Here is a 72089-nt window from a genome sequence, read left to right on the forward strand (position 1 = left end):
TCCTGGATGCTGTCACAAACTGGAGAACCAGAAGATGGTTGGTGTGGATCTCGTGTCAGTGCCTTTATTATTTTCCGGTTCCAGGACGTTTTCTTCTATATTTCCCCCTTTAAGATGCTGTAAACTAACCAAATTGCTAAGAATACAATTAGTAAGATTATCACACTTTCAGTGATAGATTTAATCCATGAACTCACATTCCACCCTAACCCTTTGAAGATTTTGTCTAACCAACTTGTTGTCAAATCCTTTTGTTCTTCCTGTGCTTCATGCTCTATTTGTTGCAACTGATTGATGTCATATTCTACATCTGCAGTTACATTTGGGATGTGGATGCAACAATGATCAATCTGTCCCTTTAAAAACCCATACACACCATGCTCTTTCAGGAGTAACAAATCTAAGGCAAATCGATTTTGTAAAGTCATTTTTGTGGTGGCTTGTAATTGTATGTTTAGTTCTTTAAATCCTTCCCACGTGACTCTTGTCAGTCTATCTACCTGACCTGTAAGTTTGTACATTTCTCTATTCTGATAGTTTCCTATAGGACCGAGCAAAGACTCTAGGGCCTACCCAAATTTCAATCTACTAGAGGGTTCTTGCCAAGTGTCATCCTGATTCTATTCCTATCCTAATCTTTCCTAGCTGTGCCTGTGTTTAGCCACTGGGTTGTGTTTCAAGCAGATCTCACATTTTGACATTACTGATTTTGCCATTGTTAGCATCTGTACCAAGATTAATTTTTGCTTTAGCAATTTTACCAGTGCCTCTCCACCCCAATGACATTTGTTATGTTTAATTTGTAGAACTTCTCTCATTATCAAGGGGGGTACCACTATTTGTCCTTGTGCAGTTACATACTACCCTTTTGAATTCTTTTGTGCATTTAGCAAACCCCCCAATTTCTTGTCTTCTACTGAGTATGTCAGTTTTGGAGACAAATTAAATTGAGATACATTAACTTTTAAAGGTATCAATGCCATTGTTCTTTGCACTTCTCGAGCAACCTGTCGAGCTGTCCAGTCTGTCTTTCCATTCCCTTCACAAGTTTTGGAGTTTCCTGATTGGTGTGCTTTACAGTGTATAATTGCCACTTGTTCAGGTTTTTGTACTGCTTTTATCAATTGCAGGACTGAATCTTGATGTTTAATGTGCGTGCCTTGAGAAGACAGCAGTCCTCTTTCTTTCCACAATGCCACATGTACATGTACCACTCCAAAAGCATATTTTGAATCAGTCCATATATTTATTTTCTTCCCTTCACTCAACTCTAACTCCCTGGTTAAGGCAACCAGTTCTGCTTGTTGGGCAGATGTGTTTGCTGGCAAGGCCTTTGTCTCTACCACTGCACTTATTGTTGTTACTGCATAGCCAGCGTATCTGGTCCCGTTCTCCACAAAACTGCTTCCATCTGTAAACAGCTCCCAGTCTGGCTGTTCTAGTGGGATGTCTTTCAGATCTGCTCTAGCTGAACAGGTGTGTTCTATCACTTCCACACAATCATGCTCCAATAGGCCTTCTTCAACTGTTGTACCTAAAAACAAGACTGGATTCAAAAGGTTAGTTGTTTTCAATGTTACATCATCTTGCTCCATTAGAACTACCTGGATTTTCATCATTCGACTTGGGGATAGCCAATGGCCTCCCTTTTGTTCTAAAACAGAGGTTACCGTATGTGGCACATAGACATTTATGTGTCTACTCAGAGTGAGTTTTCTGGCTTCTTGTATCAGTATCACAGTGGCTGCAAGTGCCCACAGGCATGAAGGCCATCCAGCCATCACATTGTCAAGTTGTTTGGAAAAGTAGCCTACTGGCCTTTTCCAGCTTCCCAAACATTGGGCCAGCACTCCCAGTGCTAGGCGTAGTCTTTCATGCACAAACAGCTGAAAATCTTCAGACAAATCAGGTAATCCTAGTGCCGGAGCAGTTGTCAATGTCTCCTTCAGTTTGAGGAAGGCCTCCTTCTGTGGTTTGTCCCAGGTAAACGGCTGCATCTTCTGGGCTTCATACAGGGGTTTTGCAATTAGTCCATAGTCCATGATCCACAGGCGACACCACCCTGTCATCCCAAGGAAAACTCACAGATCATCTAAGTTCTGAGGTTCTGGAATAGCACAAATAGCTTGAATATGATTAGTACCCAGCTTACGTTGTCCTTGTGTGATTTCATATCCCAGGTAAATCACAGTTTGCCGGGCAATTTGTGCCTTTTCTTTAAACACCTTATATCCTCCCATTCCCAGTTGATTTAAAATTTCAATTGTTACTTTTATACAGGTTGTTTTCTCCTCTGTAGCTATCAGAATATCATCAACATACTGTAACAACAGGTATTGTTCTCTCGGTACTTGCCCATTCTCAGTCCAAATCTCCAGCTCCTTCGCCAGCTGGCTTCCAAATAGGGTTGGACTGTTCTTGTATCTTTGTGGGAGTCGTGTCCAGGTGAGCTGAGTTTTCCTTCCATTTTCTGGATTTTTCCACTCAAAGGCAAACAGTTTCCTACTTTCTTTGTCAAGGGGTATGCAGAAAAAGGCATCTTTTAAATCAATTACAGTAAACCATTTATATTTCTCTTTTACGGATGTCAACAACATATAAGGATTTGCAACCACTGGATAAATATCTTTAGTTATTTCATTTATTGCTCTTAAATCCTGTACTAGTCTGTACTCACCATTTGGTTTCTTCACTGGGAATATTGATGTATTAAATTCTGATTCACAGTCTTCTAAAATTTGGTATTTCAAAAATTTATCAATAATCTTTATTATTCCTTGCCATGCTTCTGGTTTTATGGGATACTGTTTGACCTTTACAGCCTTTGCCCCTTCTTTTAATTCCACATGTACCACTTGTGCGAGTTTAGATATTCCCGATATATCTATTTCCCATACAAAGGGAATTACTGCGTCCCCTACTTCCCTAGGGATAGTAGGGACAGGTTTTTCTTTTCTCATTAGAATTTGTCCTGTCTTTGATTCAGGTATTTTCATTAAAAGTTCGCTGTTCTCAAAGGTTATTACTGCATCAAGTTTTGCCAATAAATCTCGTCCTAAAAGCGGAATTGGACACTCAGGCACATATAAGAATTCATGTGTTAAAACTTTGTTCCCAAAACACAAATCCAGGGGTAGCAAGAATGGCCGGTTTTTGTCTTTCCCTGTGGCCCCAACTATTGTTGTTGTTTTGTCCCCAATTTGCCCTTTCAAATAATTTAATACAGAATATGTAGCCCCCATATCCACCAAGAATTTTACTTCTTTATCTCCTGATTTTATGGTTACTAAAGGTTCCTGTACTGACTTCTGTTCCGATTCTAGTCAGCTGCTGTACTGTCCCAGTACCATAGCCTTGGCAACGTCTTCCTGCTGGAACTGATTGCCCTGGTTAACCTGGTTATGCAGGTTGTTTGGGCATTCATTTTTCCAATGCCCTTCCCGTTTACAATAAGCACAGTTGTTTAACCCTAATCTTGTCAAAACCGATCCCCCTCGTGCTCTGCCAAATCTGCCCCTCCCCAGTCCACGACCACTCCTTCCACGTCTTGGTTTCTCTCTTCCTTGTATTACTGCCAAAAGATTTTGCTGCTGCTTCTTACTAGCTTCCTTTTCCCTGTTATTGTATACCTTCCAAGCCACCTCAAGTAATTTATTCAAATTCCTTAATTCCTCTCCTTCTAACTTCTGCAATTTTCTCCTGATATCATCTTGCAACTGCCCAAGGAAAATAAAAGCAAGCTGAACTTTTGCTTGTTCTGTTTCTATTTGGAGATCTGTATATTTTCTCGCTGCTTCTTTGAGCCTTTCCAAAAACGCAGTGGGAGATTCTTTCTTTTCCTGTCTTATCTCATACAGTTTAGACCAATTCATAGTTTTAGGCACAGCGTTCTGAACCCCTATCTGGACCCACTCTTGATATCTCTTCAGCCTCCGCTTATCCCCAAATACATTAAGATCCTGCCCTGGATCCTCGGTCGGAAAGTTCTCATCTAAAGTCCCCATCACCAGCCCAGTTCTGAGATCTTCTCTAGCTCTCTCCTTGGCTGCTCTTAGCACAATCTCTTTCTCAGTAGAATCCATTAAGGCATCTAATATTACTTGTATATCATCCCAATCTGGATTCTGAGTTTTCATAGTCATTTTTACCACCCTGGCCACTTTATCAGGATTCTCTCTATAAGCTCCAGCTGATTGTTTCCAAATTACCAAATCTGCAGGGGAGAAAGGCACTTTTATAAACAGCGGCCCTTCTACTCCTTGTCTCAGGGGGGCAATCACAGTCTGCTTTTGTCTGCCCAAGTCTTTTTCTGTTTTACACAGGACCAGGGTGAGCTTGGACCATGTCCGATCAGATACTGGTACTGCTGATTTATTATCAATACCCCCGCTACTGCTATCTTCCTCCCCAGCGTTTTTCACATTTCCTTGTATCACGGTTAAATTTTGATCATCTCCCAGAGAAAGATCTGGTGTAGGCAGGAGAGGAGGGTAAAGTGGGAAGTGTGAAGTAGGATTAGGCAGAATATCATTAGGTGTAATAGGGTTAGGTGAAATAAGATTGGGTGATGTAGGGGAAGATGAAACAGAGTCAGGTTCTTTTGGTTCTGTTAGCGCCGCCTGTAAATCAACATCCATATCATTCCCCTGACACAAACTTTCTTTCAGCCCCAGGTGTTTTAAACACTTCCCTTTTACACAAACCTCACATTTATCACTCACACATGCCTTAACCACCATCCATCCACACTCAGTCTGCCATCCTGGCTTATCTCGCAGATGGAAAAACAAGTCAACACACGGAACTTCATCCCACTTTCTCTCTAGCTTACAGAACAACATCAACTGTAAAATGGTGTTATATTGCAAAGATCCATTCCTCGGCCACTTTCCCCCACTATCCAGGACATATCCTGGCCACTATATATTACAATAATCAATCAACTTAGCCTTATGTAACTGTTCCCCAAAGTTACTCTGTTTCCAACGTGCTAATAAGCACCCCAAAGGAGAAGTACCCTGTATGGGAGTATTGCTGCCCAAAATCCCTTTAAGCTTCTCCATATTACAACTACAATACACCACAAATGCCGAACCTGCGACACTCTCGCAGTCGTCTGACGGACGGCATCTAGGCAATACCAACAGGAATTCCTTTAGCCCAACCAAGCGTAGCTTTTGCTGCATCTTATTGGCAGGCAACCAAAGCAAAGTAAAAGCACCTTACCACTTCCCCCGGGGACGGTGTGAGAAGTGGAGACAGTTGCAGCCAATGGGCTCCCCGAGAATCCCTCGGTGCCGGCTGGAGCGTGATCAGGTGGCAAACTCGCTCAGCAGCACTCACAGGGTCCCATCTAGGGTCGCCAAAAATGTTAGCGTTCAGGAACACATAATCACAGAATGATTATATGAAGGTGCTTTATTAAAGAGCTCTGGACGTCAGGGGTTCGCATACCCAAATCTGACCCAACTTGGCTTTGAGCTGAACATGTTTTTATACTCTATCGTTATATAACTTACATATTAATTATTAAACTTACATTGTTCTATTGTATGCATTGATTTTACCCAAGCATGGATTTCTTGTGATCCCCCCTCAACCTCCTAACACCCCCTAACATAGTTTCTCATGATTCTTTAAACAATAATTATATCTAATCACATCTAGCAATTATATCATTTATCATATACTGACTACACAGGTGCAGTTTCTCATGATCTTAGCAAGTACAAGGCCTAACATTTCCCAGGGCCTACCTTTAACATTTTTCCCAGGGCTTGCGAAGCCTAACTTTCTTTCTAACTCTCTGAATTTTCTATGATTTTAAAATCTTTTACTATCAATTCCAGGTTGTTAAAATATGAAGCAATTTTGATAAACAGTGATGACTTGACCCTGGAGGTGGACAGAAGTCTGAACCCAGTACAATTTTTATATGGAGAATCAAAAAGTGATTTAACACATAATTGTTTAGAAGTTATACAATACCAAACTAAAGTTCAGGAAGATCTATCAGAACAGGCCCTCCAGTGTTACGTATAGGTAAAACCTTATAAAAGAAAGGCCTTGTAAAATCAGGCCTTGTTTCTTTGGCTAAGCTAACAGCTAGCCTGATAAGTTCCCGTGAAAAAAGAATTGCAATAGTGTATGACGGCATACAGCTGGACTGCATGTTTCATAAGAGGAGGAGGGATTTGGCTACAGAGAGTTGACGCCAGCCAAACTCTGACAATGTAAGCAGGTAGCTATTGGCCAGTGATCTGGGTGGTAACCAAATCATAACCAATCAGGTGTGACTGTGGATTCTTTTGAAAAATCTATATAAGAACTGTGCAAGATACAGTTAAAGGTCTCTGTCGCACAAACTCCAGTGTTGGGATCATCTCTCCATCTCCCTCGAACGTGACATACAGTTGACCCTGACGTGATGACAATACTTAAGCCATGAGAAAACAAAGGAGACCGAGTACCAGAGAGGAACAGCTGAGAGCTGTGAGGGAAAATACAGCCAGAGCTGCAAAAGAATAGCAGCCAGAGCTGTGAGAGAAAAACAGCTTGAGAGCTGTTGAGGAACACAGCCAGAGAGCTGCTGACAGCCGAGGAGCTGTGATCATTCAGACGAGGACATAAAAAGGGTGAGTCACTGCTGGGAACAATGGGTGGTTCAATTTCTGCAGAGGACAAAGGTATAGTGAATATTTGGACTCTGATCTTAAGTAAAAGAGGGGTTGAGTATGATGAAGAGGCTCTAGACACTTAAATGCTGTTTTCCAGGAGCCAAGGTGTAGAAATCACTACAGATGCCACCTTTAATGTTAAAATCTGGGAACAACTTGGCCAACTGATTTTTGACTCTGCCTCTAGAGGCAACGGAATTGCTATAAGTGTTTTAATTAGTTGGAGGATATTGGTGGACAAGTTAAAATTAATAAAAGCTGAGAGAAACACAAAAGCAGCTGCTAAGACACCAGAGTCGATTACTCAAGATGGCGGAGAGCACATGGTACGAGCCTGTGAAAAACCCCAAGATGGTGGATGCCAGGTGGCATGGGAGCTGTCTGCTCAAGATGGCGGAGCCTGCTTGCCATGGGTACAGCCTGCTGAAACATCCTGAGATGGTGGAGTGCAGGGGGCAGCCCATGGGAGAGGGGATGCTGCACTGAGCACGTGAGAGTGAGTGGCTGAAGGGGGAGCGGCCATTTCTTGGGCTCCCCAGCCCCGCAGTGCCAGGGTGCCATTCTATCAGGACTGGAGGTCCTGCCACTGAGTGCCAGTAGCTCCTGCAGTGCCGATGCAGCAGCCAGGGTTGCCCCCACTGTGCCTGCAGGACCCATTCACCATTTCTCCCACATCCCGCCTCCAGCCTCCAGCTGATTGGTGCAGTCCTGGAGCCCTGCCAATAGCCCTACCTTTGCTTGACACACCCACTTGCAGTGGCACCACGCCCCCCAGAGAACCTGGAAGCATCACAGCTCCAGAAGATGGAAGTGAAGCCAGCAGTCCCAGAGCCAAAGTCCCCCCCCACCACTGGCCCCAGGTGCATCTGTGCAGCCTGAGCAGCAACTGCTGAGCCACCAGCATTAGAAGAGCCTGCACAGTGGCCAGGGTTGCCCTCACTTCAGCGCCCGGTACTCTCCCTGCTGCATATGCCGGAACCCAGAAGTGCGCTAGAACCTGGAAGTCAAGTCGCTCCTAATCCCGGAATTGCTGGCAGCATGCTAGCAAAGCCTGCTGCCGCCATGCACTGCGCCCCACTGCACCTTATAGATTCATTAAAGGTGCATAAAGTCCCCCTCGAGGCTCATGGGCCTATAGGGAAAGGACTGAGTGCACTATTGTTAGGAAGATCAAGTACAATGTTACAATGCATTCTTGTTCATCCAGGTGTTAAAAGTGCTGACTACATGGGACAGATTTGTGCCATGGTGTCAACTTCTACCCCTCCTGTGACTCCTGTCCCAGCTACAACTTGCAGTGCCCAACTCATTCCTTTTAAGTCTTGTGTTCCTAAAAGAGATTCGGAGCTGTGGGGAGATGGAGGCTTCAGATTTATGAGAGAGCCTCAAGTGTACTGGACTCAGGTTGTTTCTGATTGGAGACCAAACATGGTTTGTACACGTACAATGCCTCAGGCAACTTTGTTTCACATTAAGGTTAGTGGGATGATTGACACTGGAGCAGATGTCACAATCATATCTGCTAACACATGGCCCCAATCCTGGCCTACCACAGCTGTTGGATCGGCTGCTGCTGGCCTTGGGGACACCACACTGTTACTTAAGCAGTAAACTAGTGTTAGTCAAGAATCCAGAGGGACCAGACAGCTACAATCCATCCCTATGTCACTGCTGTGCCACTCAACTTGTGGAGAAAGGGATGTTTTGTCAGTGTGGGGAGTTCAGGTAGGAACAGATTTTTAAAGGGGGCTATTCTGCTGAAGGGTGTAATGCACCCTACATTAGCTTTGATGGAAAGTATGGGTGCTTTACAGCCTGGGATGCCATCCCCTACAATGATACCTGCTAACTGAGATATTTTGATTTCTGATTTAAAATACTTTTTTTTACTATTCCTTTGCACTCTGATGATATCCCTGTTGTAGTGCATTTAAAAAATTATGGTATGTCCCAGGGGAAGAACTCACCCTTAGTTTTGTATAATGTTAGTCCCTACCTAACCTCCCTTTCTTTTTCCCTATCCCATTGGCTGTAATCCCTCTGTATCCCCTGACCATCCCCTCCCCCTAGTTTAAGAGATAGCACCCGAGGCACCTCGCTCTCTTTATTGCCCCGGGCGATTCAAATACAATAAACCCGGGACCACGTCTGGCAAGTTTGAGCCTCCTTTGTCTAAAATACCTAAGTCCATGTTGTATATATTATGAGACCCCCCCCCCGCCCGTGTTCTGTGAAGGGCTGGCACATCCCCATGGGGGACAAGAATGAAGGGGTTCTCGAAATATTTACAGCAATCCCAAAGTTTGCATTCACAGTGCCTTCCATCAATAATGCAGAGCCAACACCCTTCTGAGCTTAATAGGTTAAATTATGTTGATGTTGTAGTTGTCAAGGCTGAGAACAGAAGTGGGTACTGATGAAGTGAACACATCTAAATGGTACTATACTGTGAAATGACAAATATGCACTATGATTGACTGGTGCTCACAAGGTCAAGGCCTGCACCAGCATTGAAATCTTTTAATTGATCTTGTTTTAAAAACTATTGTACTCCAGCCTGACAGCCAGCATTCGTAAGCTTAAGGCTTCTTGAAGGATTGTCCAAGATACCATAATCCACTGAATTTTTATTAGTGAGGGTGACTAGCAAAATTTTACTCTGAAGTCACATGTATCGATCCCAGCAGCCCAAACTATTTACAAAGTTGTAGGCTGCTATCACCAGCTCACCACAACCAGACATAATGACACAGGCAAGAGCATCACATGCCTTTTTTCATCAAGGAGTTTAAGCCTTACAATGGCAATTCCTGCTGGCAAACACAAAGGCCCTCAATATTGTCAACTCTAGTGCTGACTGTCAAGGCCACACTACACCGTTGCATGGGGGTTAATGCCTGTGGTCTGCAAGCCTTACAAGTTTGGCAAACAGATGCCATACACATTTTGGAATTTGGTAGCTTAAAATATGTTCACGTTTCAATAGACACTTTTTCATCTGCCATATGGGCCTCAGTTCACACTGGAGAGAGAAGTCATGATGCACACATTGGTGACTAGCCTTTGCTGTCCTAGGCATCACTCACACTACAAAAATTGATAATGGTCCTGCATACATATCACAGAACACTCGAAAATTTTTACAGCTCTGGGGTGTGTCATACCACACTGGTATTCCACATTCCCCTACAGGACAAGCAATTGTTGAATGTGAACATGGCACTTTAAAGCGTGTCCTTGAAAAACAGAAAAGGGGGATGTGTGGTGAGACCCCACAGAGTAGGGTGGCCAAAGCCCTGTACACTTTAAACTATCTAACAATACTTCAAAACTCCCCAAACCCTGTCATCTTAAATAATTTCTTGTCATTACAGTCCTCTAGTGATGTCCAGTTACCTAAACCTAAGGTATTGGTACAAGACCTCATTACTAACAAATGGAAAGGCCCTTGGGACCTTGTCACTTGGGGGCGTGGGTTTGCATGTATTTCCACAAATGCCAGTATTTGATGGGTACCTGCTTGCTGTGTGCAACCTGCTCTATGCTCTGCTCTGGAGTGTAACCAACAACGCCTCCCTGACGGCCCCACAGCAGACGCCATAGAACTGTGACCAGAACAACCTTCTGAACAAGCTGGATGAAAATATGAGACCTTTGGAATGACAATTCTCCTGTGACCTCACCTGGACCTCAAGAGTTGGACACTTTGAGGACATTACTGGCAAAACGAAATGCTGCCTCTGATAGTTTTAAATGTTACCTCTGATAGTTTTAAAGTTGGTTTGTTTGTAACGTTCAAGTTGTAAGTTGTAAGTAATTAGCCTGCGGCATGCCACACAGTAACATTGTGCTTTTGATAACTCCTGGACATAATCGTAAAAATTTTGATGGGAAACACCAATAGCTAGAAAGATTAGGCTTGTTGAGTTTAGTGAAGAATTTCATTCTCCTTGTAACATGTTTGTTGTCCTTTCTGCAAGGGGCTTCGCAGAGGGATGATAAACACGGCTTTTATATTTTGAAAACAGAAAGGGGGAGCTATGATGGCATACATCTGGACTGTATGCCTCATAAGAGGAGAAGGGATTTGGCTACAGAGAACAGATGTCAGGCAATCTCTGACAATAACGTAAGCAGGCCTTGGACAGTGAGCTGGGTGGTAACAAAATCATAGACAATCAGGTTCAACCACGGATTCTTTTGAATAGCCTTTATAAGAGCTGTGCAGATGCCATTAAAGGTCTCCCTGCCACACAAACTCCATGTTGGATCTTCTCTCCATCTCCTCCAACCGCAACAATAGTGGGAATCAGTTTACATAGCAACCTATTCTTGTGAGAAGACAGTTTGTACCTGTGGGGAGTAAAATTATACCAGTGTGAAACATTCACTTGCCAGGAGACAAGAATGTAAACATATCTGAAAAGAAAAAAGTTTTATAGACATGTACACTAGCCATTCCAACCAATGAACTGAGTTTCAATGAATTGCTAACCAATTAGATTTAAACACAATGCCTTCTGACAATCATATAAATATGAGCTATGTGAATAAAGATTTAGCTATTCTGCATGAAGAAACAGGTGTCTTGTCTGTCTCTATTGTGACACTTCTGGAAGGGGAAAGGATATATGTTGATGGTTCATCTAGATGCTTACAAGGAAACAGGATGTGCATATGCTTTAGTTGATGGGAAAAATATGCAGACCATTGAAAAAGGGAAATTACCTTCAAATTGGTCTTCTCAATCTTGTGAATTATATGCTTGATAAAGAGCACTGGAATATTTAGCACATAAGAAAGGAACCATATGTACTGATTCGAAATATGCCTTTGCGGTAGTACACACTTTTGGAAAAAATTGGGAAGAAAGGGGGTTACTAAATTCAAAAGGAAGAGGGCTGATTCATGAGGGACTCATTCTAGAGGTTTTAGAAGCATTAAAATTGCCTGAAGAAATAGCTGTAGTAATGTTAAAGGACACCAAAAAGGAATGACTCCAGAAATAAGAGGGAATAATCTGGCAAACCAAAAGGCTAGAGATGCAGCTGAAAAGGGGAGGGAGAAGTTTATGCTAATTTTGACTCCAAGCAAGGAAGAACTGGAAATTCCAAAATTTAGTGAAGTAGAAGAGAAGGAACTAAGTAAGATAGGGGGAGAGCAAGATCAATCTGGAAAACAGAAACTCCCTGATGGAAGGCAGTTACTTATTAAACCACTCACCAGGAAAATATTAAAAGACATAGATAAAAAGACTCATTGAAGCATTCAGGCTTTGTGTGATCAATTTTAAGGAATTATGGGTGCATTGGGATCTTTGGATTAGCAAAGCAAGTAACTGAGAGATGTATAACTTAACAAAGAGTAAATAAAAAGGTGTAATGGTTCAGATTTGCCAATTTGAGTTTCACGGACAATGCATCAAATATGGTGGTGGGTTTTAGCACTACCTAAAATCACCAGATTATTTACTCATTTCTTGCTGTGAAATATAGATTAGGACAAGGGCAAAACAGGCTTGAAACTTAAAAGGAATAAAGAAACTTTATTAACAGGACTACAAGAGAAACCAGAATAAAACCTCCAGAAACCTTTCCTCCCCCTACCCAACCTTTTTTCCTTTCCCTACTGACACCGTAGAGGCAAAACCTATGATGTTAAAGCAGTACCAACTATACAATAGTATTTTCATCAGTTTTATAGGGAGAGGAGTTTTCTTTTGTCATGCCATGGAGACTTCTCCACAAGAAACAGTTTTCACGTGGCTTTTAATTTCTATGAATAGCAGCTGCCCAGGTACAAATTCTGACATTGTGCCCTCCTCCTATTTTCACAGGCCTCCTAGAGGTGTGTCCATGGGCCATGAACTCATGGGGTATTAAGGATGAGTTGTTCAAAGGCAAAGGTTCTCTTCATCTGTCTTTGTGATCACCTCTGGGAATAGAGGTTTTCTTCTCTCCCTGGGGCAAAAGGTTTTCATCAGCTCTCATTTCTCTCTCTCTGTTCAAGCATCTTATGGGATCAGAGCTACTCCACCATCTGCTTTAGCTTCATCAATGGATACCTTTGCTCAGATCTACAGCTTGAATACTTCATTCCCCCAATACTCTTTCATGAATTAAAGGAGTTTTTCAGAACATTATTGTCCATCTCCATAGCCCTACCAAAATAATATTTCAGTCTATTAGAGCATCTCCTCATTCTCCTTCCATCTGAAGCTTGACTCTTACTGACCTTGATGTTTCATGTTGTCTTTCTACGTGTTGATCACTCTTTTCTCTCCCTGGGGAAAAAAAACAGGTCTGCAGGTCTCATCTGCGTAGTGAAAGAGTTAAATCTCTTGCCCAGGCCACGGCAGATAGTTATGGTGTCGGATTTCCGGCCTGGCCGAGCTGGTGCTTGTCTCAGCCCGGCAGCCGCTGGGAGAAAGGGGATGGTCCTCGGCCCAGAGCCATCTGTGTGGGCCTTGGGGGGAAGGTGTCTGAAAGTGTCAGCAGCTGTGGCCTGTCCCAGCCTGGGGCTGGGGGCTCCCCCAGGAGCTGATGGGGTTTGGCCCAGCCCCCCCCAGGCTGCACAGACTGCAGGGGAGAGGGGACAGCCACACCATAGTTCTGCTACCTTTCAAGGCTGGAAAGAAAGAGAAAGAAGTTCTCGGGCTTGGGTTTCTAAAAGGTGGTATTCACAGAGGTGGACCTACTTTTCAGTGGTGCAAAGTGCTGTCAGTTCTCAGAACTGGTCAGCTATTGGCCTGTCTCAAGGCACAGAGGAAGCTCCCAGCAGCTTCTCCCAGAGAAATCACTTCTGTGGGTGGTTCTTATTGCTTTCCCTAAATGTCAAACTGACACAAAAGGTTATGGGAAAAACAACACTAGGAGGTCATGAGTTAGCTCTGTGACCATTCCAAAGCATCCAAGTAGACTTTACTGAACTTTCCCAAGTGCAGAGATATGGATGCTAAATCTGAACCAGAGTGCCTGTAGCTATTACAGGCTACATAGCTCAGTCCTGCCTGAGAGCTAGCCTGAGAAATTCATGGGAGGATTTAAAAACAATCCTCAAAGACAGAAAACAACTGCCAGGTGCTGTTTTCCTGTCTCTTGTTTTCTCTGCAAGAGAAAGTCAGAGGGTGTTGTTCACCACTGACCAATGATGGTGATGTAGCAGTTTACTAACCAATAAGAGTTTCCTTTCTGTACTTTCCACGAACTAGTCTATAAAACAAGGCTAAAGCAATAAACTAAGGAATTCTCCTGTTCTGACTCCCTTGAGAGTCTGTGTCATTCTTTTCGCCGTTCCTAATAGAACGACACAGAGATGGAAGTTTTTATTAGTAATAGTAGAGCATTTAACTCATTGGGTAGAAGCTGTCACAACTGTTAGAGCTACAGCTAATGTGGTATGTAAAACCCATTTGGAACAAATTATTCCCGGGTACGGAATGGTTAACAAGATAGACTCAGATAGAGGAACACATTTTACATCAAGAGTCTTACAGCAAATAACTCAAGCCCTGGGAATAGAATGGGAATTACATACTCTGTGGCACCCACAGAGTTCAAGCTGTGTAGAGAGGATGAACCAGACTTTAAATAGGACATTAACTAAACTGATGATTGAAATCCAGATGTCATGGCTAAGGTGTTTTACCTTTGGCCCTACTGAGGATCTGGATACAACCCAGATCAAACCTGGGAGTATCACCCTATGAAATGTTTGGGTTTCTCTTTTCGATCACCCAACATGAAACCGCTACTTATGAAGAATGGGAAGCGAGTGTTAGAAAATATGTCACCACATTTGCAAGAACTCTTGAAAATTTGTGGTTGAAAGGGATAATCCCTCAAACCACACTCTTAGAATCGAAGATTCATAGTGTCCACCTGGGAGAATGGGTATTGGTTAAAACATGGAAAGAACAATCTTTAACTCCACAATGGGAATGTATTTTTCAGGTACTACTGATGACTGAAGCAGCAATCTGGACCAAGGAAAGAGGGTGGATCCATGCCAGCAGAATCAAAGGACCTGTGGAAGAACTTAAGGAGTGGACTACAACATTGGTGTTGGGTGATACAAAACTGACTCTTAATAATCTCTTGTATTAATATTCTAGTTACCTCCCGAGATTTGGCTGTTCTGGTAGGGAATGCTTCTGGACAACCTGAAAAGGTATAAGTTAGTACCAGCAAATATCTGTACCCCCCTTTACTTGGGAGTTCAGTAATATCATACTGCCACTGGTCCCCAGGCCCATTGCCTATTGGAGTCTGAGATAGAGTGTGTGCCCTTGTTTCTAATACTTAGTTATAGGATCCAAAGAAACACTGAATTTCATATAGCATTAAATTCATGAGCATGTTTTCATGGTGATACATGAGAACAAATGTTAAAGTTAGAAAAAGTGTGTGTAGATTAGAAAGTTTTTTAAATCACTGGGTGAAAAAGTAGTTTAGAGAGCAGAGGACAAGATGGAGGATTTAGGGTGTTGTCTCTTGTCTTTCTTCTTCTTCATGTTCTTCTCCTAGGGGTTTTTGGGTAGTAGTAAGTGATTGGATAAAAGATGTCGCAGTGCAGCACACAGGTGTTGGGTCATTGGGTCACTAAGAAAAATAATTTAGTTGGCATCTGTTAATTGGGTAAATGGACATATAAAAGACCTTGTAGAGGATCTTTTAAAGCCATTTTACCCCCTTTCTATCATAGTGCACATAGCTCCTTGTACCCTGTAATGTTGATAAGAAAAGACTAAACAACTGAGACCGAACAAGAGAAAACTGCCTCCCTTTCATCAATCTTCAGTTCAAAGGGAAAAAAAACCTAACCCAAAAGTTCATAACCAGACAATTGCCTTTCCCAATTTGGCCCATTTTTGGTTTGGGGGTATTTTTGGGATTAGTCTGGAGGCAAAGATCACACTGCCGAGTCGCCTGGTTTACAGTGGCATGTCGCCCTGAAAACTAAGCCTTCTGATCTTCTTTTCATAGTTTTAGTTACTTTCCCAGGAAAGTAACTATAAACATAAGTTGTTTACACATTCCTTCTAAGAAACGTCTTTTGATGGATGTTTTGCATGACCAGTGTGATTGGGAAGGTGGTAACTTAGTTATCCAATCCCTGGTCATAGTCGAGAATCTATAAATACTAGAGTCAGAAAATAAAGTTTCTTCTTTTCCTGTCATGCCACTGAGACATGTTCATGTGAGTCATTCCGTATCCTTTAGTGACAGTGGCATATAAATTTCTAGCTACAATTCTTCCAAGTAGGTGATTGTATAGGGCTTCTGCCCCTCAGTGCCTTTTCTTATATTCTTCCCTAACTAAGGACTATATTAAATTGGAGGGAATGAGAAGTTCCCCTTGTGGGGTGAGAGCCCACCCTTTTTCATTATATGACCCATTTAGGTCTTCAATGAGTCTTTGATCCTCTTTGGTATAGTTTGGCTCACCTTCTAGGGAGATTTTCCCATCAGGGATCAAAGCTCCTTCTGTTTTTACCTTTCCTTTGGCTGCCTGTTTTGCGTCTCTGTCTGACAGCTTGTTTCCTTTTTCCAATTCTGAGCTTAATTTTGGTGTGCCTTGATGTGCATGACTGCCACTTTCTCAGGGAGTTGGACTGCCTCTAACAGTTTCAGGATCTCTTCTGCATGTTTGATGTTCTTGCCCTGTGAACTGAATTCCCTCTTTCCTTCCAGATTGCTCCATGCACATGTACGACTCCAAAGGCATCTTTTGAGTCTGTATAGATATTCACAGCTTTGCCTTTGGCCAGTTCCAAAGCACGGGTTAGAGCAATTATCTCTGCCTTTTGTGCAGAGGTGTTGATGGGCAAATGTCCTGACTCTATTATTTCTTGACTGGTAGTGACGGCATATCCAGCATGTCTTTTAGTGCTTAGGACATAACTGCTTCCATCCGTGAACCAGTTTTCCGTGTTCTCCACTGGACTATCTTTCAAGTCCGGACAGCTCGAATATGTTGCTTCAATGGTTTCCAGAGTGTCATGAGGTACTGGTTCCCCTGTATTTCTGCTGAGGAAAGAGGCTGGATTGACAATGTTAGTTAATACAATTTCCACATCGTCTTGCTCTACCATTGTAGCCTGATATTTCAAAAATCTTTGTGAGGAAAGCCAATGCCCACGTTTCATCTCTAATACTGCATATATTGTATGGGATGCTAACACAGTAATTTTCTGGCCCAGGGTAAATTTTCAGGCCTCCTGGATGTTTAACACCATGGCTGAAACCACTCGCAAATATCTGGGCCAACCTTTTGCAGTTGCATCCAGTTGTTTGGAAAAGCAAGCCACTGTCTGGTGATACGGGTCCAGATCCTGTACTAAAATTCCTAGGGCAATTCCCTGTTTCTTGTGGGAAAAGAGAAAAAATGGTTTGCACACATCTGTAAGTCCCAAGGCTGGAGCTGACATCAGAGCCCTTTTCTGTGACTCAAAGGCTTCAATAGCTCCTTTATTCCATTGAAGGTGTTTTTGCTCAGTGGTTGTCAGTGCATACAGCGCTTTGACCAGCAGTCCATAGTTGTAGATCCATAGCTGACACCACCCAGTCATTGTCAAAAAGGTTTGTATATCTTTCACTGTTTGTGGCTTTCAGGTTTGGCATATTGCCTCTTTTGGGCTTGTCCCAAAGTTCTTTGACCAACACTGTAGCAATGCATCTGAACAGCTTGGACCATAGTGTGCACCAGCCAAACTGTCTGTAGAGTTTCTTATCAGACCCTCTGAAATTTCACAAAGTTGCTGAGACATAAGCTGTTCTAAAAATAAGAAAGAATAGGCTGAAAACAAGAAAACAAGACCACAAGAGCCAGAAAACAGAGGGTGGTTGAACACCTGGACTGTAACAAATCCTGCACCTTGAGGGGTGCGTGCAGAGCGTGGACAGGATAGAGGCACCAATGAAAAGATGCGTATTCATGTGAACAATAGTGTTAGAATGTATAAATAAGTGTGTAATGTAAACAATAAACAGCTTCTGATAAATCATATTGGTTCGTTGATCAGAGGTCCTGAGAACTCCCACACAGCACTGATATCATATCCCAGATAAACTACCTCCCACTGCATTACTTTGGCTTTCTTCTTAGATACCCAGTATCCCTGTGTCCTGGTTCATGGCAAATTTGGGAGAAAAACTCCAATGGGGCCCCCTCCAGGAAGCAAACCCACGTGGCCCCATCCCCCCACCCCCCAACCAGCTCGGGAAGAGATTTCTACAAGAGAAGTGGAAAAAACCTGTTTATTTAACAGGCAAAGCACTACCCAGCACAAAAATGAACAATACCAAATTATGAAACCTCTCGCCACTCTGAAGAGATGACAAATTCAGAGGGTCTCCCTCCTGTGGGTGTTCGCTCTGTTGTCAATCCCTCTGGCACTGGAAAATGCCGCAGCCCAGGCTAGGCTCCTGGTAGTCCACAGATGCAAGCTCCCAGTGCTCCCCTGAGTCCCCAGTCCAAAGCAGATTTGAACCGTTCCAAGAAAAGGGAAAGAAAACAGTCCAGGAAAACCTCTCTGCTTCAGCTAGCTGGAAAGCCAAGGCGATCTCTCGTTGTCTGTCTGTGCTGTAGTTAAAACCCCGTCCCGGAATGTGGGGGGAGCAAGTACAGTCTCTGATAACATACTCGGTGCTTCTTCTCCACTCACTTCTACTCTCAGATGAAGTTTTAAGGATACAAAAGCTATTTCTGGACTAGGCGGATGAATGGGGATACAATTTAACATCACAGTCACCCCAGGACATTACACCCCTTATCCCTATATCATCAGCTTACATCCAAAACTAATGTATTCTAACTCTGCACACACATACATATTCACGTAAAATTTTCCCCCCAGTTCCAACCAAAAAAATACAAGCAATACCCATCATGCCCCTGAATCCAGGCCCCAGGCTGCAGAGCTGCAGGATTCTCTACTCTCTCATTTTACACACTCAAAACTCCACCTTTCACTTGTTCATACCTTCAACACTTACTCGTTTCTTTCTATTTCATGTTTGTGTGGTTTAATGTACAGTCAATGGCAGTAACATTTCACCCAGTGATCAGATCTCCTTGAGGTACACATCGTGTTGTTCCATCTCTCTGCATTATCCACCATGTGCAACCTGGTCCTTGAGCAAAGACAACCCCACTAATGTGTTTGTACTCGAGGTAGTATTGATCCATACTCTCCTCCCGAACAGACCTCTGACATGTACCACCAGGACTTTGTCTCCATCTACCACATGCAAAGGCTCAGATTGGGCAGGACCTGCTCGGTTGGTGTAACCTCTGGTGTTAACTAACCAGGCGGCCTTTGTTGCATGTTGCTCCCAGTTTTAAAAGATCCCCCACCCAGTGCCTTTAAGGTGGTTTTTAACAGTCTATTGTACCTCTCTACTTTCCCAGCAGCGGGTGCATGGTAGGGGATAAGGTACACCCACTCAATGCCATGTTCCCTAGCCCAGATGTTTATAAGGCTGTTCTTGAAATGAGTCCCATTGTCAGATTCAATCCTCTCAGGGGTGCCATGCCTCCAAAAGACCTGCTTTTCAAGTCCCAGGATGGTGTTCCAGGCAGTGGCGTGAGGCACAGGATAGGTTTCCAACCATCCAGTGGTGTCTTCTACCATCATGAGCACATAGCGCCTGCCTTGGCAGGTTTGGGGCAGTGTGATGTAGTCAATCTGCCACGCCTCCCCATATTTGTATCTGGACCTCTGCCCACCGTACCAGAGTGGCTTCATCCTCTTGGCCTGCTTAATTGCAGCACACGTCTCACAGTCATGGATAACCTGAGAAATACTGTCCATGGTTAAATCCACCCCTCAGTCCCATGCCCACTTATAGGTGGCATCTCTACCCTGACGGCCTGAGGCGTCATGGGCCCATCGAGCTAGGAACAACTCTCTCTTGTGTTGCCAATCTAAGTCTATCCTTGGCACCTCTATCTCTATCTTTGTAGCCTGATCTACCTGCTTATTATTTTGGTGTTCCTCATTAGTTCTATTCTTGGAGACATGGGCATCTACGTGGTGGACTTTCACTGGTAGTCTCCCTACCCTGGAAGCAATGTCTTTCCACTCTTTAGCAGCCCAAATTGGTTTTCCTCTATGTTGCCAATTAGCTTTTTTCCACCTCTCCAGCCATCCCCACAGAGCATTGGCCACCATCCATGAATCCGTGTAGAGGTAGAGCTTTGGCCACTTCTCACTTTCAGCAATATCCAAAGCCAGTTGAACAGCTTTGAGTTCAGCAAGCTGGCTTGATCCGCCTCCTCCTTCAGTGGCCTCTGCGACCTGTTGTGTGGGGCTCCATATGGCTGCTTTCCACTTCCGGTTCCTCCCTACAATGCAGAGAATATTTTAACAGAAGATGGGCATGATATATTAGTAAAGGCCTGTCTGCACAAACCAGCCTTTGGTATAAGTGGCGATATTAAAAGCCAAAGTCCTTGAAACTTTCCTGCAGAAGAGAGAATGAAGCAAAACAATATCCTTGTGTACAGGAAAAAAAATGTAAACCTATGTGCATTAGCCAATAGTAACTTGCTTAGCCCGCGGACCCTGTAGAACCCTATAAAAGGTGTGCTAAAGACAGAAATAAACGGTGTTCACTATACTTCTGTGAAGACTCGTGAATAGCCTGAGTGGTTTCTCAATACTACAATGCGACAGGAACCGTCAGTAAAAAGAGCATATTTTATTAACTCTGCTGGCAGTTGTTTATATGGTGGAGCTTCTTCAGCCTGTGTCACTTGCTCTTGTTTTTCACCTGTGAGACCAAAATTTTCACCTTTAGGCCAATTTGTAATTATTTCCAAAATCCCAGGGCGATTCAGTTTTCCAATACAGGCACTCTGTGTGATAAGTGCAATCTACTTTCTCCATGTGGCACTGGTGGCATGGTGGGTGGAGGGAACATTTCCTTTGAACATCCACCCTAGCACCAGTAGTCAGTGTGCCAGGAGGAGTTGTGTTTCTATACCAATCACCTCCAAGGCAGCTTGGACTCCATAGGCTGCTAAAATTTCTTTTTCTGTTGGGGTGTAGTTGGCTTCAGACCCTCTGTAGTTTTGACTCCAAAATCCTAATGGTCAGCCTTGAGTCCCACCAGTCACTTTCTGCCAAGGGCTCCAGGACAGACCGTGGCTCCCAGCTGCAGAGTAGAGCACATTCTTCACATCTGGTCCCGTCCTGACTGGGCCAAGGGCTACCGCATGAGTGATCTCTTGCTTGATCTAGGCAAAAGCTTGTTGCTGCTCAGGGCCCCAGTGGAAATCATTCTTCTTCTGGGTGACCAGGTAAAAAGGGCTCACAATCTGACTGTATTCATGAATATGCATTCTCCAAAAGCCTATGGCACCTAAGAAAGCTTTTGTTTCTTTCTTATTGGTTGGTGGAGACATTGCTGTGATCTTGTTGATGACATCAGCAGGAATCTGACGCCGTCCATCTTGCCACTTTACTCCCAGGAACTGGATCTCACGAGCTGCTCCCTTAACTTTGCTCTTCTTTGTAATAAATAGAGACCCTTTTGTTCGCCTAAACATGTAAGATACGATGCTTTGCAAAACTATGCTTTGTGTAATAGGGATGAGGTTGAAGGCTGCTGCTGACGTCTGTATAATTATGAGAACAGCCTTGCAAGCTCTCTTGAATTCCAGAAAGTTAAGCCACTCAGATAAGCCTTAAAAGGAGAACAGTGAGGAAAGGTCAAAAGAGGAAGACTCCTGATCTTCATCCTACGACCACCAGAAGGCAAAAAGCGACCACCAGTGACCGGAGGCACATGCGCAGAGACACCCGAGAAAGGACACGTAACCCGGAAGCCGGACCACTTAAAAGGGAGAACACGGAAATCGGACGTGCGGCAGCCGAAGGAGTAGAGACTCCCCTGCCGCCCAGCGCTGATTTTTTGCTTATTGCTTGCTTGCTGTAATTAATAAACTTTTTACCATATCACTCTCTTGAGTGCGTTTATAACAATTTGGTGCCGTGACTCGGATGCAATCTGTAGGACAGATTCTCGGCACTACCGGGGGGGCGCCCCGCTATTATTTAGCGGCCCGGGGGGGGGCCGGTTTCTGCCTCGGTTGCACCGACGAACCTAAAATTAAAGCAATAAGCAAAAGGGAGACCGGTCGACCCCTTAAAATCTGTGCACAGAGTCCGGACGAAGACGCGGGACGTGGGACGCGTGAGTATAACGGGGAACCGTTCGGTCGGGGTCGGGATCCCGGAGTGCGGCGACGTGGTGTGTGTGTGAGAGGGGAACTGGCAGCCAGACTCCCCAAGCGAGAGCGGACCCTTAATTAGTGCGTCTCCCATTAGCCCGCGAGGGCGTGGGCCACGAACAAGGGGAAGCGAAAGAGACTGTGTGATTTGGAAGGCACTCCGGAAGAATGGGGCAGGGGAAAAGCAAGCCCCCTGTATCTATTAAACTCCCACCGGTACCTAGAGATAGTCCGTTAGGTTATATGTTAGAAAATTGGCAGTATTTCCCGGGAACCGAAAATAAAGATAAGGTGAAAATGATTCATTATTGTGTAGAAGTATGGGGAGGAAAGGAAATTTCAAAGAAGGTATTTTGGCCTATATTTGGATCAACCGAAGATTGGGTTAGACAAAAGTTAAATTCCTGGGTGAACACAAAGATCCCCTTTAGTTCAGAGGAAAGTGCTTATGCAGAGATCTGGGTAGTAAATCCCGAGGTTTTTATATTTAAGCTGACAGAGAATTCGGAGGAGGGGAAGGGAAAGAAAAAGAAACCTCGGAAAGAAAATACTTTGATAATTCCCCCTCCATTTGTACCACCACCTCCTCCACGGGCCCCTCCCCCTCCGAACCCCGAGGAGGAGGATTTAAACATGCCAGATGTGGGACCTGTTACCAGGAGTAGATCTAAAAGGAAACAGGAGAATCTATTCCCATTAAGGGAAATGCCAATGGGTGGTCCCCAAGCTGGAATAGGGTTTATATCTGTCCCTCTCAGTTCGGGGGATGTCAGAGAGTTCAAAAAGGAAATGGGGCATTTGCTGGAAGACCCATTGGGGGTTGCAGAAAGAGTGGATCAATTCTTAGGACCCAATATGTATACATGGGAGGAATTACAATCTATTTTAAATATTTTATTTACGGCAGAAGAGAAAAACATGATTAGAAGGGAAGGAATGCGCATTTGGGATGCTCAGCATGCCCAGGGGCCACTGGCAGATGTAAAATGGCCCCTCCAAAATCCCCATTGGGATCATCAAAATCCAGCACACAGAGTACATATGCAGGATTTGAGGACTATTATAATTCAAGGAATTAGGGAAGCAGTCCCGAGGGGTCATAATATCAATAAAGCTTTTAATGAGAGACAGAAGAAAGATGAAACTCCTACAGAATGGTTAGAAAGGCTAAGAAAGAATTTTCAACTATATTCAGGAATGGATCCAGACACCCAATTGGGGCAGGCATTGCTTAAAGCACAATTTGTGGCAAAAGCCTGGGAGGATATTCGGAGGAAGATAGAAAAATTAGATGGGTGGCAAGACAGAGGTTTGGATGAGCTGTTGCGGGAGGCACAAAAAGTGTATGTTAGGAGAGAAGAGGAGGCTCAGAAGCGGCAAATTAAGATGATGGTGGCTGCTATGAGAGAAAGTAGAGATCAAACCTGGAAAGGGAAACAACAGAGACCAATCAGAGATTCAAAAGAAAGACAGAACACTAAAGTTTGTTTTTACTGTGGAAAGAAAGGACACTTTAAGAAAGAATGTAGGGTAAGAATCCAGGATGAAAAGATGTTTAAAGAAGATTAGGGGGGGGTCAGGGGCTCTTTATTATGGGGACCCGAGAACATCAGAAAGAGCCCTTGATAAAGTTAAAAGTAGGTCCCCAGCACCAAGAAATAACATTCTTGGTAGATACTGGAGCTGAGAGATCAACAATTCAGTTTTTACCTAAAGGATGTAGTATATCCAAAGAAACTACTATGGTAGTAGGGGCAAAGGGGGAACCCTTTGAAGTGGGGGTTATTAAAAATGTGATGATAGAATCAGAGTCAAAAATTGAGTTGAGGAATTTTTTGTTAATACCAGAAGTATTAGGAATAAAGTGAGAACAACACACCACTTAGCACCCTCAAAGTTCAGGGAGAGTGGAAAGGATGAATGGAGAAATAAAGAAGCAACTTACTAAGCTAGTAATGGAAACAAAACTATCATGGGTTAAGTGTATTCCACTGGCCCTTCTGAATATTCGAACCCAGCCAAGGGCAGATTTGGGAATTTCCCCTTTTGAGATGCTATACGGTATGCCCTATAATATAGAAGTTCAAACACATCCAAATGTGAGTGATCAATACATCAATGAGTATTTGATAAAAATAATGAAGTTTAAAAAGGCATTGTGGGAAAAAGGGATGCTAGCTCAAAGACCACCATTGGATTTTATATTACACCAGGTACAACCCGGAGAGTGGGTGCTGATAAGAAGTTGGAAAGAAAATCCCCTAACACCGAAGTGGGAGGGGCCGTATCAAGTCTTACTAACAACTGACTCTGCAGTTCGAACAGCGGAAAAAGGCTGGACACATGCGAGTCGAATAAAAGGACTTGTGAAACCACTAAAATCTAATAACTGAGAAGTGGGGAGCCCGGCTGGGGACTTGAGACTTAAGATATCCCGAACAAAATAACATCCCAGAACTATTAATTGGCTTAGAAACTTATGAATAATAAATTACATAGAGGCTTTTATATAGAATATAAGATACCTCCATCTAGTGGTGAGGAAATATATAATAGAGGTGTTAAAATAGGCTGTATGTTATGCCAAAATTGTTACCCTTTTGTCTGTTTTAAATGTATAATATGTAAAGAACTCTGGTGGACCCACTGTCATAGAGGCTACCCACCAAGAGGCGTGTGTAGCTCTTGCTACACTGCCCAGAGGGATCTCACTGATTGGGCTCTAGTAACTAGAATACAAGCAGGAGAATTTGAAAAGGGATCAGAGAAGTGGTGGGCCATCTACTCAAAAGAAGTCAATCCCTTGTATTATTGTTATCATCCAAACGAACCTACGCCTTTTGTAGCAAATATAGTAGCTGGGTTGTGCAGACGGTGGCTCCAGAAATTAGGGTGTTATACCCCTTTAATAAAGCATAAAAGTTGGGAAAAATACATACAAAGAATTAATAAAAGAGGAAATAATTCCCCTCCTGAAGAGTACTCTTGCTGTCGAGAAGATGGTACACCCCGTGTCCCGAGGCAACCGGGTCGACGAGGGAGGCAGAGGAGTAAAAAACCGTGGAGGGAAGCATTCCAATATACATGGGACCAAAGGATCATGGTTCTGGAAATGCCACAAGAGTGGGAATGAGACAACCCAGCGAAGTAATTTCTGGGGAATCCAAATTGACACCTCACAAAAGAAAAGCCTCTATTATAGTAGGGGAAGCCAATGCTTATTAAAGAAGTCAGTAACAGTTATAATCTTAATTAGCACATTTAATATTAGTGCAAGTAAGACTCACGAGCCCTTCAATTGGTCCTTAATCCGATGGGAAGACCAGGTCGTTATCCAATCACAGATCACCTCTGAAGCCCCTAGCTTTCAAGTTACACTAGACTCTCTCATTGAGTGGAAGGGTACTAGTTATAAACCGCCTGGGTATAAGGTACTATATATGTGCCCAGCTTCTAATCCAGGCAGAGGATATTGTAATTACCCTGGCGAATTTTATTGTAAATATTGGGGCTGTGAGACAATTTTCATGGGGTGGAAGGTACAGAACCCAGATAAGTATCTAAAGGTTGAAAGGGGTCCACACGGATGCATAAAGCCCTGGATAGGTCCCTCGGGGGCAGTAACATATGTTGGAACTTGCAAATTTCACTACATCAATATAACACAATCCCAAGACCCTGGGTGGTTATTAGGACGAACCTGGGGTCTCAGGGTGTGGGAACCTGGAAGGGATAGGGGAGTGCACATTCTTATAAAGAAAGAAGTAGTTCCCCATGATTCGGGATTTGTTGGACCGAATCCAGTGGTGTGGGGAGCAGTAGACCCCAACGTAAGGAATCAAAATAACCATTCAGAAAAACTAGAAAATAGCACCCAAATAACAATCACGATAGGGACATCCCAAGAATATGGAAACAAGGCTCTTTGGAAAATTTTGCAAGCTACCTTTAAAGTGTTAAATGACACACACCCAAATTTAACTAGAGAATGTTGGTTATGATATAACATTAACCCACCCTTTTATGAGGCCATAGGCTCCATAGCAGAACCAAAAAGAGCAAACGGCACTAATCCTGCCGCCTGCTCATGGAAATCAGGAAGAGAAGACACCCCAGGAATAACATTATCTCGAGTTACTGGAAAAGGAAAATGTGTGGGAAATGTGCCCCCAGATAAAATTCACTTATGTCAAACAAAACTACAGATTAATCACCCTAGTAAGCCAGCTCAGTGGCTAATTCCAGCACCTAATACTAAATGGGTTTGTAACATTTTAGGAATAACCCCATGTGTTTTTATAACAGCCTTTAATGAAACCTATGAATTTTGCATACAGGTTATAATAGTTCCCCGGATTATTTATCATTCTGAAGAATATATGTATACACAATACCAAAATTCAAAGTTGGTAAAACGAGAACCCCTCACGGCACTAACAGTAGCCGTATTGCTAGGTATAGGAGGGGCTGGATTAGGAACAGGTGTAGCATCCTTAATAAATCAGCATCAGGGATTCAGAGAGCTTAGAATTTCAGTAGATGAAGATTTAAGAAGAATTGATAAATCTATAAAAGACCTCACAGACTCCCTAGACTCGCTGGCTGAAGTAGCCTTACAAAACAGAAGGGGATTAAATCTATTATTTTTACAGCAAGGAGGCCTATGTGCAGCACTTAGAGAAGAATGTTGTGTATATGTAAATAAAAGTGGGGTAGTAAGAGAAACCATGGCTAAATTACGAGAAGGACTGGAAAAGAGAAAGAGAGAGCAAGAAATGCAACAAAGCTGGTACGAATCTTGGTTTAACTATTCTCCCTGGTTAACAACTCTAATATCTACTATAGCAGGACCGCTAATTTTACTAATCTTAAGACTTATGTTTGGACCTTGTATTTTTAACAAAAACATTAGCATTGTGAGAGGCAGGTTAGAAGCAGCTCACCTTATGCTAATACGAGCTAAATATGAAGCCTTAAATGGGGAAGAGACAAAAGATTATTTAGAGTTAAGTAAAAGAGAACTACAAAGATTTAACGAACAAAAGTGAGCAATAGAAAAAGGGGGGAATTGTAATAAATAGAGACCCTTTTGTTCGCCTAAACATGTAAGATACGATGCTTTGCAAAACTATGCTTTGTGTAATAGGGATGAGGTTGAAGGCTGCTGCTGACGTCTGTATAATTATGAGAACAGCCTTGCAAGCTCTCTTGAATTCCAGAAAGTTAAGCCACTCAGATAAGCCTTAAAAGGAGAACAGTGAGGAAAGGTCAAAAGAGGAAGACTCCTGATCTTCATCCTACGACCACCAGAAGGCAAAAAGCGACCACCAGTGACCGGAGGCACATGCGCAGAGACACCCAAGAAAGGACACGTAACCCGGAAGCCGGACCACTTAAAAGGGAGAACACGGAAATCGGACGTGCGGCAGCCGAAGGAGTAGAGACTCCCCTGCCGCCCAGCGCTGATTTTTTGCTTATTGCTTGCTTGCTGTAATTAATAAACTTTTTACCATATCACTCTCTTGAGTGCGTTTATAACATTCTTGATGGCAAAACCATCTTCCAGGAGTATCTGGATGATTTTCTCTCCTTTCTCAAACACTTCTGCTGCTGTGTTCCCCCACACAATGATGTCATCGATGTACTGTAGTTGTTCCGGAGCCTCACCCTTTTCCTGTGCAGCCTGGATCAGTCCATGGCAGATGGTGGTACTGTACTTCCATCCCTGGGGCAGTTGGTTCCAAGTGTACTGCACTCCCCTCCATGTGAAGGCAAACTGAGGCCTGCATTCTGCGGCCAGGGGAATGGAGAAAAATGCATTAGCAATGTCAGTAGTGGTGTATCTCTGCTGCTTTGGACTCCAGCTCATACTGGAGCTCCAGCATATCCAGCACGGCAGTCCCAGGATGCAGGGGGAGCAAGTACAGTCTCTGATAACAGACTTGGTGCTTCTTCTTATGGATGCTAGCTTTGGAGCAAGCTGCAGGGAGCCTGCAGAAACTGCTCCCTGACTGAGAGCTAGCCTGAGAAATTCATAGGAGGGTTTCAAAACAATCCTCAGAGACAGAAAACAACTGCCAGGTGCTGTTTGTCTGTCCTCTTGTTTTCCTTGCAGGAGAAAGTCAGGAGGTGGTGTACACCACTGACCAACGATGGTGATGTAGCAGTTAACTAACCAATAAGAGTTTCCTTTCTGTACTTTTCCACAGACTAGTCTATAAAACAAGGCTAAAGCAATAAACTAGGGAATTCTCCTGTTCTGACTCCCTTGAGAGTCTGTGTCGTTCTTTTCGCCGTTCCTAATTAGAACGACATCTGGTGACTTGACGTGAAGTGCATCTACTGACCCCCGAGGTCTGAAAGCTACCAACGTGATGACATCTGCTAAACCCCTGAGGGTAAGCAGCGAGCGGGGGGGGGGGGGGGAAAAGCACCAGCCCTTCCCCCCAGACCTTCCCCCCAGAGGGGTAAGTGGAATTCTCCCGGGCTTTCCTACAGAGAAAGCTGGTGTTATAAATGCAAAGGCAGATTTGGGTTAAATAAAAACAATTTATTATAAAACAATTTTTATAAAAAAAATAAACAATGAGGGAAAACCACAATAAAACAAACAGCGCAGCGCTGGGTGGACAGGGGTCTATACCCAAAGGTATAGGTGTTCCCAAATCCACGAAGGAGGGTAAACTGTCCGGGGTTTTTATAGGGATTTTTAGCCTTGAGGCCAAATTCCAGGCAGGCACCATTCATCAACAGTCCTTGATTGTCGTATGAATTGATTTCCTGGCATTGGAGAATAGAGTCGAATGGACGTCCGGACCGAGTCTCCTCATATGTAAAGAAATTCCGAGTGGCTCTTGTGGTTCAGGCCATCCGGATGGGATGGCTGGATCCGGGTTGGAGCCGATGAATATTTCGGTTGGATTTTTCCTTTTGTTTACTTGATGGCTTCCCCCAACGGTAGCCCGCAAGGCGAGGTGTTCGGGTCCGGTGATGAATATCTCGTCGGTGCCTCTCCGTTTTGGCTTGATGTTTCGTGTCCTGTCTATTCTTTTGTTGATGGGCGCCGGCTAGGATCGTTATCCTTTGAGTGGGAATTCGTGGCTAGATCTGGGAAGGGCTTGTGTGTCATACTGTACTTTATATTTTATAGTATTGTTATATACATTTATTTAGATTTTTACGAATTTTTACAAGTTCATTTCTCACAGTCCCCCGCCTAATAATTCATTACATTAAAAATTCGTGTTATTTCATCCAATTCTGCAGGGGAGGACTATAATTTTTTTACTCACATTCATCTTCTTCCCAGTCTGTTAACGAATTCTCACTATATGCTTGTGCCAGGTTATATTTATTTTCAAACTTCTTTAAGGCTTTAATCACATTTTCGTTTTCTTTTTCCTCCTCTAATTTCATTAGTTTAGAGAGAGGAGTAGGTCTCCCTTGCGCTTTCTCAGGATCAATTGGAAGTGTGGCAATCTGCATTCCTTGCACAACAGAGTGAATTAGTCTGATGAAGCAAGGAATTAAGCAGGGAAGGAAAATGATTCCGGCAACTGAACAAGTGATGAAAAATACTAGCTTCTTCCACCAAGCCCCTTGCCCGAATATCTGGTCCCACCAGGAGGCTTGTAGGATTGAATTCCATTTTTGGACTGGCACATGAGCTACCTTTTTAATTTCAGCAGCCAATCCTTTTATTGTTTCTCCGTAATCGTCTATTTCCATACAACACTCGGATTCGTTGTATCTGCCACACACTCCTCCCTCCTCGGCTAGCAAATAATCGAGAGCTAGTCTGTTTTGGTATACAAAAGCTCTCATTTGTGAATGTTGTTTGGCTAGGAGTTCTAGGGCTTCTGAAGTGTGGTTAGAAACTATCTCTACCACCGCTTGTAATCTGATAAGTCTGTTGAGGAGATAAATGGGGGTTCTGTAACCCCAGCTGCCATCGTTTGCCCAAGTAGCGGGCCCGTAATATTGAATGATCCTTTCGGCAGGCCATTCTTCCTCTTTCCACTTTTGGTTGCCTCCCGCTATTGGTAGTTCCCGTTTTAATTCCCTCCTTTGTCTGTTTAATGTCTCAAAGAGAGGGGCTCCCAATGATTTACTCTCTGTTTTAGGTAGAGTAAAGAAAAAGGGCCGAATTATTCCAAGTGTGCAGGATCCTTTCCATTTTCTGGGTAGCTCGCTATAAGCTTTTTTCCCACATATCCAATATATACCATCAGGAGCTTCCCAACCCTTGTTCAACTTTGCCGGATCATCCCAATATTCTTTTAATCCTATTAGCTCATGGAAGGGATTGGCCCCAGAGTTTTTGTACCAGCAAAGTCCAATTATTTCCATCCATTCACAGTTATTCCCCCGGGAGCGACTCCAATAGCCCGCGGGTGGTTCAGGTTGCCAGGTTTTAGTCTTGCTTTCCGAATTCACCGTGAGTGTGCTTACACACGGGGCATAGCCTACTAAATCAGTGTATTCTTTTCCCTCTCTGCTAATGCAGACAGTACCGATTATTCTTTGGTCTATAACCCATCCTTCTGGTCTTTGTTTTGTTTTTGATATTTTAGAGCCTTCCCATTTTAAGAGTTGCTCTGGGGTAAGTCCCTCTCCCTTCCAAGGCCATCTTTCAGCTGATTTTAACCCACCACAGATCCAACAGTTAGATAGACCTAATTCTGTGGCTATTTCTTGCATGAGATCTATGAAAAGATTCTGGTTGGGGTTTGGCAACCCCCAATTGCTGTATTGTTTCTCTAATTGCTCATAATGTTCACTAAGAGAATTAAGCCTTTCCTGTTCTAGCCTCTTTTTCCGAGCCTCCGCTTCTCGCCTCCTTAACTCTAGGGTTAATTGTTTCATTTTGTTTTCAGGGTCCACCCCTTCCTCATCCCGGGAGAAGCAGAATACTGGGTCGAATTGCAAACATACCCGGTCATCATTATTTTTTAACAAATCAAGGATTATCGGTTCATTATTAAAAAAAGCCTTTTTTTCATGTTTTAAATTTTTACTTTCCCAATATACTTTCCCTCCCATGGTACACATTTTTAAATTCGCTTTATTGTAACATAAAGGGTTAACCGCATAATATGCCAAAAAGGTGGATTGTCTTTTCCCCCCTATCTAGACCGTTTTGTTACATTGACTGCAGATTGGAATTGGGGGAATCATTTCCACTTCTCTCTTATACCTGAAATGGGAATTTTCAGTCTTTCTTTTCATAGGAGTTTTAGACTGCCCGTTCTTAAGCCTTGCCCCTGAGTGGTAACACTGGACCTTCCCCTTTAATTCACAAAGATTATACTGAGTGCTGTTAGACAAACAACGTTCCGGAGGACAGTAGTTAACTATTCGTCTGGTATCTGTGGCAGTCTGACACTGCTCACACTTCCCCAGGAGACGCTCCCCCGGAGGTACCTCGGGAATCATTCTCTCGGCTAAGCACACGGCTAGACTCAGGAACATCAGGATTCCCCACCGGTGTATCCCTCTGCCTTGCCCTTCGCCCGTATAAAAATATACGGCGGGGATTACTATCTTCTCGGCAGCAAGGATATTCTTCAGGGGCCCTTGTAGTTCTTATGGTGTATCTCCTTTTAAAGGTAGCCCACCGAGACGACTTAATCGTGTCTGTCCTGCACGGTACTTTTACTGTCTTTCGGCACTCAATTTCCAAAGCCTCTGCCTTGGAGTCTAGTTTCCCTCTTATCCCCTTTTGAAAAAGTAGGAACCACTCAGGAGAGTCGAGTTCCAACAATCCCGCCCTGGTGGCAAGTATTAAGAGACGGCTAGTCAGCTCCTGTTCTTTAGTCAGACAATTGGTACACAGTCTCTTAGGTTTGTACTCTCCCCAACAGTGGGTTACTCAAATTTGTTTACAACAAGCACATTTAAAATGTATAAATGGAAAACAATCACAGTTTGCGTTGATGTAACTTATCTGGTCTGCAGCTCTACGATTTTAGAACAATCATGTACTAATTTTTCTGAATAGAAACTGAGCAGGATTTTTTTTGTGCAGTGGTTTTCAATTCTAAACCGGGTGAGCTGATTAAGATGGCTTCATATTTTAGAAGCCTGGAATCAGTCAGCCACTTCTCTGCTTTTTGCTGCAATATGTTTTTTCACATCGTGGGGAGTGTAAACTACCAGGGGAGGAAAAGTTATTTTCCTTGCTTCTCTTATTAACAGAGCCACTGTTACAATTGCTTGTAAACACGTAGGCCAACCCCGACTGATTGGATCTAAGATCTTTGAAGCCTATAGGCTTTCTTTTGTCTGCCCATTCCTGAGTCAGGACTCCCTGTGTTGTTTGTTTACTCACATTCACAAACAACTGGAATTCTTTATTCGTATCTGGTAGAGTTAGTACCGGGGCAGTCATAAGAACAGTTTTTAATTTCTGGAAATTAGACTCATTCTGTTCAGTCTACTTCAGCTTGTCAGTGTTTAATCTTTCATACAAAAACTTCACTTTTTTACTGAAACTTTCAATTCACTGCCTGCAATATCTTAAGAGCCCTAGAATTTGTCTAATTTGCCTTTTTGTTTTTGGTGCAGGCAATGCAAGGATGCCTGCTACCCTCTCCGGGTCTAATTTTTTCTTTGAGATATTTAATGTCTGAGGTATTTTATTTTTTATTTCAGGCTCTGTGAATTGCAGCTTGGATTTTGATACTTTCAAACTTTTCTTTCTTAGAAAGTTTAACAAGGCAATCGTGCTTTTCTTCACACTCTCTTCAGTCGGTCCAGCTATTAGCAAGTCATCTACATACTGTGAAAGCTTTGTCCTGTCTTCAAGAGCAAATTGGGTTAACATTTGTTCTAAAGCTTGTCCGAAAAGGTTCGGAGACTCCACAAACCCCTGGGGGAGGACCGTCCACTTTAGCTGTTGCTTGCGGTTTGTATCTGTGTCCTCCCACTGAAATGCAAAATAATCTCTACTCCTTTCATCCAGAGGGCAAGTCTAAAAAGCATCTTTCAAATTAATCACACTATACCACATATCTTCTGGTGTGAGTCTATTTAGTAAAGTATAGGGGTTGGCTACCACCGGGAATTTAGTCCGGGTCTTAGCGTTTACCGCTCGTAGGTCCTGGATTAATCGGACGCTACTATCCGTCTTTTTACAGCCAGGATGGGGGTGTTGTGTTGAGACATGCAAGGCTCTAAAGTACCCCCGTTTAGGAGGTCATCAATTATTTGTTTCAACTCCCTTCTCTCTTTGAATGCTATACTTCAGGGTTTATTTTCTTTTCATTTTTAGGAGTCAACTTAAATATTTTCACTACTAATTTAGAATTTTTAATCAAGATATTAATTCTTAAAGCAACAATCATGTCCCTTCTCAGTAAATTGTAATCTGCTTCTTCTACTAATAGTAAATTCCTTAAGCAAATTTTATTTTCAGATTCTATTTCCACATCTTTTATTACAGGCACTTCAAAGGGGTCTCCCTTTGCACTGATTACAAAAACTTTTTCTCTGCTAGCCACACATCCGTATGGCAATTTCTGCAGGGTACTTTTCTCTGCCCCAGTATCTACAAGAAAACTTACTTCTTGTCGTTAGGGGCCCACTTTTAATTTTATCAAGGGCTTCTTGGATATTCTGGTTTCTAAATTAAAGAGCCCCTGACACTCTTAATCTTCTTGAAAAATTTTCTCATCTTTTATTCTTTGTTTACAATTCCGCTGAACGTGTCTTACTTTTTTACAGTAGTAGCATTCCGGGCTCTCTCTCCGTGGGGCCGGGGCTGCCCAGTGAGAACCTCGACTTTTTCCGGGTAGTGTTTTAAACTTACCCTGCATCTGTTCTTGTTTCTGGACTTCTTTTACCGCTGTTACTAAAATTCTAGCTTGCGATTTCTGCTTCTCATCTTCTCTTCTCATGTACACTTTTTGAGCTTCCCTTAGGAGCTCTTGAAGACTTTTATCTTGCCACCCCTCAATCTTTTCTAATTTCCTCCTAATATCTTCCTAAGATTTAGCAACAAATTGTGTTTTTAACAGAACCTCCCCCACAGGAGAGTTCGGGTCAGTCTCAGAGTAAATCTGTAAACTTCGCCGTAATCTCTCGATCTATTCAGTGGGTGGTTCCTTTTTTCCTTGACACTCTTTGAAAACTTTGCTAATGTTCTGGCCCTTAGGGACCGCTTCTCTTATACCTTGTACAATCATGCTCCTTAAATCCATTATGTTCCGTCTGCCTTCCTCTGTCTGTGCATTCCAGCTCGGGCTTGCGCTAGGCCATTTCTGGTTACCTGGCATCCCCTGTGGATTGCGTTTGTCCTAGTCTCTGATCCCGGCTTGTTTAATCATTTCTCTTTCTTCCGGATTAAACAGTGATCTCAGGATTGCCATAAGATCGTCAAAGGTATAAATGTTACTCCTTAAAAATTCATCTAACTTCTCAGCCACTCCGAGAGGGTCATCTAACAACCGCCCCATCTCTTTTTTAAATGCTCTTACATCTCCAGAGTTAAGGGGGACATTCACAAAACCGATCACTCCCGGGGCCGTCGGTACTTCTTTAAGAGGGAGCAACCGGTGCCCCTCTTCACTCTCTCCCCATTCATTATCTATCATTCTCGCTCTTAAACGGGTTCTACTTGCGGGAGGGGAATTGGTGATTGTGTGTTGCCTCCCTGTTATTAATGGTGGGAATTTTGCCGCCACCCGGTTGAAGGGAGGAGTCCCCTCCGTTGTATGGGAGGGTCCCGGTTGTGGCGGCTGGACCGGCAGGGATGGATAGGGTGATTCCCCAGCCTTGCGCAGAAAAAACCTCCGAGGAGGTTGCTGTGGTTACGGTGTTTACAGGCGGGGAAAGGGGAAGGGCTGCCGGCATCGCTGCTGGCCCCGAGTCTCCCGCTTGAGACACACGTATCTCAGTGGGTTGGTCTCGGGGGCCCAAGGGTGCTGTGGGCATTTCTTGATCTACAGAGGAAGGTCCCGCTGGTCCTCGATACGGGGGTGGTAAGTGATCGAGGGGTTCCCAGGACTCAGTTTTCGACTCACGTTTTTCTTTTTGCTTTATTGGAAATAGCCCTACTCTGGCATTTACCCAGAGCTTAGCGTATTCCCTCTCCTCAGGATCTGAGGGGACCTTGTTCTCCACATAGGAGAACAACTTGTTACACGTCCATTTTTCAAATGTGCCTAACACTGGCCAAGTGAGGTGACTTCTCAACTCCTGTCCTCCCCAAACCTCCATACAATAATGTATTAATTTCTCCTTTGATTTCCCCTTCCTCTGGGGACAATCTTCCTAGTGTTTTAGCATCCACCCCAAGGGACTTTCCAGTGGGATGTCTGGTGATTCCTCCCCCTGATCGGAGGAATCTTTTCCTGTGCTTCTTCCTTGAAGCTTACTCTTTTTCTGCCTTATACTTCGCAAATATATTCTTACTTTTCTTCGACTTCTCCGTGAGTCGATATCAGTTTCTGCGTTGTGTACTTAGGAATCAAAATTTGCCGATACTCACCTTTCAGCGAGCTGAGCTGAGGTCTCTTGTAATCGGAACTTTTGATTCTTCCCTGGACCTCTCCCTGGGTCCGTTACTAAGAGGGTTTACCAGCCTCGAGCTCGACAAGACGTCCCTTCCCCTCTTAGTACCTTGCGATCAGTTCCCGAGACACCCTTTGGTCTCAGGTTTTACCAGTGTGTGTCGAGGGAAAAAAAAAAACTTTCACTCTGTATCGCTTCCTTCGCGGCCGGCCAATTCCCTCGCGGGAGGATGGAAACGCGACCTTGAAGTCCGCACTCGCTTCGTGATCAGATCACGTCTCACACACTCGCCCGATCGCCCGCTCAACCAGCAGTACTTACAGCTATTTTTCTGGGTGGGTGTCCCTTGTGCGCACTAGACGTTTTACGAGCAAAGTAAGCCGCGGCTCCCGAAGGCTCCGTGCCTTCCGAGCTCTCCGATCCGGATTTATCCTTTTTATTGTGGTTTTTACCTCCGCCTAAATTTGGTTCGGATATCGGAACGAACTACGGGGGTTCTCAACTCACCAGGCCGCCAAAATCAGCGGGGGTACCCGTCCTGGGCAGCGAGATTCCCCGCAGTTTCTCCGATCCGAGTCACGGCACCAATCTGTTATAAATGCAAAGGCAGATTTGGGTTAAATAAAAACAATTTATTATAAAACAATTTTTATAAAAAAAATAAACAATGAGGGAAAACCACAATAAAACAAACAGCGCAGCGCTGGGTGGACAGGGGTCTATACCCAAAGGTATAGGTGTTCCCAAATCCACGAAGGAGGGTAAACTGTCCGGGGTTTTTATAGGGATTTTTAGCCTTGAGGCCAAATTCCAGGCAGGCACCATTCATCAACAGTCCTTGATTGTCGTATGAATTGATTTCCTGGCATTGGAGAATAGAGTCGAATGGACGTCCGGACCGAGTCTCCTCATATGTAAAGAAATTCCGAGTGGCTCTTGTGGTTCAGGCCATCCGGATGGGATGGCTGGATCCGGGTTGGAGCCGATGAATATTTCGGTTGGATTTTTCCTTTTGTTTACTTGATGGCTTCCCCCAACGGTAGCCCGCAAGGCGAGGTGTTCGGGTCCGGTGATGAATATCTCGTCGGTGCCTCTCCGTTTTGGCTTGATGTTTCGTGTCCTGCCTATTCTTCCCCGTTGATGGTCACCGAGCCTGTCCTTGTCAGTTTGAGGAGTTTTTTTTTTTTTTCCTGTCAGCTTGATGGGCCGCGTCCTGTCTATTCTTTTGTTGATGGGCGCCGGCTAGGATCGTTATCCTTTGAGTGGGAATTCGTGGCTAGATCTGGGAAGGGCTTGTGTGTCATACTGTACTTTATATTTTATAGTATTGTTATATACATTTATTTAGATTTTTACGAATTTTTACAAGTTCATTTCTCACACTGGTCTGGAACCAACGGGATAGTGGAGCCCTGCCAGTGAGCGGGCTTGGAACGGCTTATCTTAATGAAGCAGAGCTCAAAAACCCCGAGTCTGAGCCGATAGCGAGCCGATAGCGTCGCAACCGCGTTCGCAGAGCCGTTAAGGTAAACGATTTTCATAATGGAGAACTGTAATTCAGCTAACGAGCAGCTTATCTGCCTTGCATGGCAGGATGCCTTGCTGAGCATGGGACTCTGTATTCCTGAAGAAGATATGCGTGCTTTGTTCCACTGGGTGAAAGCGCAAGAGTTTACTATAACTATGAATAATGCGTTTAACCTTGAAATTTGGCTATCAATGGGAGATCACTTGTGGACTGAGCTAGCTGCGGGAAATACCAATGCGTGCAACTTGGCAGCAACCTGGGGAGTGATTTTTAAGGCGCTGGAACAGTGCCAGCCTAAAAACAGTGAAGCCGGGATGAAAAACCTAGATGCCAGGAGTGCCTCCCTAGTACAAGATGAGAAACTGGGAGATGAGACCGTAGATGAGCAGCGTAGCGCTCCCTTGGCTCTGCCCAGACCCCTGGAAAACTTTAGCCGCGAGCAGAAGCAGCCCGTGTGCCAGAAATCTCCCCCTCCAGGACCGGCGCTGCGAGCACTGCCGCCAGCGGCCGCCGCGGAGCCTCCGCCGGCATCGCGAGTACCTGCCAGCGGGGCCGCGGAGAACCTTTTCTCCAGCTCCGCCGCGCCCTCCACAGCACCTTCATCGGCCCCGCAAGCACCGCCGCCACCGGCACCGCGAGAGATGCCTCCGCTCGCGCCCTTTGCGGCACGACCCGCTGCAGCGACGGGGGGAGAGACCGCTCTGCGCCCATCAGCGAAACCCGCCAGCGCGGCCGCGAAAAGCCCTCTCTTTGGCGCCCCCCGTGCCCATTGCGCGGGGCGCCGCCGATTCCGGGGCGCCGCGGGCAGCCGCCGCAGACGCGCCGCCGCTGTAGCATCGGCGGCAGCAGCAGCGAAGAGAAAACAAGAAAGGAGATGGAAAAGAAGGAGGAAGAAGCGAGTCCGGGACACCACTGCCCGCCGCCGCCAGCCGCGGCCACCGGCCGGCCGCGAGAGCCGAGTCCGGGCCCAGCTCTGGAGCCGGAGCTGGGGCCGAACCCGCGGCAAAAGCAGCGGACCCCCCGCGACGCGGCGGGGGGAGCAGAGCCCTCGCAGCCACCCGTGAAGCCTGCCAGCGCCGCGGGGGGAAGTCGCCCCCCCCGCGTCCGAAGTGCCGGCGGGAAGGCGGCGGGGGGGGCGGCGGCCTCGCTCGCCCCGCGCGTGCGCGGGCCGCGCTAGCCCCGCGCCCACCTCGCTCCCTCCGCGCTCGGCCGCGCTCACTTCGCGCGAACCCGCGCTCCAGCTGAAAAGCGGCGGGGGGGGGGGGGGGGGGGGGGAGAGAGAGCCCAGGCCCCCCTGCGCTCCCCCGCGCGACCTGCGCATGCACGAACCGTACTGTGAGCGCCGGGCCGAGTTCTACCAGCCCCGTCACTGCCACCCTCATCGGAAACGTTCCCTCGCGGCAGCCGCGCCGCCTCCCCGTGCCCGGCCGGCGCGGGGGAGGGGCAGCAAGCCGCGGGCGGAGCCGCTGCCCAGATCAACTGCTGCAACCTTGTTACCACGGCAACCTGCTAGAAGCAGCAACAGCAGCCTGAACTTAATGGAGCAACCATCCCCACACCGCAAATGACTTTTCTAGTTGCTTCACTGATTACAGAGCGCACTACAAAACTCTTCACGACAAATTAGTTATCATCTACCCAACCACAAACTGTTGCAATTAGCAGAGTCAGCTGAATTGTCCTTTCAGCAAAAAAGTAGATTTTACATAGTAGAACTAAGTGAACTTTCACTGAGTTTAAATCTAAGTGTTCTTAATGTAAGTTTTATCACTTTGGTGTTCTTTTAAACTTTTCTATCGACATGTTAGACTGTCAGTTTAAACAGACTAACAGTGTTTTGTATAGTGTGTGTATTAATTCACTGAATTAGTTATATTAAAATCAACCATCAAATCCTGCAAAGAAAACAATTCTTAAACATCAAAACATAAGCCAACATTCTAAATCAGCATCCATTCCAATTTCTAGTGGAAGAAACCTCTTGTGCTGTGTTTGTTCTCTTTCCTGTAAAGAGCTCAACAGGAAATTACAACACCGTGCAATTTTTATTTTTCCTAAGCAAAAAGGGTGAATTATGGATGCTAGCTTTGGAGCAAGCTGCAGGGAGCCTGCAGAAACTGCTCCCTGCCTGAGAGCTAGCCTGAGAAATTCATAGGAGGGTTTCAAAACAATCCTCAGAGACAGAAAACAACTGCCAGGTGCTGTTTGTCTGTCCTCTTGTTTTCCTTGCAGGAGAAAGTCAGGAGGTGGTGTACACCACTGACCAACGATGGTGATGTAGCAGTTAACTAACCAATAAGAGTTTCGTTTCTGTACTTTCCACGAACCAGTCTATAAAAAAGGCTGAAGCAATAAACTAAGGAATTCTCCTGTTCTGACTCCTTGAGAGTCTGTGTCGCCTCTACCCAGCCGTTCCTAATTAGAGCGACATCTCCTCCACTCACTTCTACTCTTAGATCAAGTTTTAAGGATATAAAGCCTATTTCTGGGCTAGGTGGACGAATGGGGATACAATTTAACATCACAATCACCCCAGGTCACCTGGCTAGATGTAGGGCCCCTCTACACCTGGTTATCCTCTTTCCTTGGGTATATGTCTTGGAGATTCCTTCAAGGGGATCGGACATATCATCATCATACCTGGCAGTTTGGCTATGGGCAACTGAAGCTGCTTCCCTTTTGGTGGAACTTCCTTTCTGATTCTTGCCTTCCTTCAATTCACTCACCCATTGTGCTGGAGCCGCAGTAGATTTCCCATCCCATCTCCTCATGTTTACTCCGCAATCATGCAGGAAGAACTAGAGCTCAGCACGTGGGGTATACCTTTTCTCCCTGTCTGGGGAATGTCTGCGCTGAGTACCGGGACCTCTTATCTATACTGCTGAAATTTGGAGAAGGTCCTCTTTAATCTCCTCTCTAAGTTTCTTGTGATTCTCCTGTATCTTCTAATTTTTGCAGACATGTTTCCACAGCTGCAATTCTTGTATGTGTGGGGCCATGCATGGCATCTGCATATGCTCGGAGCTTCTTTGCCATATCCAGTACAGTCTCATCCCTGTCATCCCGCTTCATTATTGCTAAAGCAGAAGTGTATTCTTGTGACCCAAGTCGTTTCAGTTTTCACCACATCACAGAAGTACATGGAACCAAGTCTGGATTTCTAGCTGGTCTGTCATCTGAAAAGACAACCTCTGCCACTGCCATTTTTCTCAGGTGTTGGATCCCTTGTTTGATGGTTTTCCACTGGGTTTGTTGCATATAGAGATCGTCTACACACAGATATCTTTGTGCTACACTTCCCAGGACCCATGTCCAGAGACTGTGAGGGTTAGCCCCCCTCATCATCCCCTGGTTGATAACTAGATCATGTGACAGGGAACCCAAATGCCTTGCTTCAGTGCCATCCAGAATTGTGGCCTCACCTGCAGTATACCAAAGACAGACTAACCAGCCGATGATAGATTCATCAGGTCGCCGAGTGTCATCCTTCCTTAGTCCATGAAGGTCTTTCAGGGAAAAAGACTCAATATTAGCCTCTGATCTTTTGCCAGTTGCTTTGACTCTTGATTTTATGTCAGGAGGTGTTGAGGGTCCTTCTCCCGCATCATCATCATCATCATCATCATCATCATCATCATCATCATCATCATCTACTGGTCAATCTGTCTGTGCACTTTCTGCTTCTCGTGCTAGTAGCAGCAGCCACTGGTTGAGGCTTGCTGTCTGGTTTAACTACCAGCTTTGTAATTGGGGTGTTGGCTGCAGCCTGAGTGACTGGGGTAGCTGTTGATTTATGTCCCTGTCCCCTTTCCCCTGTTTCTTGCCCTACAGTATCTAGCGGTGTACGATAAGCATATGCCAGGGCCCAGATTACTGCAATGATCTTTTTCTCCTTGGAGTCATCATGACACTTCTCTTTCAGGTACTTCCCCATCTCAGCTGGGTTCTAAATTTGTTCATGTGGAAAGTCCCAAACTATAGGGTCAGAAAATTGCTTCAGAATTTGGCCCATATCCTCCTATTCTCCATACCACTCAGGATTTTCCACACCTGGGTCAGGGGTCTCATCAGTCCCTCTAGAAATCTCAGCCCTCATACTAGAGAAGATGCAGACTGTATAGAGGAAACTTGCCAGATTAAATACCAGAAAGATGGTCTCTACCATTCAGGGGGAACTGAACCTTCTCCAATAGTGATGTAACAGATTCAGATGAGAAGAAGGAAAGGAAAGGCTGAAAAGCCTCATCCCCTGCTCCTCCTCTAACAAACTGGGTGCATAACCATAGCCATGAACCATTCATACCTGGAACAGACTCCAGCACCTTAATAAACTGTTGTATTGTATTATGTTACATGGTTTATCCCTGATGCTGCCCCTCTGATCTGTGCTGTGTTAGTCCCTTCCCCCTCACTCCTCCCCTTTGGTTCCTCCCGATTGGTTGTAACCTGCCTCCCCCCCCACCCCCTTTCTCCCTGTTCAAAATCCAGTGTGAGCTGGGCTCAGTCTCTTTTCTGCCCTGGAACCATTCAGATTAAAGCTGGGACACTGTCCTGGGAAGAAGAGAGTATCCTCCATTTTATCTTTTGTCCTTGCTAAAAACTCTGCCCCCCAGTGGACTGCAGAGGGACGAGCATCTCCCCCGGTGTGAGAGTGGAGCGGTGTTAAATAGTAATAAACTTCATACAAATCATTATCACTAGGCCCAGCCCAATCGCTATTCTAATCCGTGCCAGACGCCGTGGCTCAGCGGTGCATGGTTTCTCAACACCGTGGCACTGAGCGCGCGGCACAGGTGTTTTGTGAGCCGCGTGCTTCCTGGCTCGGCTGTGTGGCTGCCACATGAGCAGTTCGGCTCAATGCAGGGGAGAAGCAGCACCACCTTCCCCGCACGGCTGCCGGCTGAATTTAATGGAACCATGGGTTCTCTGGCAAGCAGTTGGTCCTTTACCCCGGTGTGGGGGAGGGGGGGAGCCGAACCGAGAGAAGCCTGCTGGTGCAGACTGTCTTGTTTTTGCCATGAAAGAAGGTAGACTGGTTGTGCTTATAGCTTTTAACATCAAAATGGGCTTACGGCTGTCTGCACATGAAAGGAGTTTAAACTCCCAAGTTTGGGAGATTTTAAGTAGTACAAATGTTAAGATTTCTAGAACTAGGTTGAAACAGTTTGTCTGATGGCTGTCTCGACACTTTCCACAGATAGCCCTGCTAGATGTTGTTATAGATACATTTTATGTTATTGGCTTTTTGCAAATATTAAGATGAATGTTATGTATATAAGAATGAGAAATTTTTTTGTATTAATATAGTTTTCTTTATTTCTGTTATTAATAAAATTTAGAAATAGTAGTATAATACATATATGTTAGGTTATGACATAGTATTAAAATAAAAACTGTCTTTGTTTGTATAACCCAAAGACTAAGAAAAAAATAGCTAGAGAACTCCTGCATTTGTAAACTATCTTATCCAGATGAAGACAGCAGTGACCAGATCCCTGGGGAAGAATTTATTGCGTTCCTGGTATCAGAGAATGTAAATCTCAATGGCGCCAAGAAGATTGATCTATTGGGAAGGGGGCAAGAGAAAACTAAACAGAAGAACACCAAAGATCCTAAAAAGAATGTATGGATATGTATGAGAATTTATGGATATGTAGTAGAATTCTGTTTTTAAGGGACAATCCTTTGTTAGTAAGGTGTGCTCTCTTAGCTGAATGCAGAGACATCCGGCCGTATCTGTATACTTTACTTTTTCTCTCCTAATTGTTTTTTTATTAAACTTTTAAATTCTATAAAAATTATGTGAACCTCGTTTTTCACAATGTTCTTAAAAACGAGATTCACTTAATAAATTATAAAAAGAATTTAATATAAATAAAAGACAATTAGGAGACATAACAAATAAAGCAAAGGGTTAAAACGGCCGGGTGCCTTGGCACGCTGCCAAGAGCACACCTGGTATCCCATGGATACCCCTTTTATCCCATCTTTGCTGTGAGGGGTTAATGCATATTCAAGCATGTCCCCTCCCTGGTTCCGCCTTCTTGGATCATGCTTTTCACAGTTTTATTTTCTGCTGGTCAGCATATATTTTTTGCTGGTCATCATTATTCTTGCTGGTCAGCATTTTTCTGGAGTTTGGTTTCCTTTCTTTTTGCAAATGGTCAGGGCAGATAACAGTCCGGGGCCATCATCCTTCCCCTGAGGACAGATGGGTTTCATATCTTCCGCTGATAACAGTTTGGCCTCTATTGTTCTCTTGATAAGAGTTTGGGCCCCACTGTCCTTGCCCTCTGGGGTTTCCTTGCCTTGTACCTAGGAAATTCTTTTAAGCTTAAGACTTGTTAGCAAGAAAAAAGTACATACATAGCTAAAAAGTATTTAACATATAATATTCATCTGCGAAAGCCAATATCACAATACAAATTTATAACAATGTGGATTCTGTCTCTTCCTGGGACAGAATCGGAAGCTTGTTAACCCTTAAAGTAGAACAGGGAGACAAAAGTGGCTTTCAAATTTCTCCCACTGTTCCTTTTAATTTGAAAAGAGCTGGTTAACAGGGAAGGGACAGTCACAGCAGTTTTCACCCGTTTCCCCTACCCCTTATTCCAAACTCTCTGCTCCTGAACTGAAAGAGATACATGGAGCAGCCTAAGAAATGAAGGAAACCAGGCTTGGCTGTAGCTCTCCTGGTTCCCTGTGTCTCTTTCAGCCCCCTGTCTCTGGTAGTTGGGAGCAGACTAGCAGAGATCTCTCCCTGAACCCTTTTACCCCGATTGTTACTCCTCAGTTGCAGTGTTCTGTTAGTTCTAAAAGTGATGAACCACCCTGTAACCATGTGGTTGGGGTCCAAGATGGTGCTGACCATGTGCCAGCTGGCCACGTGGTGGGACCCCCATCTTACTCTCCTTCTCCTTCCCATAATCCCTTCTGCCCACCGGTCCCTGCCCACAACGCTTACCCCGCCCACAACCCCTTCCTTCCCCTTCCCATAATCCCTTCTGCCCACCGGTCCCTGCCCACAACGCTTACCCCGCCCACAACCCCTTCCTTCCCTCAGACATCCCTCCCACCTCCACCATGTTCCCTCCTGGCCTGACGTCACCCAGTGACCCTGCTCGCAGGTGTTGCAGTCCTGGTTCCCACGGGGGGTTTGGGGTGGGAGGAGTGTCTCCGTCCCCTGTTCCCACAGGTTAGGGGGCGAGTCCCCACCCTGCTCCCACAGTGGGGGCGGCGGGTCGGCCCCCTGCTCCTGCAGCGAGGGGAGGGTGTGCTGGCCCTGCCCTCCTGGGGTGGGGGGTGAATCCCCACCCTGCTCTCCCTGGAGGGGGGGGTGGATCCCCGCCCAGCTCCCGCGGAGGTAGGGCTGGGCCCCTCCCGGGACCCAGTGGTGGGGCAGGGCCCACCGGCCCTTGCAGGGGTGGGAGTGGGCAGGGGAACCCAGGGGATAAAGACCCTGGGGATGATGAAGATATGCTTTCAACTGCTCTTGTAATAAATATTGGTAAAAGAAGGATTAATAGACATTATCAACCTTTCTCTTACTGAAATATAAAAGAAATTTGCAAAGTCCAAAGTGAATTTGGTAAAAATAGTGAAATCCTTAAAGGAATGGTAAGAACTATGTTAACATCTCATGAGTTAGTTCCTGCTGATCTCAGAGACCTCTTCTGGTGTCTCCTAACACCCTCAGAGTTTGAGTTTAGGGTGTTGTCTCTTGTCCTTCTTTCTTCTTCATGTTCTTCTCCTAGGGGTTTTTGGGTAATAGTAGGTGATTGGGTAAAAAATGCTGCAGTGCAGCACACAGGTGTTGGGTCATTGGGTCACTAAGAAAAATAATTTAGTTGGCATCTGTTAATTGGGTAAATGGACATATAAAAGACCTTGAAGAAGATCTTTGTTGGCCATTTTACCCCTTTACTATCATAGTGCACATAGCTCCTTGTACCTTGTAATGCTGATAAGAAAAAATAAACAACTGAAACCGAACAAGAGAAAACTAGCCTCCCTCTCGTCAATCTTCAGTTCAAAGGGAAAAAGAACCCAATCCAAAAGTCCTTTAATGAGACAAACACCAAAAAGAAGCAGTAGCCAACCAAAAAAAAACCTGGAACTAGAGTGCAGCCCTGCCCAGCACAAGGATATAAATGCAGCAGGCTCTAGAATAAGAAAAGCCTCTCTTTTAATTGATAAGGGAGAGGAAGGGAAGCGGGGTGCAGGACTGCGGAAAAATAATTGTGGAGAACGCATGCCTAACAAAGTCTGGCAGCCTCAAAGCGATACAGACTTTTAACTGCCAAAGCTTTTCTTTTAAGGTCTACTCGTTGGACAGTCATTGGAGTTGACCTACAGGACAATTAACGAGACATGGCAGGACTGGATATTGAGTATTTTGTTATTGGGGACACAGCACACACCCATGGAGATTGAGGTGGCTCCCATGACAATTAAGGGAGACCTAACACACCTCACTCTCTTGGCGCATTGTCCTCAGCAACCCTTCTATTTAGCCAAGGAGAAAATCATCTCCTAGGCGATTCATGTTCCAGCGGAGGTCCCAGTAGATGACAAAACACCTGGCATCTACTGAGCAGAAGTGGTTGGCAAGGATAAACCCATCATGGGATGCAACCTAACCCATGGATCAGATCATCTCCATGTGGAAGGGTTGATTGACACGGGGACAGATGTGACTATCATAGCTGAAAGGGTGTGGCCTGCACATTGGGACTTTAAACCTGTGGCTGGCAAAATCCAAGGTGTAGGAGGGGTAAAACTGGAAAAAGTCTCTAAGAGCATTGTTTAAATTGAGGGGCCGGACAGAAAATTGGCCAGTGTTCATCTGTTTCTCACTGACTACAAGTGTCCCTTGTGGGGGAGAGACAACATGTCCCAGTGGGGAGTCAAACTAATTATCCTTGAGACTCCCCAGGATTTTTAGAAGCGGCCACTGTGGAGCACCCTACCCAAAAGTTAACGTGGCTGGATGATAATCCAGTCTGGGTAAATCAGTGGCCATGCAGTAAAGTAAAGCTCAAGGTGCTCGAAGAGCTCATGGAGGAACAGTTAGCCAAAGGGCACATAGAAGAAACAACCAGCCCTTGGAATTCCTTGGTCTTTGTAATAAAAAAGCCAGGGAAGGATAAGTGGTGCCTCCTTCAGGATCTAAGGGAGATAAACAAAGTAATTGAGGACATGGGGTCACTCCATCCTGGGATGCCCTCTCTGACAATGCTCCCACAAAATTAGCAATTGTCGGTCCTAGACATCAAAGACTGTTTCTTCCAAATTCCCCTACACCCAGCAGATGTATCACAGTTTACTTTCTTGGTTCCTACGGTCCACCAAGAGGCCACAATGAAAAGGTACCACTGGAGAGTACTACCTCAGGGGATGAAATGCAGTCCTTCTGTCTGCCAATGGTATGTAGCCTCATTACTGTCCCCAGTATGCACTGGAAAAAGAGAAGCCATCATCTTACACTACATGGATGATGTGCTAGTGTGATGTCCCAATGACACTATACTCCTACACACACTTGACCTAGTGGTTAAAGTTTTAAGCTCTGCTGGATTCCAACTGCAAGAGGACAAGGTTCAAAGAATGCCGCCTTGGAAGTACCTGGGCCTGGAGATCACTGCTCGGACCATTGTTCCACAGAAATTAGAAATCATTAGTAATCCCAAAACCCTAGCAGATCTCTATTCCCTGTGCAGGTCTTTGATCTGGGTCAGACTTTGTCTGCGTCTCAGTAATGGGGACCTAATCCTCTGCTCAATTTAGTGAAGGGAGAGACAGAGCTGCTTTCTCACAGGGAACTGACCCCAGAAGCAAAAAACACAGTTGAAGAAGCACAAAGGGCTCTGACTGAAAGGCAGGCTCATCGCTATAAGCCTGAGCTGTCTTTGAAATTCATTGTCCTGGGGAAAGTGCCACACTTACATGACTTGATATTCCAATGGGCCAAAGGGCAGAGAGATTCACTCTTTATCAAAGAGTGGGTCTTCCTCTCCCACCAACTACCCAAAACTATCACCAAGCCACAAGAGCTGAAGGCTCAGCTGATCCAAGAGGCCATGGTGAGGCTGCGGGAACTGGCTGGTTGTGACTTTGTGTGTATTCACCTCCTGATCAAACTTTCTGAAAAGGTAAAGCACTCTCCTGAGAAATTGACCAAGGAGATGTTGGAGCACCTGCTGCAGAGCAATGCTAACCTCCAGTTAGCTCTGGACAGCTACAGTGGGCAAATATCACTCCACGCACCATCGCACAAATTATTTCATGACGAATTCCACCTCATTCCTCGTGAGAAAAGGAGCCGCAGGCCACTCAAACCTCTTACAGTGTTCACTGATGAATCTGAGGAGTCCTACAAGTTGGTGATGACTTGGAGAGATCCCCAGACTCAGCATTGGGAAGCTGATGTTGAGTTTGTGGAGGGGTCACCCCAGGTAGCCGAACTGGTTATTCTGTCCTCTCCCTTTATCCTTTGGTTTTTCCGGACATTTGTCTTTCCAGTGGCCAAACCTTCTGCATAATGCACACCGGTCCCTGCCTAGTCGGGGTGGTCCCCATCAGGGTTTTCTTTCTCCCTCCTCCCTGGCGACCACCACCACCCTTCCTTCTTTCCGCTTGTACATTTCTTCCCTGTTACTAAACACTCCAAGATTCATCCAGCAACACTTCAAGGTTCCTGCTTTCTGTAAGATTCAGCTTTTGAAGCTTGCACCCAATATCTCCTGTAGACTGGCCCAAGAACAAAGAAACTAGTTGTTGCATTCTTACCTCTGACCCAGGACTCAGCAGTGTATTGCAGCACATCATATCCCTCAGTCAATCCAAGGATTCAGATGGTGACTCAGAGTGACCTTGTTCGATTGTGTATAACACTGACCAATTTATGGTTTTGGGAATGGCCCTTTCCATTTATTTTGAGATCCACCCCTGGTATGCCTCTAATTTTTCTGTATGTGCAGACTTGTTCACATCCCATTTTGGGTCTTGGAGGGGGAGGTATTCTTTAACGTCTTCCCCTGTGGTTTTATAATAATCCTCAGCCAAATCCCCGGCAGTTTTTAAAATTAATTGCTTTTCTGTTTCAGTCATATATTCTAACAATAGCTGTATGTCATTCCAGTTAAGATTGTGTTGTCTTACTATAAAGTGGAAGTGTTTGGATACACTTACTGGATCATTCCAGTAGTCCCTGGCAACCCTCTTGCATGCCTCTAAATAGGTGGTATAAAAAGGTACCTTAATTAGCATTGTCCCTTGCTCAGGTTTTACTGCCTCCTGGAGAGGAGCTTGCATGACCACTGGAGCTGACTTTTTTCTGGTGCAGGAAGACACAGGGCTATCCAGGGGGGTGGGGGTTCCATCTGAGTCTGAATCTTGTTCCTGTGATCGAGGGGTAGGCTTAAACAAATCAGTTAGATCCTGTTCTTGTGCCTGGTGAACTTTTTCTACTCTTGTGCACCTGTCCTAGTTTAGGGCAAATTTGGGAAAAAGACTCCAAATGGGGGTTTCCCCAGGGAAAAAAAAATTCAAATGACGCCTCCCCCCCAACTGGTCTGGGAAAGGAAAACAAAATTTCCTTGGAGAGAAGTGGAAAAAGCTGTTTATTTAACAGAAATTGAATAACATTAAATAATAAAACCTCTTGCTATTGGATGGAATGGCAAATCTAGGAAGAAAAGTCCTTTTTATGTGATGTGGCTTGGCTCGCTCAGGTTCTTATCAGTCCCTCCGGTGTTGGAAAGTGCCGAGGCCCAGGCCCCAGTGGGCCACAAGCATGAGCTCCCGGGGTTTGGCTGGGTGTTTTTCAGTCCAAAGCAGATTTGCACAGATCCAGGAAAAAAAAAGAAAAAAAGAGGTCCAGAGAACTCCTCTGCCTCAGGTAGCTAAAACTAACTAAAAGCCAGAGAGAAGCTCAGTCCTGCAGTGAGTCCGTTCTGCAGACACCACAGTCCAGGAGCGGGATGTGGGGGAGTGCATGTTTTCCTTTAACACAAACTGCACGCTTCTTCTTCCCCCGCCCCCCGCCCTTGCTCTCAGAGCTAGTCTTAAAGGTGCAGAACTTAATATAAAATATAAACCAGACGATTTGGGATACCAGTATCATAAACTCACCCCAGGACATTCCACCCTTTATCCCCGTATCGTCAACTTATTATCAAAATTAATATATCTATTTTTACTCTACAACACATACATTATATACAGACAAGGGCATTCATTCATGATCCTCACCCAACAATCAGATCTCCCTGAGGTACACATTGTGTTGTTCCATCTTTCTGCATTATCCACTGTTGTAATCCTCCTCCCCGATGGGACCCCTCCGTCCCACCCCCCGTGGTGAGAGCCTGCTCGTCTCAAGGCACAGGCGGCGCAGGGGGTCCTAGAGTGGATACAACACGGACTCAAAGTATCTAGACACAGGAGGCTCAAACTTGCTGGAGTAATCCCGGGTTTATTGTCTGTCGTCCATCCGGGGCAAGAGAGAGACCGAAATGCTCTGGGTCTCATCTCTTATACCAGGGGGCAGGGGTGATTAGGGGATGCAGGGAGGTCACAGCCAATGGGAAGGGGGAAGGGAAAGGTTCTCAGGTAGGAACTCACATTACACAAACCAGAGGTGAGTTTTACCCTTGGGAGGTACCAAGATTTTTAGATACACTACAACACCTCACCCTTTTCTGTTATACAAAAATGAGAAACATGGATTTGAGTAAGAGGTAGGTTATTTCTAAAAAAAAGGAAACAGAAATTTTTTTTAAAAACATATTCACAGTTACAGTATGCAGGTCAGAGGCTAGAGAGGTTTCTTCTTGCCCTCTTCAGCGGCGTCTTCTCTTGGAAGCAACAGCCACTTGCTTCTCTCTTCTTCTTGCTGGTGCTGGATTCTTTGGAACAAAAGGTTTTACCCATTTCTGAGGAATCCATCGGGGGCCTGAAGGGGTGGATACACACACATAACCTCGCCCCCAGGTGACAAGTTCATAGGGACCCTTGGTTTGCCAAGTTTCAGGGTCCCTGATTAACACCGGTGGATGCTGTGACAATTTAAACTGATCACCAGTGTTAAAATGCCGAGTCACAGGAGGATTCATGTTTTCAAATGAGCAGTTTAGGAAGTTAATGGTAAACAGAGCTTTACAGAGTTTCTGTTGGGGAGACATCCACACTGCTTCAATACCTTGCCGGGCTAGGACTTGTTTGAGCGTCTGGTGTGTACACTCGATTACAGCCTGACCTGTGGGGGAGTGGGGGATGCCAGTTTTATGTTCCACTCCCCACTGCTGGACGAATTCCAGGAACTCCTTGGATTTATACGCTGGGCCATTATCTGTTTTAATTTCTTTAGGGATTCCCAATACGGAAAAGGCCTGCACTAAGTGTTGTTTAGCATGCACAGACTTTTCTCCTGCATGAGCAGAGGCATACACCGCTCCTGAGTATGTATCAATACTCACATGTACATACTTAAGGCGGCCAAAACTGGGGATGTGAGTGATATCTGTTTGCCACACCTCACAGCTCTTAAGGCCTTGGGGATTAACCCCGATGCCCAATGATGGCACTGCCTGGATCTGACAATTGGGACAGGTAGCCACGATGGCTTTAGCCTGATCCCGTGTCAGCTGGAACTGACGAATCAGTCCTGGCACATTTTGATGGTATTGCTGGTGACTTATTTTTGCCTGCTGAAACACATCTGGGAGACATACGTTTTCAGCTGGGGCAGTAAGGGAATCAGCTTTCCGGCTCCCCTCAGCGATTTCACCTGGCAACGGGGTGTGCGATGTTATGTGCATCACATAGAAAGGTTGTTCTCGATTTGAAATCAAATAAATCAGTTTTGAAAGCAATCTAAAGAGATGCTCGTTCTCAATGTCCTTGAGAACTGCCTGTTCCGCTCTGGACACCACTCCTGCTACGTAGGCTGAGTCAGTAACTAAATTAATTGGTTCTGAAAATTTCTCAAAGGCTCTCACGACCGCAGCTAGTTCAGCTATCTGGGGTGACCCCTCCACAAACTCAACATCAGCTTCCCAAAGCTGAGTCTGTGGATTTCTCCAAGTCATCACCGACTTGTGGGATGTCCCAGATGCATCAGTGAACACTGTGAGCGCTTTGAGTGGCCTTCAGCTCCTTTTCTCACGAGGAATGAGATGGAATTCCTCATGAAATAATTTGTGCGATGGTGCATGAACTGAAATTTGCCCACTATAGCTGTCCAGAGCTAACTGGAGGTTAGCATTGCTCTGCAGCAGATGCTCAAACATCTCCTTGGTCAGTCTCTCAGGGGAGTTTTTGCCTTCTCCAGAGAGCCTGACTGGGAGGTGAATACACATAAAATCACAGCCTGCCAGTTCCCGCAGCCTTACCCTGGCCTTTTGAATCAGCTGAGCCATCAGCTCTTGTGGCTTGGTGATAGTTTTGGGTCTTTGATGGGAGAGGAAGACCCACTCTATGATTAAGAGTGAATCTCTCTGCCCCTCGGCCCATTGGAATATTAACCCATGCAGGTGTGGCAATTTCCCCAGGACAATAAATTTGAAAGGCAGCTCAGGTTTGAAGCGGTGTGCCTGTCTTTCTGTCAAGGCCTTTTGTGCTTTTTCTATTACAGTTTTTGCTTCTGGAGTCAGCTCCCTGGGAGATAGTAATTCTCTCTCCCCTCTCAATAAATTGAGTAGGGGGCTCAGGTCCTCATTTGTGAGACCTAGCCATGGTCTGACCCAGTTTAGTGACCCGCATAGAGAATGAAGATCTGCTAGAGTTTTAGGATTACCAATAATTTCCAATTTTTGTGGAACAACAGTCCGTGCAGTAATTTCCAGGCCCAGGTATTTCCAAGGTGGCATCCTTTGAACTTTGTCTTCCTGCAACTGGAATCCAGCAGAGGTTAAAACTTTAACCACTAGGTCAAGGGTGTCTTTCAGTATGTTGTTATTGGGACAGCATATTAAAATATCGTCCATATAATGCAAAATGATAGCCTCTCTCTTTTCAGCACGGACTGAGGACAGCAAAGACCCCACATACCACTGGCAGATGAAGGGGCTGGCTTTCATCCCCTGAGGTAGAACTGTCCAGTGGTACTGTTTCATTGGAGCTTCCCGGTTAATTGTGGGAATGGAAAAGGCAAACCTTGGTGCATCCTCTGGATGCAGGGGAATTTGAAAAAAGCAATCTTTAATATCTACTACTGCTAGTAGCCAATCTTGCGGTAGCATGGTTGGAGATGGCATTCCTGTTTGGAGAGATCCCATGTCCTGTATTTTTTTGTTTATTTCTCTTAAATCTTGAAGGAGATGCCATTTATCTTTCCCTGGCTTTTTTATTACAAACACCGGGGAATTCCAAGGGCTGGTTGTTTCTACTATGTGTCCTTTAGCCAATTCTTCTTCCACTAATTTTTCTAGCGCCCCAAGTTTTTGTTTGCTGAGAGGCCACTGGTTCACCCAAATTGGATCATTATCTAGCCAAGATAATTTTTGGTCAGGACGCTTTACAGTGGCCTCTATCAAAAATCCTGAGGTGTCTCAGGGATTGTTAGTTTTACCCCCCACTGCGACATGGTATCTCTCCCCCACAAGGGGCACTTGTAGTCAATAACAAAAGGTCGGACACTAGCTATCCTACCGTCCGGACCTTCGATCTGGACGATATCTTTAGCAATTTTTGCCAGTTTCATTCCTCCAACACCCTGTATTTTCCCTGCCACTGGTTGTAGTTCCCAATGTGAGGGCCACACCTTTTCCGGTATGATGGTCACATCTGCCCCAGTGTCAATTAACCCTTCTACATGGAGATGTTCTGATTTATGTGTTAAATTGCATCCCATAATGGGCTTGTTTTCACCCACTACTTCTGCCCAGTAGACTCCTGGTGTTTTGTCATCTACTGGGACTTCTGTTGGAACAGGGATTACCTGGGCTATTACCTGCCCTTTATCTACATAGAAAGGTGGTTGGGGGCACCTAGCTAAGAGGATGAGGTGTGTTAGGTCTCCCGTGATTGTCATGGGAGCCACCTCAATCTCTATTGGTGTGTGTGCTGTGTCTCCAATAACAAAATACCTACTATCCAGTCCAGCCAGGTCTTGTGAATTATCCTGCAAATCTACTCCAACGACAGCCCAGCGGTCAGATCGGAAACAAAAAGCTTTAGAAGTTACAAGTCTGAATCGCTTTTGCGGTTGCCAGACCTTATTAGGCAAACATTCCTCACAATTATATTTTTGCAGTTTTTCACCCCGGTCCCTTTCCTCCCCTTTTCCCATTAAAACAGAGTCTTTTTTCTGCTGTTTCCCTTGTTGCTGGGTTTGAGGACAGTTCCTTCCAAAATGTCCTGGCCTCTTGCGCTGGAAACAGACAATGTGCTGCCGCTGTCCTGGTGACATCTGTGGCTTGTTCATTCCTGGTGTCACTGCTGCTACTGTCCTTGGGTTGTCTGGTTTCTTGTCTTGTACACTGTACAAGTCTGCTTTCTGGGCACACGCTTCAATCATATCTGCTATGGTGGGTGGAGGGTTGATAGGAAGACTCAGAATTATTCCACGACAAGCCTCGTTGGCATTTATTTGGGCCATTTCTTTAAGCAGTTCCGTCTGGGCCACGGGTTCTTTAACTTGTCTCCGTATCTGTAGTCTCAGACGATCTACAAACTGTAAGAAACTCTCACATGGGAACTGGTTAATATTAACATAACTGACTTGAATATCAGCTGTTGGTAATTGGTTAAAAATGTTTTCAGCCACATCACAAACTATCTGCAACAAACTTTGTTAACACTCTCACTTGATCAGCAGGATTAATCCAATTTCCCTCCCCACATAAATGTTCTAAAGTGATTTCATTGTTCTCTGTATCATGTGCATTTTGATTACTTTGTTTGAGTTCAGCTAGGAGTTTTGTTAAGGATTTTTTCCATAAGCTTTCCCAAAGATCATATTCAGAGGGAGTTAGCAAACACCGAAATAAATCTTTAATATCTGCAGGAATTAAATCCAGTGATTTCAATGTAGTTCTTATTATTCCCCTTAAGACTTCACTATCACGACCAAAATAATTTTTAATTTTACAAATATCTTTGATTCCTTGATAATTGAAAGGCTGATGTTGTAATCGCATTGCTCTTCTGCTGTTACTGTATACTACAGGAGCTGCTGTCAGCATAACTTCATCTTCTCCAGGGCTGGCATTCCCCGGGCTCCTCAGCCCGCCCCCGCCCATGCCGGGCTCCGGGGTGCCGCCCCCGCCCATGCCGGGCTCCGGGGTCCCGCACACCCCCACGCCGGGCCCCAGGGTCCCGCACACCCCCACGCCGGGCTCCGGGGTCCCGCACACCCCCACGCCGGGTCCCGGGGTTCCACCCTCCCCCACGCCGGGCTCTGGGGTGCCTGTTCCCCCGCAGGAGCCGGGCAGGGGGCGGGCCCCCCCTCACGCCGGGCTCCGGGGTTCCTATTCCCTCACCGGGCCCGTGGAGAGACCCAGCCCCACCCCCGCAGGAGCCGGGAGAGGGCCCGCGCCCCACCACTCCAGGCCCGGTAGGCAGGCACCCCCCCATCGGGCAGCAGTGCTGGGACACCCCTCCCCCTGCCCCTCTGCAGCAGCAAGGGGTGTAACTATCTCCCTCCCCGCACCTCCTCCCTGCGGGACAGGGGCCGGAGGGATAGGGGATAGGGTTACAGCCTCGGGGGACAGGGTCATAGGGTGGGGCCAGGCAGGGCTGGGGGGTGGAGCAGGGTGGAATATCAGGGGGAACAAAGGGGTTGTGATAATGGTTATGGGTGGGAACCGGTGGGTGGGAGGGATCATGGGTAGAAGAAAGGGAATACACAGGGGAATTCACCATGTGGCCAGGTAACACGTGGCCAGTGCCATCTTGGCTCTCAGCCATGTGGGGATAGGAAGATACATTTTCTTTAACACTGCAGGGGTATAGGGAGGGAGCCTTTATGGCTTGTGAGGCAGGACTGGGTGGCTGAGAGAGACACACCGGACTAGAACTTGTATTGTTTGTCTCAGGTATCTTTTTCCTTGGGGGAACAGAGGTTTTGGGGGAAAAGTTAGGAAAGTTAGGTGGATGCTGCGGTGTTCGTTTGTCTTCCGTTTTTATTTCTCTGTTAACTAATTCTTTTCGAATTAAAAGAAAAACCGGGAGGAATTTCAGGGCCGATTTGTCTCCTCTTTCTATTTTTAAGGTTAATAAATTTCCAATTTCATCCCAGGCAGTTACTGAATCTAATTTCAACAATTCGATCTGTTTACTTTGCTGAGTCAAATATGATACAAACTGTTTTATCTTATGTTTTGAAATTTTTACATTTGTGGTTTTTAAAAAATTCTGTACTTTTTGTGTATGACTCCTTTCTTGTGTGCAGAGCCGGGCTTCCATTTTGGAGGTCACAGCAGCTCTGCACACAATCTGTCTATTTTCCCTACCACAGAAAACAAAGTTGCACCAAAAGGATTGCAATTAAACTCACACTCTACAGACAGCAGGGAGAATTCCCTCTCACCCCCCACCCCGTCTCTGCCCACGGCTGGGGGAACCCCACACTCTTGGGGCGCTGCCGCTGGGAAGGAGTTACACAGAACACAGTCCCCCGGGGCCTGTTTCACTCTCCACCCTTCCCAGCCCGGGGTCGGAGTTCAATCTTACCTTTTTCTGTCGTTTTCTGGCGGTGGAAAGATACTTATTGCCCTGGAATCGGTCCCCTGGTGCTGGAGGATTTTCGACTCCTTTTCAGAAACTTTTTTTGCTGTATTTTTTAAACTGCATCCAAAGTCTCCAAAGAACGGCTCACCCTGGCTCCGATAAGCCTTTAAACGTGGGCTTGTACAGCCCCTACGGTCGGGCGCCACTCTGTTGTAATCCTCCTCCCTGATGGGACCCCTCCGTCCCACCCCCTGTGGTGAGAGCCTGCTCGTCTCAAGGCACAGGCGGCACAGGGGGTCCTGGAGTGGATACAACACGGACTCAAAGTATCTAGACACAGGAGGCTCAAACTTGCTGGAGTAATCCCGGGTTTATTGTCTGTCGTCCATCCGGGGCAAGAGAGAGACCGAAATGCTCTGGGTCTCATCTCTTATACCAGGGGGCAGGGGTGATTAGGGGATGCAGGGAGGTCACAGCCAATGGGAAGGGGGAAGGGAAAGAAGGTTCTCAGGTAGGAACTCACATTACACAAACCAGAGGTGAGTTTTACCCTTGGGAGGTACCAAGATTTTTAGATACACTACAACAATCCACCATGAGCAACCCAGTCCCTAAACAAAGACAACCCCATGACGGGTTTGTCTGCACTCAAAGTAGAATTGATCCAAACTGTCTTTCTTAACAAACCTCTTATATTTACCACTAGGACTCTGTCTCCATCTACTATATGCAGGGGGTCAGATTGGGCTGGGCCTGCTCAGTTGGTGGAACCTCAGGTGTTAACTATCCATGTGGCCTTTGCTAGATGCTGCTCCCAATTTCTGAAAGATCCCCCACCCAACGATTTGAAGGTAGTCTTTAACAGTCCATTGTACCTCTCCACTTTCCCAGCAGCAGGTGCATGGTAGGGGATATGGTACACCCACTCAATGCCATGTTCCCTAGCCCAGGTGTTTTTAAGGTTATTCCTGAAATGAGTCCCGTTGTCTGACTCAATCGTTTCAGGAGTACCATGCCTCCAAAGGACCTGCTTTCAAGTCCCAGGATGGTCATACGGGCTGTAGCATGAGGCACAGGGTAGGTTTCCAACCATCCAGTGGTGGCTTCTACCATTGTGAGCATGTAGCGCTTACCTTGGCAGGTTTGGGGCAGTGTGATGTAGTCAGTCTCCAAGTCTTCCCCATACCTGTATTTGGACCAATGCCCACCATACCATAGCGGCTTCAACCACTTGGCCTGCTTGATTGTGGCACATGTCTCACATTCATGGATAACCTGAGAAATACTGTCTATGGAGAGGTCCACCGCCCGTTCTCGTGCCCACTTATAGGTGGCATCTCTACCCTGATGGCCTGAGGCATCATGGGCCCATCGAGCTAGGAACAACTCTCCCTTGTCTTGCCAATCTAAGTCTATCTTTGACACCTTTGTATTTGCAGCCTGATCCACCTGTTCATTGTTTTGTTGTTCTGCATTAGCCTGAATCCTGGGGACATGGGCATTTACATGATGGACCTTCACAGACAGTTTCTCTACCCTGATAGCGAGGTCTTTCCATTCATCAGCAGCCCAGATTGGCTTTCCTCTGCGCTGCCAATTGGCCCTTTTCCACCTTTCCAGCCATCCCCACAGAGCATTGGCTACCATCCATGAATCAGTGTAGAGGTACAGCTTTGGCCACATCTCTCTTTCAGCAATGTCTAGGGCCAGTTGAACAGCTTTGAGTTCAGCAAGTTGGCTTGATCCACCCTCTCCTTCAGTAGCTTCTGCGACCTGTCGTGTGGGGCTCCATACGGCTGCTTTCCACTTCCAGTTCAGCCCTACAATGCGACAGGAGCCATCAGTGAAAAGAAAATAACATGTTTCTTCTGCTGGGAGTTGGTTGTACGGTGGAGCTTCTTCAGCCCGTGTCACTTGTTCCTGCTCCTCTTCATCAGTGAGACCAAAGTCTTCACTTTCCGGCCAGTTTGTAATTATCTCCAAAATCCCAGGGCGATTTGGGTTTCCAATACGGGCGCGCTACGTGTTGAGGGCAATCCACTTACTTCATGTGGCATTGGTGGCATGGTGGATAGAGGGAACCTTTGCTTTGAACATCCACCCCAGCACCGGCAGTTGGGGTGCCAGGAGGAGTTGTGCTTCTGTGCCAATCACCTCTGAGGCAGCTTGAACTCCTTCATAGGTGGCTAAAATTTCCTTCTATGTGGGAGTGTAGTTGGCTTCGGACCCTCTGTAGCTTCGGCTCCAGAATCCCAGTGGGCAGCCTCAAGTCTCCCCAGGCACTTTCTGCCAAAGGCTCCAGGACAAGCCATTCTTCCCGGCTGCAGAGTAGAGCATGTTCTTCACATCTGGTCCTGTCCTGACCGGGCCAAGAGCTACTGCATGAGCGATCTCTTGCTTGATTTGGGCAAAGGATTTTGCTGTTCAGGGCCCCAGTGGAAATCATTCTTTTTTCGGGTAACCGGGTAGAGAGGGCTCATGATCTGACTGTACTCGGGAATGTGCATCCTCCAAAAACCTATGGCACCTAAGAAAGCTTGCGTTTCCTTCTTGCTGGTCGGTGGAGACATTGCAGTGATCTTATTGACAACCTCAGTGGGAATCTGACACCGTCCATCTTGCCACTTTACCCCCAGGAACTGGATCTCTCGAGCAGGTCCTTTGACTTTGTTCTTCTTGATGGTGAAGCCAGCTTCTAGCAGAATCTGGATGATCTTTTCTCCTTTCTCAAATACTTCCACTGCTGTGTTCCCCCACACAATGATGTCATCAATGTACTGCAGATGTTCTGGAGCCTCACCCTTTTCCAGGGCAGCCTGGATCAGTCTATGACAGATGGTGGGGCTGTGCTTCCATCCCTGGGGCAGTCGGTTCCAAGTGTACTGCACTCCCCTCCACGTGAAGGCAAACTGAGGCCTGCATTCTGCTGCCAAGGGAATGGAGGAAATGTGTTGGCAGTATCAATAATGGTGTACCGCTTGGCTGCCTTGGACTCCAGCTCATACTGGATCTGCAGCATGTCTGGCACAGCAGCGCTCAGCGGTGGAGTCACTTCATTCAAGCCACGATAGTCCACAGTCAATCTCCATTTTCTGTCAGACTTGCGCACAGGCCAGATGGGGCTGTGGAAGGGTGAGTGGGTTTCGCTGACCACTCCTTGACTCTCTAGTTCTCGGATCATCTTGTAGATGGGGATCACAGCATCTCAATTTGTCTTATATTGCCGGCGGTATACCGTCGAGGTGGCAATTGGTACTCGCTGTTCTTCTATTTTCAGGAGTTCTACTGCAGATGGGTTCTCTGATAGTCCAGGTAAGGTGTTCGATTGCTTAATGTCCTCTGCCTCCACAGCAGCTATTCCAAATGCCCACCTGAGTCCCTTTGCGTCTTTGTAATAGCCATTCCGAAGGAAGTCTATGCCCAGAATACACGGGGCCTCTGGGCCTGTCACAATGGGATGTTTCTGCTACTCTTTCTCAGTCAGGCTCACCTCGGCTTCCAACAGAGTCAATTGCTGCGATATCCCCATCACCCCAGCAATGGAAACAGGTTCTGCCCCTACATGTCCTGATGGCATTAGCATACACTGTGCACCAGTATCAACTAAAGCTTCGTATTTTGTGGCTCTGATGTGCCAGGCCATTGGATCCACACTGTCCAAAAGGCCTGCTTTTCCCGTGCTTCTTCCTGGCTAGAGGCAGGGCCCCTCTAGCACTGGTCATCCTCTCCTCCCTGGGCATACATGCTAGAGGTTCCTTCAAGGGGATCATCTTCTTTTCTGTAATATCTGGCAGTTTGGTCATGGGAGGTTGAGGCTACCTTAACTCTAGTGGAACCTTTCTGGTTAATGGTTCCCTCCCTGAGCTGACGCACTCGTGCTGCCAGGGCAGAAGTGGGTTTCCCATCCCACTTTCCCATGTCTTCCCCATGGTCACGTAGAAAGAACCACAGCTCAGCTCGTGGGGTGTACCCTCTCTCTCTAGCTGGGGGACATTGGGCTTGGAATTTTTGGGCGTGTGACACACTGGTGTCATATGGGAACTGCTCTTCCTCATCGCTTCCCTCATTTCCCTCATCTCCTCTTTGAGTTCCTTAATCACAGTGGAAATCCGAGACTGCTGCGGGCCATGGACCATACTCTCTAAATTTCTAATCTTGGTGGCAACAGAACCCACTGTCTCCCGGCTGTTATCAGCATTAATCATTGTAATATAGGTGGCGTATACACGTGGCCCCAGACCTGCTAGATTCCACAACATTTGCCCAGTGCACCTGACTTTGTCGGGGTCATTATCATGCTGTCCACCCCTCCTAAAAAGGACCTCTAATACCGCCACTTCTCTCTCCTGTTGGATCCCTTCCTCAATGGTTTTCCGGCCCCTTTTATGATAGTGCTTTTCCATTGTCTCTCTGTGGACAAAACTCTCTCTTACACTCATCAAAAGCCGCTCCCAGAGGGAAAGGGGCCCTGGCTCCCTGACGAATACCTGATTCACATCTGAGCCTTGAATCAAGGGTCCCACATTCCTTGCCTCACCACTATCCAGTTGCACACCTGTCGCCCTGAAAACTCAGTTTCTGAGCTTGCTAACATAGTTTTCTAAGGACTTTCCCAGGACAGTAACTGTAAACATAGATATGTGTACATTCTTTCTGTTACACGTCTTGTAATGGGCACCTCTCATGGCCAGTGCAGTGAGAAAGTGTTATCCTGACCATCCAATCCCTTGCCGTGGTCAGAAACCTATAAATCCTGGGAGGAAAAATAAACTCTGTTCTTTCCTTCACCACACCTCAACCTGTGTCCGCGTGATCAATTGATCTTCAGCGGTAACATCTGGTGAACCCCGCCGTGTCTTGCACGTGTGTTACAGGGTACTGTCTAGCCTGTGGCTATGGATGGTTTTGGGCTTTCTCTTACGGAGGGCCTGGTTATGGAGATATGGCGTGCAGTGTCTGATCAGAGAGGGATTGATGTTTCGCATGCTGACTTCCAGCGATTGTGTGAGTATGGGAGAACTGAGGGGTTTTTCCCTGCGGTTGAAGCGATTTTTCCGCAGTCAGCTTGGGACGCTTTAGGCAATTCCCTGATCGAGTCTCTCCTGGTCGGTTATCAGCCCCGGTTGCTCCAGGTGCTCGGGATCTGGCGAAGGTGCGGCTTTCTGAGGTTGGGTCCCGAGGTCGGCTCTCCCGGGATCGCCGGGGCCCCCAGCAGGTTGAACGGGGACGCCGCCGGATCGGTGGGCGTGACCCCGCCTCGGCCAGCGCCGCGGCGGTGTAAGCCTGAGGCGGCCTTGGGGCCTTGCCAGCGGGCCGTCGGGGGCGCCGCGGACCCGGGGGGTGTAACGCCGCCCCGGCCCGCGCCCCGGCGGTGGAAGCCCGGGGCGGGGTCTCCTCTTCCGTGTGCCCTCCCGGCACAGACCAAGGGGGGGGTGCTTGAACGGGGGGCCACGCCGGCCTTGGGGGACGCCTCAGGGTCTGTCCCGTGTCCCTGCTGCGGCTGGGCCGTGCCCTGCCCCGCGGTGGGGGACGGGCTGGGCCCGGACCCCATGCTGCCGGTTTTTCCCCCTGCGAGCCCGGGCTGTCCCCTGGCAGCGGAGGAGGACAATGCCGCGGCTTCGCAGGCTGTGCCTTTACCGGCGCCCTGGCCCCCCCCGCGACAGGAGCGGGCTGTGCCGAGCTGCCTCCAAACCCCCCCGCCTCGGTTTCCCGGGCATCACTTGAGCCTGTGGCTGGAGCCGCCCCTCCCCCGCCACCTCCTGCAGCTGTGGCAGACCAAGGTCCTGAGGTGTTTACCACTGGCTCGGGTGGTGCTGCCGCGGGGGAAAAGCTGGTGGCCTTGACGGGCCAGGGGTCCCAGGCTGCTGGAGCCTCTTCAGCTGGCCTGTGGACTTTGTCCTCCTGTAAAGTGACTGTGCAGCTGAGCGTATCAGGCATTCCATGTGCTTCTGAATGCGTTGGTCCGGTGGGTGAGGGCTTGAGTGCTCTTCTTGTGGCGTGGTTGAATGTCACTGCCCAAGGCACCATTGCTCACCTAGGGGACATTGATTTGGAATTCCTGGGGTGCATTTCTGCCATGGGTTCCACACTCACTCCTCCTGTTTCTATCCCTGTGGGACCTGGATTTGCTCACCTTGTGCCTTTTGAGCTTTATGTTCGCAGAGCTGAGACCCAGCTGCGGGGAGATGGTGGTTTCGGGTTCCCTGGACCTCCCTGGGTCACGGACTGCTGTTCTGACAGCCAGGGATCATCCTGAACGGGTCTGCACCCGGTCCATCCTTGGTGAGATGCTGTCAGAGATTAGCTTCCGTGGGTTTTGACACTGGCATGGACATCACGATTGTCTGGTTTGCTGATGGACCCGACGCTGACACATTCAACACAAAGAAGAACTTGAGACTGACTCTTTGTTCAGCATTTTCTGTTGTCTTCTCTCATGATAGACTAGTCACCATCCGTGACTGGATGCAAGAACAGTTGGATCACAGTGATCTGGAGTTTCAACCAGTCCCTGGGACATTCCTGTTTTCTGTATCAAGAAGAAGTCTGGGAAATGGGGGTTGCTGTAATACCTCCAGAAAGTTAATGCTATGATGGAAATCATGGGGATGTTGCAGGCTAGCATGCCTTCACCTGCCATGTTTCCTGTTGATTGGCTAGTCCTCATCGTGGATCTGAAGGATTGTTTTTTACGATTCCTTTGCATCCCGATGACAGACCGAAATTCGTCTTTTTGGTGCCAGCTATCATTAATGCTGAGCCCACACAGAGATATCAATGGAGATTTTGCCATAAGGCATGCAAAATTTGCCGGCGTTTGCCAATGATATGGGGCTGTAGCCCTCTCTGAAGTTTGCAAGCAGTTTCCTGCTGCTCATTTCTACAACCTCCCTGAAATTATTTGAGGGTCAAAATGATTTTGGGACAAACAGTCCTGCATTTGGAGGTGCAATTATTTTATTATTTTTTTGCATTCAGTGCAGACACTGCATGAATGATGTCCAAATATTAATGGACTTTCACATGGTTGTGTCCTTATATGGGACTGACCACGACAGAACTCTCTCCCTTGTCTGGTCTATTAAAGGGGGACTCTGATTTTAAAGTCACCTCTGACACTGACCCACTGGCACAGTAGATGCTGGAGGAGGTTCTGTGAGCAGTTTCTGCTCCTCAAGTTTATTATGTTAATCTTTCCATTAATGTCGCTGGTTGGTTTTTTGGGTTTTTTTAGAGAGCCATGAGGCTGGATCAGCCCAATTGATAGAATTACAGGCTGCTGTCATAGCATTTCATAAGTTTTCCCAGGCACCTTTCAATTTGGCCATGGATTCTGCCTCTGTGACCAAATTGGGAGCCATCCACAAGCAGGTGTTGATGTTGGACATTTGTTTCATTTATTTTTTGGGGTTTCTGTTGTTTTTCTGGGTTTTGTTTGTTTTGTTTTGTTTTGTTTTTGTAATAACGAAAGGGTGAGATATCACCCTGAAATTACAGCCTTCTGATTGTATGGAGTATTGTATTTTTCTATTATTTATATTTTTGATTGTTTATAATGTTGCTAGTTTCTTTGTTCATTTTTCTTTTTTTCCTTTCTTTTTGTTAAACCTAAAAGGGTGAGATGTCGCCCTGAAAACCCAGTTTCTGAGCTTGCTAACATAGTTTTCTAAGGACTTTCCCAGGACAGTAACTGTAAACATAGATATGTGTACATTCTTTCTGTTACACGTCTTGTAATGGGCACCTCTCATGGCCAGTGCAGTGAGAAAGTGTTATCCTGACCATCCAATCCCTGGCCGTGGTAGGAAGCCTATAAATCCTGGGAGGAAAAATAAACTCTGCTCTTTCCTTCACCACACCTCGACCCGTGTCCACGTGATCAATTGATCTTCAGCGGTAACACACACCTGTACCCATAAGGTCCCAGACCCGAAGTAACCAGGTTGTATAAGCCTCACGCCTCCGCCTAACAATGTCTTTTTACAAATTACAGAGACAGTCATATGTCAGAGACTCTAATGATTTCAACTTTAGGCTCCCCTGTGGGTTGTGAGGGCCCTCCTTTCTTATCCTTATCAACAGTATGCTGTGATTTCATCTTAGACTTCCTCGCTTCCACAGGGGCAACAGCTGCTGGCTGTGACTGCCCTTGTGGTTCAGCTGGAACCTGGATGGTTGTAACGTCTGTGGGTTCCACTGCTGCACCATCAGACTCTCCCTCTTCAAGGCGGGGGGGGGTTTCTCAGCAGCTGAGGAAATGCACGCTAGCTTCTGGCCCATCTCACGTATCTCCCTCACCAGAACCCCCTCCCACTCTGGGTGGTTCATTTCTGAGGTGGGCTGTGGAACAGGGGCAGGCTCTGGAGCAGCACCCCCTGTCTCTGGGGCTGTGCCAGGTTCTGGAGCAGCACTCCCTGTCTCTTTCCTTTTGTTTCTGAATGCTAAGTAGAACAGGCCTATCAGCAACACCAGCCACTGTATGATGTCATTAGCATTCAGAGAAGATTTTAACCTTTCGAAAACTGGTGGGGTAGGCCCAAGGAACTGGGTGAAAGGTTGGGAGAAAATTTCCCCAGCTGTCATTTTCTCTTGGTAGGTACCATTATTAAAGCAACCCCAAAACCATCCAGTTAGTGTGTGATAGCTCTGAATCCATGAGCCTGCCTTCCAGAGGACATTAAACATCCATGAATTCTTCACCTTATCAACCCACAAAACAAACTGGATAATAGCCACAGTAGCCTTAGTTATAAGACCCATATTTGAGTAAGGTGCAGCAAATGGGAGAAATATAGCTGTGACCACATGCCACCCGAACCTGGGTAAGCTAAACAACATGGTTCTACCTAACAAGGTTTCTAAATCTAGCACACAAAAGTTAGGTTATTTGAGAACTGTCATTTTTTTTTTTTTGCCCTTTTTCTCTCAGTGCCCAACTTTGGGCACCAAAATCTGTCTTGGTTTTAGAAGACCGGTGTCTGCTAAGGAGGGCAGGAGCCTCCCTTTGAATGAAAAAATGTAGACCCCTGTTACCGCTGAAGATGAATAGATCACACGGACACAGGTCGAGGTGTGGTGAAAGAAAGAGCAGAGTTTATTTTTCTTCCCAGGATTTATAGGTTTCTGACCACGGCAAGGGATTGGATGGTCAGGATAACACTTTCTCACTGCACTGGCCATGAGAGATGCCCATCACAAGATGTGTAACAGAAAGAATGTACACATATCTATGTTTACAGTTACTGTCCTGGGAAAGTCCTTAGAAAACTATGTTAGCAAGCTCAAAAGCTGAGTTTTCAGGGCGACAGACCCCCTCCCTCCGAATTATTATAATTCTGAAATCAAGGGGCTTTCAGGCAGAGATCTGGGGATAGGAATAACAGATCTTTACTGGTATAACCAGGCAAACAAACAACAATAATTGCAGCATTAGCAAGAAAACAGATCCAGGGGCCCCATGACAGCTTTCTCGGCTGAGACAGGAAGGGATGGAGGAGAGTCTTTGTTTCGCAAACCCTCTCGGGCAGTCAGTCCTGGTGCTCCTGCAGGGCTCTGAGTAACAGTGTGCTGGAACAGCAGGGATGAGCTGAGATCCTGGGCCGGTGGCTGAGGCGTATCATCAGCTCCGCGGTGGTGCCTGGCACTGCCACCCATCCCAGCAGGACAGGGTGTGAGAGGTCAGCAATGAAGAGGGAAGAAGGAGAAGAAACAGCAGCTCTGTCTGGGTGACGGCGAAATTCCCTTCTCCCCACCACAACAGCTCCGCGCCCAAAGTGTCCTTCTCTGAAGCTGAAGAAAGTCCGCCAAACTGTCCCTACCCTCCTTTTTTCCTGCCCCCTCCCCCCCGGGCTTGGCCAAACTCTTTGTCTTTTGTCAAGCACCCACTCAGTACACATAGTTAGGTTGTCCCCCCAATTAATGGGTAAAAATTCCACGGGAAAGCCAGAACTAAAAAAAAGGACACCTAACCCCCAACAAATGTATACACATTCTTTCCAAGAAATGTCTTTTTATGGATGTTTCACACTACCAGTGTCATTGGGAAGGTGGTAACTCTTGAAAGACTGCCAGCTTTTTCACCACTCTTCACAGAAGTAAAAATGAATGCCGTTTATTTCTATCTCTAGCGCACTTATATAGGGTTTTACAGGGTCCGCGGGCTAAGCAAGTTACCATTGGCAAATGCACATAGGTTTATATTTTTTCTTCTGTACACAAGAATATTGTTTTGCTTTACTCTCCCTTCTGCAGGAAGGTTTCAAGAACTTTAGCCTTTAATATCATGACATTTCAAAGACTGGTTTGTGCAGACAGGCCTTTACTAATATATAAAATATATCAACAATTCCCCATTTCTCTTTTTGCACAAACCAGGCTTTGGATGTGACTCATTCTATACTTTTATGAAGACAAGATAACATACAACTTAAAACTATCATCCCAATTAACGCTATAAGTAAAGTTCATCCCCCCTTCTATCATAAGAGACCTCAACCATCCAGTGATACCTCAGCTGGCGAACCAACTTCCAGTGGGGTCACTATCTTCTTTCAGGGCATGTAACCCATCCTATAGCTGTTGTAGTTGCTTATGGATGGAAGCTGAATGATCAGTAAGATTCAAGCAGCACATGCCTTCAAACTCCTCACAACCATGTCCTTGTGCTAAGAGCAAAAAGTCAATTGCACCTCTATTTTTTAATACTGCATGACATACACTACTCACATCGACTGAAATCTCACTTAACATTGTAGATATTAAGTTCAATTCTTTCTTAGTCTAACAAGCGAGCCTTTTTAGAGTTCAGGCTTCACTTTGACTGTTTGATGCTTTTTATTTTATCAGCTACATTCAGCAATTGGTGTAAGCTTGGATGGAACAAAGTAAGTTTCCCAAGACTACAGGGTCTTCTATGTGGACTAGCAGGAATCCCATTCCATGTTCTATCTCCACAGATTAGGAATATGGAACTAGGTAATCGCTTTGGTAATCATCCTGTGAGATTGCACCGTGAATAAAAGTCTTTACTTTCAGTGTGAGTAACGAGATCAACTATAGGGTTGACTGCAGCCCAGTGCTGCATTATTTTGTTGAAATGACTTTTTGTCGGGGGTTCAAACACTATCCATCCACTTGAGGTATTGGTGGAACCTAACAAATCCAATTCTTTTGGGGGCCCTATAGTAACATTAAGAACTTTGATAATTTTTGCTTGCCAACAGGCTTCAAGTTGTCTTGACATGAAACCAACAGTGCGATTGCACTCTTGCAACATTGCCAATTGATTCAGTTGAGACTCATTACTAATTAAACCTTTGAATGCTTGAGGATCCCATTCAGGGACTCCTATGAGACAGGTGCAAAAAGGATCTCTAGGTGTGGCTAGGCTCAAACACACTGACCTTTGGCCAGTTCAATGTACCAGAGTGACCCATATGTTCTGTCACTTTTGAATGTTAGTCAGCAGACAGTTGGTCAGGACTGTATGCAACATAATTACTATAAGCAGTTTGTTCCATGCAAATGACACCATACTTGCAAACTCACAGCTAAAATTTTAACGTTAAATGAACTTTCAAAGATGCTTACACTAGCTCTTGAAGGGGGGAATGCTTATACTTTATACTAATATAACAATTACTATACAAGCTAAACTCTTTATCTGGAACTATTATCTGACTACTTTTAACACACGTGCTCTGGTATATATGTAGTCTAAGTGTGAAAACAATTTGCTGAAAGGGTAAACACACAACTACAATTTGCTTTATATACAGTTAGATGGAGTCTCTACACTTTTCTTAGATCTTCTACAGAATTTCTCTCACAAATAGACTATGATTCAACATGATTCAGTCTTGAAACTTTCACTGCTCCCGTGATGTCTGCTGGCAGCTGATCGGTGACTGAGGGCTTTGATGTTCAAGTTGTTCTTCAGATCCTTCTAAATCTTAAAACAAAGGATACCTGAAAAATTGGTAGAGACACAACATCATAATAACAACATAAAATTTCTGTTGGTAAACTGTCTGTGTAGTGTTCAGGCACAACTGTGTCCTGACAGGTCCACTTCTGATCCATGTCTGAAGTACCAAGGCTGTGTGATGACATCTCTGTTCACTGGATCTCGTGTGTTCAGAGGCACACAGTCTGGTCAGATGGACAGGTGACCGTTTTGAACCTGCCAGCAAAACACAGACACTTCTCCCCTTGAAGTTAATGAATTACACTAATCAAATACTTTTAGGGCATCCATTTCCCCCGTTTTTTTAAAAAAAATAAAAATGAGATGTACTTCTGTTATACACATCAATATCAACACAAAACAATATACACAATGAATAAGAACTTACAGCAGTTAGAAATCAATTAAATCATAAACATTATTAATAACATATGTAATATAAAACTACCCTTAACTACTAAAACACTGCACCAGCATCCCATAGTTAGCAAACAAACAGAAACAAAAAAAATCAGTGAAGGATTGTATAACCACCTCTGGAAATGATTCTCCAAGCCCACTTCAAAATTGATCCAGCTGTCGTATTAATAGGGTCAAATTGTTGAGTGAAAAACTGACTCAAATACTCTTTTGGTACAGAAAACATCTGGATCTGTTGGCAAACATTTCATCCAGGTAAAGTCAAGGCTTGGCCAGGGCCTGGCTTTAAACTGGAAAGATGCCTCTTAATGTATTTCTAGAACAAGGTTCTCAATAGTAGCAGCTATGAGATGCTTACAGCACAGCAAACTGTTAAAATGCATTTGTACAAATCAAATGATCAGGAGCCTTAGGTACCAGACCAATTAAACCATGCAGTAGTTGGTTTAATCTGAAGCCTCCCCTATGGCAGCTGACCCTCAGCAATGGTACATCTTCTTAAAATTCTGGAAACACTGAAAAATAAGAAAGCTATAACAAACAAAAACTGCAGAGACTGCAGCAACCAATAGAGCTCCTGGTGAAGTCAAGGGTGTCACACACTGCATTCACTTCTATCCACAAGCAGGTGTTCATCAGTGTTCTATCACAGCTGTTTCAGTTGTAGCTGTCTTCATTTCTCTAGGAAAATAACTATACTTTGCAATTTAAACAAGTGTCTCCAATAAAACATAAAACAATTTAAATTAAACAATATTTAAACCTAACAATAATTATTTATGACAAAAGGAAATAACAAACTTAATCTTAAAAGAATATCTAAGTTAGAAAACTTAACTTAAAAACATTCAAGTTTAAACATAAAACTTGACTATCCTTAATTCTATTAGCACTTAATATATATTAAATAAAAACATAACTTAATCTTATTCTGTTACTACAAAAAAGCAACTAAAAGTCTGATACATACTTTTTAAACACAATATAACAATAACATTGTCCTAGTTTAGGGCAAATTAGGGAGGAAAACTCCAAATGGGGATTTCCTCAGGGAAATGCCCCCTCCCCAGCAACTGATCCGGGAAAGGAAAAAAACAAAAAAACTTTTTGGAGAGAAGTGGAAAAAGCTGTTTATTTAACAGAAATTGAATAATATTAAATAATAAAACCTCTTGCTGTTCGATGGGATGGCAAGTCTAGCAAGAAAAGTCCTTTTCATGTGGTGTAGCTCGGCTCGCTCAGGTTCTTATCAGTCCCTTCTGCGCTAGAAAGTGCCGAGGCCCAGGCCCCGGTGGGCCAAAGGCGTGAGCTCCCGGGGTTTGGCTGGGTGTTCAGTCCAGGGCAAGTTTGCATAGATCCAAGAAAAGGGAAAAAAACAAAGGTCCAGGGAACTCCTCTGCCTCAACTAGCTAAAACTAACTAAATGCCAGAGAGAAGCTCTGTCCTGCTGTCTGTCCGTGCTGCAGACACCACAGTCCAGGAGTGAGATGTGTGGGAGTGATGTTTTTCTTTAACACAAACTGCGCGCTTCTTCTTCCCCCTCTCTTGCTCTCAAAGCCAGTCTTAAAGGTGCAGAACTTAATATATAACATAAACCAGACGATTGGGGATACCAGTATCATAAAGTCACCCCAGGACAAACATGGATTCACTATAAAGATTATAAAACTGTAACAAATACATCACAATTCTATGTCATCTAGCTTTGAGAATAACCCACAATAACTGCAAATGTTACTAAAAATACTTATTCATAACAGGAATTTACCTAGTATATGCTTAAATTAGTTAGGATTTTAAAGTGCATTTTTTCTAGAGAAAAACCACAACAACACAGGATTTGGCAGGTTGCCATTTAGCTTTTGTAGCACTTTTCAAGAACATCAAGTCCAATTTTTAAACTAAAATCCAAAATCCAAATTGGTGTATATGCTGTTATACGTGTTTTATATAACAAAAGAACTCACATTAAAATTACCTTATTAAAAATGTGGAAAAAACATGCAAATGGATAATATATGCTTTAACTTAACTTTGTTTTGTACAGTAAAGTTCTCTTAACTAATTATTTTTTAAACCATAAATCTCTTCTGTAGATAACATTAATTGGAAGGTTTTCCTAGAAGCTGTAAATCACACCATATTTTAACCTTGAGTTCTAAAACCAATTATTGCAAGGCAACTTCTGTTAAACACTTTTTCTCTCTTATTTTTTTTTTTAACTTTCAAAGAACCACAATAATTTCTCCAGTAAAACTCTAAAAACTGCAATTGCATAAACTCATAATTACTTAATATATATATACTATATATATATATAGTATATATATATATACTATATATATATATATATAGTTATTTACAAGTTATTTATATATCATTAGTTATTTAGCTAAGGAAATATAACAAAGACAGCTGTTTTATGAGTCATTACTGAAAGACTTCTTTTAAGGATATATCAAGGAAGCCTGCCCAGTCTGGGTCTCAGCTCTGGCCAAGCTGTGGCCTTGACTGGTGAGAGAGGTGTTCCATCAAGCCCTCCCAGTTTAGGTCTTAGTTCTGGCCAAACTATGGCCTTGGCTGGCAGGGAAAGTTATCAAACCCAGATGTTTCTGTGCTAAAGATGAAAGCAAGTCACTTTAACTGGCTAATTTAGCCTTACAAGAGCTGAACCCTTTTCCTTTGAGATAAACAAAGAAGCCTCATCCAGAAGAGGCCTTTCAAATCCTCATTGTGAAAAGGAGACTCCTCAGCAATAGCAGACCCGACGTGATAATAAAGCATATAAGCAGTTTAAGTTTCACCTTGCTAATTTCATTCAAATGTACATATTTTGTTCCTATTATAGTTGCTAAAACAGCTGGCTTGGTTATCCATCCTTAGCTAAATAACTAATGATATATAAATAACTTGTAAATAACTATAACTTTATGCACATATATATGCAACTCCTTTGAAACTACTATTCACCTTTTTGTTATAAACAAAGCAGTTCTATTGTGAAAAATGAAGTTCACTCCTGTATAATTTTAAAAACGTTTAATAAAGACAATAAGAGACATAAAATAAAGCAAAGAGTTAGGGCCGGGTGCCTTGGCGCGCTGCCAAGAGCACTCCTGGTATCTTGGGAATACCCTTTTTATCCCATCCTGCTGTGAGGGTTTAATGCATATTCAAAGCATGTCCTCTCCCTGGTTCCGCCTTCTTAGAATATGCTCTTGCACAGTTTTATTTTCTGCTGGTCAGCATTTTTTTTGCTGGTCATCATTATTCTAGCTGGTCAGCATTATTTGAAGTTTGGTTTCCTTTCTTCTGCAAATGGTCAGTGTTGATAACAGTCCGGGCCCCTCATCCTTCCTTTGAGGGCAGCTGGGCTTCATATCTTTCCCCCCTGCCAACGTCCTGGTACCGGCTTTTTGATAACAGTTTGCTCTCCATGTCCTGCTGCTGATAACAGCCTGTTTTCCACTGTCCTTCTGTTGGAAAACAGCTTGATCCTCCCATTGTCTTGCCTGTTGGAGTTATCTTGCCTTGTCCGTATGAAAAAAATTCTTACCATTCAGAATTCCTATCTAAGCCTATAACTTGCTAAGAGAGAAAAGAATATAGCAAAAGCATATAGCATATAACATTTATCAGAATAATTGTGAAAAGCCAATATTTACAACATGAATTCACAACAAAAACTACCAAAGGAAACGTTTCTTTCTTTCAGTTAGGTTTTACAGGTTACATCTTGGTATATGTAGTGTTTTCGTTTTGCCAGTTTGAGTTTCCTGGCCAACGCACAAAATAATGTAGTGGGTTTAGCGCTGGCTAAAATCACCAGTGCACAGCATTTCTTGCTGTGAGATATGGGAAAAAAAGGCTCAAAACTTAAAAGGTATAAAGAAAACTTTAAAGAAAACTTTATTAACAGGACTAAAAGAATAAGAAGCATCAGAATAAAACCTTCAGAACACTTCTCCTCCCCTTGCCTGACTTCTTTCTTTCCCAGCTGACAACGTAGAGACAAAACCTGGGATTTTAAATCAGTTACAACTTCTACAATAGTTTTTCATCAGTTCTTGTAGGGAGA

General features: G+C 45.2%; 1 protein-coding gene across 1 annotated transcript; it reads left to right on the forward strand.

Moving 5' to 3' along the window:
* Positions 1 to 6986: 6986 nt before the first annotated feature.
* On the forward strand, positions 6987 to 37788 carry LOC148183289 (uncharacterized). Its single transcript, XM_088061384.1, has 3 exons — positions 6987 to 7090; positions 25186 to 25744; positions 37432 to 37788. The coding sequence occupies exons 1-3, from the start codon at positions 6987 to 6989 to the stop codon at positions 37786 to 37788; spliced, it is 1020 nt and encodes a 339-aa protein (XP_087917510.1).
* The last annotated feature ends 34301 nt before the right edge of the window (positions 37789 to 72089 follow it).

The sequence above is a fragment of the Pseudopodoces humilis genome, chromosome 12 (genome assembly GCF_049639895.1).
Source record: "Pseudopodoces humilis isolate 2021_Gansu_Grassland_sample_001 chromosome 12, ASM4963989v1, whole genome shotgun sequence".
In the NCBI taxonomy this organism is placed as follows: Eukaryota; Metazoa; Chordata; class Aves; order Passeriformes; family Paridae; genus Pseudopodoces; species Pseudopodoces humilis.

Bases quoted from the DNA above. Each gene is read 5' to 3' on its own strand.
- LOC148183289 (XM_088061384.1), top strand. From the start codon at position 6,987: ATGGCGGAGAGCACATGGTACGAGCCTGTGAAAAACCCCAAGATGGTG. The intron at 7,091-25,185 runs GTACAGCCTGCT...ATTTAATATTAG, and splicing joins GCGGAGCCTGCTTGCCATGG to TGCAAGTAAGACTCACGAGC. The intron at 25,745-37,431 runs GTAAGGAATCAA...CTCCCCCTCCAG, and splicing joins GGGGAGCAGTAGACCCCAAC to GACCGGCGCTGCGAGCACTG.